Source organism: Cryptomeria japonica, chromosome 10 (genome assembly GCF_030272615.1).
Source record: "Cryptomeria japonica chromosome 10, Sugi_1.0, whole genome shotgun sequence".
In the NCBI taxonomy this organism is placed as follows: Eukaryota; Viridiplantae; Streptophyta; class Pinopsida; order Cupressales; family Cupressaceae; genus Cryptomeria; species Cryptomeria japonica.
Window position 1 is genome coordinate 155,731,400 of NC_081414.1, and position 72,089 is coordinate 155,803,488.

Consider the following 72,089-nt stretch of genomic DNA (forward strand, 5'->3'; position numbering starts at 1 on the left):
ACTCTCGACTCTCATTTAACAATATATAATAAAATTAAAATTATGCCTTAGAATGTATTTTTCCCTGGCATCATAGTTGTCCAACTTTTATTTGCAGATAGAATGAGAGAAGTTCTCCCCTTGAGCACTAGAAAACAGTTGTATCTCTCACATAATTTTGATGGTACAACCAACAGGTGCCATCCGCTCTATGACTGAGTACAACCCACCAAGAAACTCCTCATCTGCCTTGAAAGTAGGGCGAAAATGGAATGTTGGATTAAGATAATATGATGTTGCATGGATGGGCCTATGAAATTGGTTATGTCATCTCTTATCAATGATATCCCAAATGGGACAATACCTACTCTCATCTCCTCCATTCACGAATCTAATGGCCACTTTGGCCCTATCCATGCCCTCATCTATGTAGCCCATTGCAGGCTTTTCCCCATTCGCAACTCACGGGAGAACCACCAAGGGCTTAACAAACTATAAAATTGCAAATATTGTGCAATTTATAAAAATGAGCAAATAAGAGAAAATGATGAATAAATTATACAACAGAAACTTAAATTGTAGAATTTATAAACAATTTACCTCCACAATCTCAGCACAAGGGATTCAAAAGCCTCCCTCTTCAAAAATGCAATCTGGCATATCTATCCCTACAGTGGTAGCAACATAGGATGAGGAAGCCCACTCCTCACTAACAATCATACATCTCAAAGCCACCTTACACCGAAGCATGGACTGTAATGTAATGAAGTTAGTGGCAAATTTGGTGATTCCAGGGCAAGCTAACTCCCTCTACTCCGTGTATTGCCTCATAAGAGCTAACACCCATGAATGATTGTATACAAATTTGCAAATATTTTTTTCCCTTTCTACACATCTCTTAATCCATGGGAGTTTCTCAATATCCTCCAACATGAGGTCAATGCAATGGGCGGCACATGGAAACCAAAATATAGATAGTCTCCATCAAAAGTCTATATGCAGCAACATAATTTGCTGCATTATTGGTGACTACCTGCACCACGTTCTCCTCACCCACGTCATGTATCACCTCCTCTATTGACTCACATAGGAATGTAGCGTTTTTGCAGTGTGCGAAGGCATCAATGGACTTGATGAAAATAATGCCCCCTGAAATTAAAAATAAAGCAAGATCAATAATCATTCAATAAATCATTAAATAAAAATTCAAAAAAAATTAATGACTAAATGAAATTAAAATTAATCAATCACCTATCGAAGAAACAAAAAAATTAAGGAGAGTTTTATTTCTCCTATCTGTCCAACCATCAGTCATGATGGTGCAACCTGTCCTACTCCATATCTGACATTGATTATGTAATTCACCCTTCACATCACACACTATCTGACAAAATTGGTCCCCTTATATTAGATTCAAAAGGGGCTTTGAAACCCGCCCCACATATGGTAATGGCATCAACCATTTCCTACCAATAAGGAGACTTGTCACAAATAAATTAAATGAGATAAGTATGTACTATGTACAACAAAAAATCAAACAAAGAATCAAACTATTAATATTAAAACAATCGAACAAAAAATATTCACCTAGCCGCAAAGAATGGAATAGTGCAGTAGTACCAGAACATGTCGACTGTCAATCTAGCGGCATCATGGACCTCCTTGTTCCAACCCATGCTCTCAAGCGACAGTTGAGAGTCAAGAGTAGTGCGAGGCTCAAAATAGTAATCCATCCTAGATTTACGAATTCTAGGACCAATGCTAACACTCCCACTACCACTGGTAGTGATAGGACCATGAACACTAGCAGAAGCAGAAGCACTAGCACTGAGACAATATGGAGGCATGGAAGAAGGCCCTCCAACACAACTAATGGCCGTCAAATCCTCCTTTTGCTTCTTCACCATTTCTTTCTTTTCTTCAAGTGCTTCAAGTTGCACATAGCACTCGCGTGTAGCCTCAACAGTTGCTAATGTGCATGGTTCGGCATCATGGCCACGTATGCCAGCAAGATGGTATTTTAAACTCTATATTCCTCCATGGAATATTGTTTTACAAAATTTACACTCTATCTGTCCTTTTTTTTGCCCGGAAAAATCTTCCTGATATTTCCAACCGGGGTCCTTTCTAACTAGGAGTTTAGAAGTAGACATTGTATGATTGTAATGTGAAAATTAAGGCAAATAAAAAAGTCAAGGTTCCTGCAATAAGACATTATTACAAATACAAAAAATAATAATATTTGAGAATTTGTGCATTGTTATAAATTATCAAAAAAATTGTACATTTTTTTCAAAAAAACTAATGTAGGTACTAAGGTGGGGTTTGTAATTTTTTTAAAAAGAAATGTAATGTTTGATCAAAATTTCAAACCCTACTTTTTTTTTAAAGAAATTTACAAACCCTATGGCTTACCTACATTAAATTTTGGAAGAATATGTAAAACTTTCAAATGAAATGAATAGAAAATTAATCAAACAAATTACAATGAATTTTTTGCTTACAAGAAATTTAAAAAAAACACAAAAAATCAATCTTACCTTTTACAACAAGCTTGAAATGAGATGCAAATTCTTCCTTTCCAACTCTTGATGCACCAAGTGAAAGTATAATGCAACCCCAATGTGATTTATGGACGATATCTTGAGCTTCCTCCTTGTTGTTTTTCCTTCAATGAACCCTTGTTTCTCCTCACAACTCACCTTTATCCTCCTATTTTGCCAAATGAAGTTCACTTTTAGGCTAAAAGCATAATATAAACAAAAAAAATCAATTGAAAACATATTGTAAGTTGTTGTTTTTTTAAACTTAAAATGTCATTGTCGTCAGCTAAGTCTGGGAGTCGGGACTCGCCAGACTAAACAAGTTTGGGCAAGGCTGAGTCCAGGCGAGTCTAGACCCCAAACTCGGCCGAGTCCAAGTCCAAGTCCAAGCCCCCTGGACTCACCGAGTCCAAGCTATTTTAGATGATTTTCGTTTCTAGCTGATGAGGTGAGATTCTATCATTCTTAGGCATGTTTTTTTTTCTTGTGCCTTTTGCACTCATATTTCCTTATTATTATTATTAGGAAGTCTAATAAAAGTGTCTGGGATTCCCAATTGTTGTTGAAATATTTATTTTATCTGTTGACATGTAACTTTGTAAGTGTTGCTTTTAAAATACAGGTATACAATAATAAAATGCAATCTAGGATTAAAGAAATTGTGCGATTGCTAGGTTGGAACCAGTCAATTTTTATAACTATTGTCATACCTCACTTGGCATCTAAAGGAAAATAACGGCTAAAATAGCTGCAATCAAAGAGTTCTCTTTTTCATGAGGGAACTGTGATCTCAATTCTGTGAATTTAGTTAATGTCTTTAAATTGCCATATTTTTGTTTTGGAATTGTTTTCACTTAATTTAATCAGTATCATAATCTCAGTTTTCTTGTGTGAATACTATTATTTTATCAAATTTAGAAAATTTACACATTTCTAGTGAACAATTTGATTTGCTCATTATTCCATATGAACCAGGTTTTATCTATTACTTACAGAGTTAAACGTGATCTTTTGTTGTAGGACTTAATTCTCCAATCATGGTGTATCCGATTTTCTGGTAAATACATATGGTTGTGACTGGACCACATATAATATCGTGGCATGTGTATACGTACATGTTGCATTCTTGATTTGTGGGTATATACAATAATGGATGTAGGTATATAAGTTGGCTCTAAATTTCATTGATTAATAATATAGAATTATTTATTTTATCGGATGAAAATTTTGTTCTCTGCTAACATGTTCTAGCCAATTCTGCATTAGTTTTCCCTTGCTAGGTGACTACCATGTGTTTTTATATTTATTTTACTTGTCTTATGATCTTCCGATTTGGAATGTGAGTTCCTTTATTTTTATTTTTATTTACAGACTTTTAGTTTTCTTGTAAAGCCACATTTAGCTATCAGAGCTCCTCTGATATTTGGTGGCTAGGTATGGGGGGAATGAGATTTTGTATGATTTTTTAAATTGAATCCCAAAGATTAATGAGAAAGTATGTGTCTAATTTCCCTTGTTTGTGGGTAATGAGAAAGTATGTGTCTAATTTCCCTTGTTTGTGGGTGCTTTTGATGGAGTGGAGAAGCCCACAATCCTGACACAATTGTAAATTAATGCTATCACTTCTTTTCAGTGTTATCCGGAAACGCATTTCTGACCTCAACACACCCGTTTCGGAAATGGAAACCGTTTCTGGGAATTGGGGACCGATCCCCAAAAAAATTTGGAAATCGTTTCAGAAACTCGGGGACGGTCAACTTTTTTCCCAGATACCATTGACCTTCCCTAAGATGGCAGGGGACGCCACAGCCGTCCCCTAGCCGTTTCCGGCTACAAGGCAATTACAAAATAATTTTTTTTATAAAAATTCAAAAAAAATTATTATTTAGTTTTGAGAGCAATTAATTTATCTTTAAAAAATTTGGATGCCTGATTATTATAATAAAAAAAAAAATTTAAAAAGTGATTTTTTTTTTATTTTTAAAAAATTGCTTCTAAATTATTATAATATTTATTATTTATTAATAATTATAAAATTAAATTATTAATAAATAATAAATATTATAATAATTTTATAATTTACAAAGTACAAATGATAATCATAATATTAATAATTTAATATCGATATAGTCTGATGACTGATATCGATTCCGCCTCCCACCAATATCTTAAAGTTACTTTAATGATATATAATATCAATATATATTATATCGATATCATATATATATATATATATATCATAATTCTCCCAAAGTTAAAACGCATACGACAAAACTAAAGGCCATAACAAAATTGAACAAAAAATTAAAAACAGTGCTGGGCGTGCGACAGCAGGCAGGTTGGAGTTCATGGCAGCAGGGATGAATTCACGCAGGCAGGCAAGGAGAAGAAAAGATACCTCATAACTAGGGTTTGAATTTTTCAAGAGAAAAAAAAATTATATATATATAGCCGTCCCCCGTCCCGAAGACTCTAGGTAACATAGCTTTTTTTTTGTACTTGTGGGTAGAGCTTACATCAGGAAGTCTAGTTTGTCAAAAGTTGGTTTTGCTGAAAACATCAGTTGAACATGTACTACTGAAAAACCCCAGCATTGAGTCTGGGGTGCCAAGCAAATGAACGATGGCGGTTTCCTTTGGCATACCAGATTCAGTGTTCCTTCTTAATTCCTCTCCAAGTATTGGTTCCCTGCCCAGTTTTTCTTGTCTTCCTTCATAGACTATCCTGTATCAGGATTTGTTAACATTTATGGTCAAATGCTATGCTTTTGGGTATGCCCGACCTAGCCACCTTACCCGACCTGAAAGTGTTCATAGACTGCTTCCCCGAGGCGCTGGCCTGGAAGACCTTAAGGTGGTGTTACTTGGGACAGACACAGAGGGTGCTGACCATTAAAAAGCAGATATATTTTTTATAAAGACAGTTTTACAAAGAAAAAAAGTATCAATCTGACTTGGTTCCTCTTATACTGGGTGGAGACATTGTTGTTGCTGGGGTCGTCGGATCCATATCCTCGTTGTACCCAGGTGAATATACTGGGCACCGGCCCTTAAATTAGTCTTTTTTAAAATAGACAAATTTAAAAAGAATAAAATAGCCCCATCAACCATACCTGGCTACTCTTACACGTGATCTACAAGTAACTTTAGTTTAGGGAAACGGGTTGAGCATTAATTTTTCTTGTTCTTGGACACAAAGGTAAGACTGTTGCGCTTTTATTGTTTGTATGACTTGCATGAAGGCTTTTGTAATAAGCTGTGATTTATTCTGTGATTAGGAGTAATTACCCAGTCATGTAGATAATCTCCCTTATTCACTAGTCAGGGTTTTCTAATGTAGGATTTGTCTTTTGAAGAGCCTCTAGTTTTTGGCATCCTAAAAAGTGTGGGCTAACAATTTTATCTATATCTCAGAAGTGTAGAATAACAAATACACAATACCAAAAAAAAACTGTTACCTGACGAAGAGTTTTTCTTTTAATTTTTCTTTCAGCTAAACAATTACCTCTGTAACATGTTTGAAGACTAAAATAAGACGAAACAACAAGCAATAAAATACCTGAACAATTTAGCAGTATTGTTGCAGGTTGAACAGTCTGGATATGACAAGGACCTCTGTTATGTTAAATGCTTCTCAAATCACTGAGACCGTTTTTGAGATTCACTGAGAATGCAAGACCGTTTCTGATATTCACTGAGAGTGCTTTTAAAATCGCTAAAAAATGAACAAGTGCACTTGCGTACAAAACAAGCAAAGAATACATACATGGGTGGCCTGTATACAGTACTCATTGGAAAGCTCCAGAATGTAAGATACATTTAATATGCATTAAAAATTTGCATTCAATATGCAACTAGCCCATAACTCCTGTCATATATGTACTGTTTAATAGATTTTTTTAATTTTATTTTCACTGTAGAGAGTACTCACTGTCAGTCAGATATTGCATTGAATATGCGCTCAACTGATAAGGTCCCGAGAATTTCCATTCAATGGAAAAAGAGTTTTCTAGATTTTTCTCAAATCTCCATGAGCATGTCTTATGGAAAAGACAAAAAATATATATGTCATGGTTGCAAATAATTCAAACTCTTATAAATAAAAAAAATGTAAAAATAAATTTATGCAATGACCTATACCGATCTAAGCCAATAGAAGTACAAATAAATAATATTTATTAAATTATAAAAATATGTCCCAAAATTAAAACTATACAAATGCAAACAAATATTTTTAAATATTCTAACATGATTGGCCAACATTAGAAAACAAATTACATCGAACCTATGCATTAGTAATCCTGCCTATCGGCAGGAACTAATAAGAAACTAAAATATCTATGCAGCTAAAAGCTATGATCAAACTAGAAAGAATTTATTATAATTTAGTTACAGATCATTTTTATTTAAGTACCCTTGGCATCAAGGGTGCTATAATAGAAGAAATTAATGAAATCATATACAAGAAACCATTCTACTGCTACCGTGTACAGTTAAACAGCATATGAAGGGAAATATTGATCTTGTGAGATAATTTATGCTAACATTTTGTATCCAAATATCCAGAGCCATTTCTAAAATCTTCCTTATTGCAAACATTAACAAATCTGACTTGTATGCCATATAGACACGACAAACCTTTATGTTAAGGTATGTTTTACATTACGAAACCATGTAATGGAAAGATGCAATGTATTTCAACAGAATGCATATCATAATTCATTATCATGTAGTCTAATGGTTACAAAAAAAGGTGGCATATTGCAGATAGCATCAGAGGATTGGAATTACTCTTTAAAAACTGTGATAGTGGTCACGCTCCCTTGAATTGTTTCTTCTTCAATGCCTTCCATTTTGCTTCCTTTATATGAGAGGCAAAGTTCAACCGTCCCTTCACATCTTGATTGAAAAATACCTTTCCAAATGGTCCCTATCACAAGCATTCATAGAAGACATTGCTCTGGTAATCTTAGACTCAGACAATGTGCTGCTTGTAGATTATCTTCAGTGCCCTTAACAAGCATGCTTCTCTTCTCTTGTATCTGACTCATTTTAAGCATTTTCTGAGCTTCTTACAGGATTCAGAAGGTTATCAGTAGGCTTCTGTCTACAATCTGTTGTTTGTCATCATCATTTTGCATTCTCCATTGCATTTTTTAGGTGACAATGCAAGCAAATTCCTCAAAGATCTTCACATAAATAATGATAAATTCAATAGCTGATCAAAAAATCAACACATGCAAGGGTTGATTTCATATGATTCAATTGCTATGCATCTGCCGCCCCCTCTAGATCTATTTCATCATCTTTGTTTTCATCCAACACAAAATTCGGTGGTTTAAGGTTTTCTGGACCACCCATATTCCCCACTTTCTCTTCAATGTCATATTCTCTGCCTACATCCCTGAACAACTTATCTTTGAGTTTTGATATCAATTCTTGACAAACTTGTGGATTTTCTCTCAAATATTCTTTGGCATTTTCCCTGCCATTAAAATATTGACCATTTACCCTATAAAGGGACCCTGTTTTCGTGACAAATCCATGATTACTTCCTAGATCCAAAATCTCGGCTGCAGATGAGATGCCCCTGCCAAATTCAAGTTCAAATTCTGCTGTTTTCAATGGAGGTGCCAGCTTGTTCTTAACAACTGCAACTGTAACCTGACTTCCAACTATCTGTCAATAAAAAAATATCTGCCAAACATTAGTGATAGATGCAAAGGTGATTTTGGAATTGGCAAGCACAATAAAAAATTTCACAAAAGAAATATTATATTGTTCAAGACCTTTGGAATAAAATAAGAACAAGAAGAATGTAGAAATGAGGGTGAAACTAGCCAATATTAAGTAGGTGATAACGGAAGAAACATGGCAAGATATGAGATTGAAAATTACAATGAAACAACGCAAATTAGCATTAGGGTTGTAGAAAAACATGCACAATAATTCAGGCTCAGAGTTCAGGAGACAAGAAACTTGAACAAATAACAACATAAAACATTTTTATTATCCAGCTGCAAAAAGAGTTTATTAGAAATCTGAAGCATTAGAAGTTAGAACCCAGGTTTAATGAAAACAATCTAAATAAAGGTACTAACTTTATGCAGCATCAATTGACATTAACATTTATGAATGCAAACATTAAAGCATGAATATGATACTAACCATATATCCAAATGAAATATAAATTGCTCAAGAAATTTGGGAGGAAATAAGAACAAGAAGAGAATAATCACTGAAGAAACATGCCAAGATGTTAGGAAGAAAATAATAACAAATATTCAAAAGATGGGATTAGGAATTTGGAGCAACATACATAACAGATTTTGTTCACCGACTTTGTTATGAAATAACTTGCACAAAAGAGGAAGATAATATGAAATATTCCGCAAATACTTGATAATACCTAAGAATAACAAACCACTTCGAGGGGGCAAACATCCAAATATCTCCAATGAGAACACAATTCACAATCAGATGATGACATAAGACTCACTACCCCCTATATATATGCTACTTATGCCTAGGATATCACCCAAGACGACTTAGATAACAACATATAGGCCCTAGGCCAAACTAAATAACTAAATAACAATACAATAATGATAATATGACTTAATTAAGAGTTAAGGTCGCCACAAGCCGATTACTCATTGTCCTCAATGCTAATCAAGCGTGGATGCTTCTAAATGATCACTTATCCTCCCATGTGGCATCTTCAAATGGTAAATTCTTCCACTAAATGAAATAATCGATGAGTGTTTTAGTCCTCAACTTCTTTGTGTGTGTCTAGAGAATGAACTCCAGTTCTAATATGATTCTTCCTTCTTCATCTAGCTCTGGTAGTGTTGTCTATGTAGGGATATTATGCCTTATCACTTTCTTCACACAAGAAACATGAAAAACTAGAAGTATCTTTGTTGTTGGAGGTAACTCATGTTAGATTGTTGTGAATGTTGTCATTGATGTCAAGCCTGGTGATCCGGTTAGGACCGGATGTGGCGTGTTGAGAAACAATGGAAGATAGGTATGTATGTGATATTAGGCAATGAAGTATGTATGTTTTACAGAGTATTTTCTAGAAGATCCTCTACTCCAGAATCTGTGGAATCTGTATCTTGAAGATGAAGATTGTTATGCTTAGAATTTGTGTCTATGGGTCTGTATCTATGGGTCCAGTAGACCCTTGTTTTGTTCTGGTAATTGAGGCGTGTGTTCCGATAATTGAAGCGTGTGAAGGAAGCGTATAGAAGATTTGCGAAGGCCGACTTGGTTACCCTGCTTTGATCAAAACATATTTTGGTAGAATGTTGACCCGAGCAATACTTTATTGCTACAAAACCCGGGGACACGTCCCCTACCTGAAAACCCCCGTCCCAGTCCCGAGGACTTGGGGACAGCCAGGGGACGTCCGCCCCCCCCCCATTCCCCAAATTGGCCGACATATTATCTTGGTGTATGTGCTTACCGATATATATATAGAAAGACACGAGTATGAAAGTATGACAGTGTGTGGAAGTGTGGATAAGCGAAGTGAGAAGATAGTGAAACAAAGTGTATGTGAGTAGTGTGTGGTGCGAATAGTGGAGTATGATGTATGTGTAAGAGCGAAGGTGTATGTGGAAAGTGTGAGTGCAGTTACAGTGTTGCAGTTGTTAGTTTTTTAGTGATCAGATTAGCAATAATTAACAGAAAATTAGAATGCAAAGTAAACAGATAACATGATGATACCCTGGGAAAACCTCCCTCTTGGAGGTGAAAAACCCAGCTACAATATCTCAGATCTTAATATTAACAAGGGTAGAAAATTGGTTACAACTTAGCCCAGCTAGGGCACAAATTTGAATATCAAATAAGCACACTTATCTGATGCCCTGATCAGATCTGAATATGACCGAATCCTTCAGAATATTATGTGCAGACCCTGAGTGAAGTTCGCTGGTAGATGACAGCAGATTCGGCAAGCATAAGATGTAATTTGCCTCAAGAAAGAAGTGTAATTCGCTTTAGCTAAAACCTAGGGGGAATTCGCTCACCCAGAATTCATTCACTTCACTTGTAGACAGGCATTTGTTGATCATGTAGACAAGTTCGCCACTTCAAGGAGATATTTGTTGACCATGTAGCAGAGAGATATATTGATTTATGTGTGTGTTCTATTTGCGACTTCAAGTCACTTCTTATTTATATGCCTCGAACTCCTTTGCCACCTAGGTCGGCCTTGGCGCCAAATTGCATTTACAATTTACATATTAAATAGGTCATGCCCCATAACACTTACGTAACACATAAGTTGTACGCCCAAATAGGGCCAAATAAATATAAAACCGAATTGCTAAGGCCAAAGGCCACTTAGCAATTAAGTGAACTAGGTTGGCCCAAGCAAGGGATCTGACCTAGCTATAAATCAACACTCCCTCTTAGCTAGGGAGGATACCTTTTGAGTGACCAAGTCACATAGTGACTACCACCATGGCTGCTCCCATGGATGAAACACATGATACGTTCACCATAGCTACTCCCAGAGGGTGAACAAACTCATCATGGAATTTCATCCATGATACCCACCATACCTACTCGCAGAGGGTGGAAAGAGCTCTAACCTCAGACTTCTCCCAGAGAAGAATACAACACCACCATGCCTACTTGCAGAGGGTGGAACAAGGGCTTTCACCTCAATCTTCTCCCGCAAGATTGCCTTAACCAAGGGCTTTCAGCTCAACCTTCTCCCAGAAGATTGCCTTAACCGAGGGCTTTCACCTCAACCTTCTCCCAGAAAGTTGCCTTAACCAAAAATGTGGCTTCCTCTGAAGCTGAAACAACAAGCTCCCTCTAAAACTGAACCTGATCATAGTATCACCAACTAAGCTATGTCTCTTAGTCTTCACCCTGTGATGCTTCCTCACAAGATGTCTCAAAACCTTCCTCTCTTGAATACAATCATCATCTTTATGCTCCTCGGTCTGTCCTGAAAGCATTTAAGAGAGATTACTAATAGTTCAAGACTATCATACATGATTCACTATCCAATGAATTGATAATAGCATGAAAAATTCAAAAAATACTTATCTCTTAAAAGTTAGTTTTCAGCATAACCATCCACTTACATCACACCGAATCATCCGATGATGGTTGCGTGGCCTTCGGCCCTCGCCATCACTCAAAAGCCATTCTCATCCATAAGCACTTCATAAATACCCTCGCCATAGGAGTGTGAATTTAGTTTGAAATCTGGACACTGCATGACATTAGCAATCAATAGTTGTGAATCGTTTCCCAGTCTGTATGAGTAGAGCGATAAGCCTGATAGAATTGCATTCATGCTAGTCTTCTTCAACACTTCTCTGTGCTACCTGCTCTGATTTCTCAGTCTGCAAAAAAAGGATACATGATCTACCTTCAAGCGATTAGGCTTTATGGAAGGAACCCGCTTTGATACCATGTTAGTTTTTTAGTGATCAGATTAGCAGTCATTAACAGAAAATAAGAATGCAAAGTAAAGTAAACACATAACACGATGATACCCTGGGAAAACCTCCCTCTTGGAGGTGAAAAACCCAGCTACAATATCTCAGATCTTAATATTAACAAGGGTAGAAAATTGGTTACAACTTAGCCCAGCTAGGGCACAAATCTGAATATCAAATAAGCACACTTATCTGATGTCCTAATCAGATCTGAATATGACCAAATCCTTCAGAATATTATGTGCAGACCCTGAGTGAAGTTCATTGGTAGGTGACAGCAGATTCAGCAAGCATAAGATTAATTTGCCTCAAGAAAGAAGTGTAATTCTCTTCAGCTAAAACCCAGGGGGAATTCGCTCACCCAGAATTCATTCACTTCACTTGTAGACAGGCTCGCCTACCTCAAGAAGATATTTGTTGATCATGTAGACAAGTTCGCCACTTCAAGGAGATATCCGTTGATCATGTAGCAGAGAGATATACTAATTGATGTGTGTGCTCTATTTGTGACTTCAAGTCACTTCTTATTTATAAGCCTCAAACTTCTTTGCCACCTAGGTCGGCCTTGGCGCCAAATTGCATTTACAATTTACATATTAAATAGGTCATGCCCCATAACACTTCCATGACACATAAGTTGTATGCCCAAATAGGGCCAAATAAATATAAAGCCGAATTGCTAAGGCCAAAGGCCACTTAGCAACTAAGTGAACTAGGTCGGCCCAAGCAAGGGATCCGACCTAGCTATAAATCAACAGTAGTAATCCCTTGTCGGATCTGTTGTAGGCAGTTGAATTGACAGCTTGAAGATATGGTTGCAATAATCCCTTACTGGATCTATTGAAGCCAGTTGTGGACACGTTGGCGAGATCCCTTACCGGATCAACAATGAGTTGTTGTTTTGTTATCTAAGCTTATCTTAGAACTGGCCTCATGCATTTGGAGAATCAATTTCCTTCAGTTCACTTATTTCTATTGCAGTGAACATTCCGACAATCAGCCACGTTTTGTATTCCGGTAGTGAACCATTTTGTATTCAGGAGTAAGCCACCCCTTTTTGTAAACACCAGATAACTAGTTATATTATCTTGAGAATTACCCCTCTCCATGGTTTTTCCCATTTGGGTTTTCCATGTATAAAAATCTTATGTTCATTGTGTGGTCATGTTGTTTATTTATTCCACATTACTGATTCATGTTGATGAGATTAATTGTTAAGGTTAATATCTGTGCAAAGTTTTTAATTGCTGCTAGAATATTGATTCACCCACCCTCTCAGTATTTTGGTCCATTCAACCATTCAACAACTCGAGCTTGTAGGCAACATTTTTTTTATGATTTGGTATGGACCATAACATTTTGGGGACAGCTTCTTGTTCTTTGTTTGCTGCTTTTGGGACAATTCCTTACAAGGCTGCAATCTTAAGAAAACCCAATCCCCAAATTCAAAAGTCCTTTCACTACTATGTTGGTCAGCCTACTACTTCATTCAATTTTGTGCCATGGCCAAATTCTCCTCGAGTCCCTCCACAAACTCAACTCTTGGTGTCACCCTCAATGATGATTTGATGGATGGAGGATGGTATCCATGTAGGGCCATGAATGGAGACATTTTTTATGAACAATGTAAGGAAGTGTTATGCCACCATTTTGCTAGTGGTAACCAATCTTCCCATTAAGAGTGATCATCTAGAGTGAAACGTAGATACTCTTCCAAACATGTATTGACAACATTTGTTTGCCCATCGGATTGATGGATGGCATGAAGAGCTACGAGCCAATTGTGTACTCAAACAAGAGAATAAATCTGTCCAAAAGACATTGAAAATTATTTTAGGTGTACCATGCAGATTTTGTATATTCTCCAAAAATGCTTGTGCCATTGTAATTGGTGTAAAAGGATGAGATAATGCAATAAAATGAGCATATTCAATGAGGCAACCCACCATTGCGATGATGGCATTCTTACCATTATATCTTCGAACCCCTATGATGAAATCCATGGAAACCTCTTCCTAATATTGGCTAGGAAAAACTACAGGCTGCAAAAGACCAGGTTTCTTAATTGTCTCACCTTTATTTCTTTGACAAACCAAACTTCTACCACAAACTTTTGAACATTCCCTTTTAGTCCTTTCCCAAAAGAAGTCTTGCTTGATTCAACGATACCTTCAAAAATCTTGAATGAATGCCAACTGAAGAATCATGATGCTCTGTAAGAACTTTTTGTTTGAGAGTGGAATTCTTAATAGTTTTAATCGCTCTTTATACCACAAAGCATCTCCCTTCCAACAAAAATTGTTCAAACTACTAGGATCACTCTGTAAATATTGAATGAGATTACTTGTAGCAACATCATTCTGCCAACCTGCTTTGGCTTCTACTACCCAATCTGCTTGTAATAGTGAAAAGGGACATTATAATGCATCTATCACAATATTTTCCTTCCCTTTTTAATATAAAATCTCAAAGTCATACCCCAACATAGTGACCCATTTTTGTTGCTCTTCAAAAGATAATCTTTGTTACAAAAAATATTTTAGGCTATTATGATCTATCTTAACTTTGAAGTGTCCACTCATTAGACATGGCCCACATTGCTTTACTGCATGAAGAATAGCTAGCATTTCCTTCTCATAAATGGGTTTGAGTAAAGTTTACCCTTTAATTGATGATTCTCAAAAGCAATGGGCTGACCCTCCTACATGAAAGCTGCTCCTATACCATCTTGAAGTTCACACTCAACAATAAGATTTGTGGCGAAGTCTAGAGTAGCATGAACTGAAGTAGTACACATAGACTCCTTCAATCTCTCTAATGTTGCATCATCTATAACTCATTCCACTAAAAAGAATCCTTTTGCAACAAAGTTGTGAGGAGTGTTGCTACATAGCCATAGTTCTCACAATTCACAAATCAAATCTATAGTATCTAGTCAATCCCAGAAAAACCCTCAATTTCTTAATGGTTTTGAAAACAAACCATTACTTGATAGCCTTAATTTATAATTAATCCTTCACAAAACTATGTCCCAAGTACTCCACCTGTTTTAGACTAAAAGCACACTTGGAAGGCTTAGCATAGAGTTGGTGATCTTTGGGAACTTGTAATGCTTGATCTACATGATGCAAATATTCCTCTCATGTCTTGCTATAAATCAACATATCATCAAAGAACACTAATACAAACTTCCTCAAAAATTTCTTAAAGATGGAATTCATCAAACTTTGAAATGTAGATGATGTATTAGTAAAACCAAATGGCATCACCAAAAACTCATAATGACCCTTATGAGTCCTAAATGTTGTCTTAGGAATATTGCCTTCCTTAATTCAAATTTGGTGATAATCTGATGATGATCTAAAGATTTAACTTTGTGAAAAAAATAGCTCCATTCAATTCATCTAGTAAATCAATGACTAGAAAAGGAAAATTATCTTTGATGGTGTACATGTTGAGCAATTTGTATTCTAGGCACATGCACCAAGTTTGATCCTTCTTACGCACCATCACCATGGCCAAGGAGTAAGCACTCTATGACTAATAATGGTTGCCTCTAGCATCTCTTAAACGAATTTTTTCAATCAATTTTTTTGTATGTATGTGGCCCTGTAAAGCATGATGTTGAGTGGTTGGCTCCCTTACACTAGTTGTATGACATGGCCATGATCCCTCTTGGAAGGCAATCCTTTAGGCATATCTCCAAAATCATTGAGTGGCAATCTATAATTGCTTGTAATCTGAATGGGTAGGAGCATTTGATTGATAGGCTTCTAACAAAAATAATTAGACCACAAATCCATCAACTCCTTTCTTAAGCAACTTTTGCATTTAATGAGAGCTAACCATGGAGACTTTGCATGCAACCCTCTTAGCTATGACATTTCCCAAAACAAAGAATAATATCCCATCTGCAATCAGGACCTAAAAATATGGAGTTGGCTATATAAAACAATTTAGATGAGCAGCCAACTTTTTGCTGATGAAATTATGAGAGCTTCCCAAGTCAATCAATACTATTACTCTTGCCTTCTTTAAAAAATCCACTACGTTGAGGGTTTGTGGAGTGCTGAAACCAAAGAGTGCATGACAAGAAATGATTGGTTGTGGATCTTGTGATTCCTCATTTGACTCCTTGTCAGCCTCTTATCATGGTTCCTCCTCTTCTTCCTCACTCAGATCTTCAATATAAAATAGTTTCTTCTCATTGCATTTATGTCCTCTATTGTATTTGCTATCACAATTGAAACATAACCCTTTTGCTCTCTTCTCCTCAATGTGTTGTGGTGTCAATCTAGTAGGCCGAGGGAGTGAAAGTGCTGAGAAGCCTTTCTCTCTTATCCCATTTACCCTTTACCTTCTAGGAATTAATAACTTCTTTTCCTTGTGTGTTAAGATTAAAGATTCAAATATAGAGTTGGGACTAAACATGCATACCTCATGTTGGATGTAACACTTGAGACTCCGCAAATATAAGGTATTCAAGTTCTCCATAATTGTATCCACCCGCAAGGATAGATTTAGGAATTGTTGAATGTAGTCTTTAACTGATCCTATTGCAATTTAGCTAGTTGGCTAAAGAAGTTGTCGGCTACACCGTTGCTATACTATGATTGTAACTCCTTTGTAAAAACTGAACATAAAACAATGCGGCCCTTTTTTTGTCATCGAGCACAAAGCCATCAAATACCAAATGAATTGCTTTGGTTATAGATATAGGGAAAACATGGTCACCTTTTGTCCACTTGGGATTTGATGCACAACAAAAAGTTCTCCAATTGATATATCCAAGGTAGTGGATCCTTACCATCAAACTTACGTGTATCCACCTTTGGCAACAAGTTCCTAGATCCCATATGAATATTTGCATTTGGATCTAGATTAGCTAGCCTGGACGATCCACCTTGGTTGCTTGAGACCTCTAAGTGTGATCTTGATTTGTTTTGTATATAAGCATTTGAAAACTCGGACTCCACGCAAACTTGGTAGCCCAAAATAGGACTCGAACTCGAGACTTGAGTGCATTTAGAGAACATAGAAGCCTATTTTGACTATCAATTTGTCATTAATCAAACATTGCACATGTCATGACCTTTAAACACTTAATATTTGAAATTTCATAATTCATACTCAATAACTAGTGGGGGTTTGGGAGTGGAGACCCTAATGGGTTTGAGGGGCAGCAATGATAAGCTGCACAAGGTGTTATATATGAGAAAAACCCAACGATAGAAGGGGTGCGAGGATGATTGACAATGGATAAGTTTGAACCAAAATATGAAGAAATGGGCACATGCAGACCTATTTTGGCCACCAAACAGCAGAATGAAATGAGAAAAAACCAAAAATGTCTTTTTTAGCCGTCTGGGCATTTCCAAGCAAGCACGATAGTCCTAGGTCGGGACTTGTGAACCCGACCCTAGGACTCATGCAAGTCCTTTGCAAAAACTCGAGCATTTTTTGGGGCGACTCGGCAAGATGCGGCTCGCAAGTCTGTAAAGTGTTGACTCGGCCAGCCAACAAACTCACAAGTCCACAAGTCTTGGCGAGTACTAGTCAAGTTTTCAAACTATGATTTATATTATATGACATGATCTACATGTTTCATATATCTCTTGTTAGCCAATGCATATCTCCTATCAAGCAATGCATATCTTCTATCAAGTGATGCACATCCTCCTTCACTAATGAAATTTTTTCCTTAACCTTGTTGATATCATCTTTAAGAATAATATGCTCAATTATTACATCATCCTTATATGGATATTTCCTAGGTGTGGCAACATTCCTTTTACCTCTTGAGGCAAGCTCTATCATAATGGAAAAAAGAAATTTACAATAAACACATAAATAAAGTCCAAAGACTTAACAATTTTAAATGTAACTTATTGGAAACCCTAATTCTACAATAAATCACTTAAGTATACTTGAATTCCTTTGAAATTTGGGTTGTAGATGCTTCAATGTGTACTTGAATCCTCTAAGAATCAAGAAAATTTTCACCAAAACCCAAAAGTTATGCTCTTCCCATATAAATTTGGTGGAAAGCCTAATTCAGTAATAGATACCTTAATACTACTCCAATTTCTCTAAAAATTGGACTAAAGATGATTCAATATGCTCTTGAAAAACTCTCCAAAAATTAGGAAAAAAAACAGCCCAAATCTAAAAGATGTGCTTCCCGAATTGACCTCCAAAATTGAAAAAATGCCTTGCCTCCACAAGTCCAAGATCATGCTCTAATACCACCTGTAATGAAATAATTTGCATAAAAGAGGACGATAATATGACATATTCTGCAAATACTTGATAATAGCTAAGAATAACAAGCCACTTTGAGGGGTCAAATCTCCAAATATCTCCAATGAGAACACAATTCACTATCTATTGATGAAATACGACTCACTACCTTCTATATATAATCCTACTTATACCTAAGATATCACCCAAGCTGACTTAAATAAGAACATATAGGCCCTAGACCAACCTAAATAACTAAATAACGATATAACAATGATAATGAATTAATTAAGAGTTAAAGTAGCCACAAACCCACTACTCATAACCTATGCATACGCTAAGATTAAGGGTGTAGCAAAATAAAGGGCACAAAGAACCTAGATAAAGAAGAACATAATCATTTTTGTTATTTAGCTGCCATAACTTTTGTTAGAAATTTGAAGCATTAGAACCTAGGTGTAATGAAAACAAACTAATAACCAAAAGTACCGACTTCAAGCAGCACCAATTGAGACTAACATTTAAGAAAGTAACATTGAGGAACAAAAACAATCTTAACAATATATAAGATACATGTAAGCTACGTTACACTTGATATGAACATGTGAAACAACTTTATGTTCTCTAAACGTTAATTTACACGGATGTTTCATCCAGTTATATGCCAACATGGTGTATTAAGGAAAATACACAAGCGTAGTTGTATATTGAATGTAGGAAAGAATGTAAATTTCTAAATTGCTGAGAATGGGAGAAATGAGAATGAATATAATAATATAGAGGATAAGGGGTGAATAGATAGGGATTGTCTCTACAAGACAAATTTTCTTAATCACACATTGGCACTCCTTACAAAAACAAATTAAGCACATTCTCTGAGAAAAAAGAGGAAGGTTTAATTTAATAACAGCTATAATTTTCATAAACAAAGAACCTAAATAGCCGCTTGCTATTTAATTATCAAGAAACAAATCTTTGCATATCAAAGAAAAATGTATATATGCTTAGTTGCCTGAATTTTGCTCATTTATTGTATTAAGCTGTGAGGTTGAAAAATGTGCTTATGAAATTAGAAAGCAGGAAAAATTCCAGGTGCATTTCTATGGTAAGAGAAAAAAAATTATGACTACCTTATCTCCTTTTCTTAGCAATCCAGTTCTTCGAATGTTTAGGCGGATTGATGCATAGAATTTCAGAGCATTGCCACCAGAAGTAGTTTCAGTTCCTCCAAATGGAGTAAATTTTATTCTTACCTGTAACAAGAGATCAAAAAATTGAAATAAATTTTATGCATTTAATCAGCAGCACATGGTTTGGAATTTCATGGCACATTATATAGTTTGCTAATGATCTATGAGATCCCAACCAACAAAAAATATTATCTCAGGAAAACACTCTGAATGTCTCTCTTACCTGATTAAGGAAAATTAGAACAGTTTGGGAAAGAGATAAAGGTGAAGCCAATTGACGCAAGGCTTGAGTCATCATTATTGACTGTGATGCCATGCGATCATCATCACCCATTTTACCATCTAGTTCCCTCTGAGTCACAAGTGCTGCTACCTGTGACCAAAATATTTAAATTTAGATATGTTCAATGCCAAAGCCCCAAATAACAAAGCAGTGTATACTTGATCAATTCTAATAAGAATAAATGCATTGTGTGCTCACAACAAAATTAAATAAGCCATCATACTAAGGCTTAACTGGCAGTACAAGTTTCCTAGACCATGCAAGATTTAAAAACAAAGCTAACACATGCCAGAATATTATTAACCGTTTCATCATTTTGTAATCCATGTTTATGCTGTCCATCAGCTTTCTTACAGTCTGCATCGAGGCTTAGCTAGAGTTCCATTTACATTTGTAAATACTGTACAAATATGGGAATCCAAATGGTAATAGAAAGAACAGAGATTTGTACAAGTGTACACATTAGACTGTTATTTTCTAGTCATTCGCATAATAGTTAGAGAAGATTTGAGTATCTCCACTAATTATTCTTGATAAAAAGTCTAATAACACAATATAATACTTAGATATTTAATTGAGTATTAAAATGAGGTTCATCTCCTTATAACAATTTGGGAGATGTGACTGAGAATAAATATGTGACACTTTTCCAAGTTTCTAAACACTAATAATAGCAACACTAACACATCACTAAGTCATTACGATGACTTTATCACAAAGGTAAGTCTATACTATAATAATCCCTCTTAAGGCTTACTATACTAAAACAAACATACTAACACAATGACTAAATACTAATAACCTCAAAACCAATAGAACCGTATATTCTTAAGAAGCTTTTCATTTAAAACAATCATTGGACCAAGTAGAACTCCATCAAGCTGCCTCATAAACCTCATAAAGGTGTGGCTCTTCAACTGAATTCCCAGGTTCCCGAATTACACCTCCTCAAACTCTCAAATTATGAATCCCCCGGATTATTGGACAACCATCCATATTGAGTTACATTCAATGCTTCATCAACTTCTCATGACCCTCATGAAGGTATAATTTTCAAGATCAACAAAATCCTGAACTAACTCTGTAAACATCTATGAAGAGCTTCATCTACACTAGATCTTTTCCTATCTTCAAAGTGTGTGCTTCTTGTAAAAAAAATTCATTAGCAACTTTTTCACCACTACCAACATCCAAAGGATCTTCAACAATGGCTATATTGACTTCATCTGGTTTTTCTTTTTCACCACTACCAACATCCAAAGGATCTTCAACAATGGCTATATTGGCTTCAACTGTGTAACCTATTTTCTTGCAAAACCTGAAGTTGACAATCATCTTATGTATCTCCTGCACTTGTTCTTTTAACTTCAGCTAAGAGAGCTGAAATCACGTCTTCAAGAATTTGAGAACAATGTTGAGTAGTTAAAAATGACTGCTAAATTTAGAATTCAAACTTTTCATAAAATGGCTTTGGCATCCTCATCATCCACCATAGCATTGACTTCTACTAGCTATTGAAGAAGAAAAAAATAACCAAAACAAGTTGAAATTTCATTTTAAAAAGTATGGTTGTTTAGTCCAAGCGCTAGATTGAAGAGTCTAAGCTCAAGAATCGGGAGTCTGAGCCTGAGACACAGAGAGTCTTGGAGCAAGATTCGGCTGACTACTCTCCAAGACTCAGCCCGACTTGACACAGGAGTCTAGTCAACTCGATTTGGCCAGCTCAAGGACTCGTGAGTTTGCAGAGTTTTGCAGAGCACTCAGAGATTCTTCAAACTATGCTTCAAACAACAGATTAAAAACTTGGAAAGTACTTGCCCAATACTCACACTTTGGATAGGGTCAACAAGTAACTCACCAAAACATTCACTGGAAAGTTTTTGGCAAGTACTTGCCAGAAAAGAACAGAAAAACTTGCCAGTAACTCACGAGTCTAAGAAAAACTCAGCAGGGACAAAAATATCAGTTTGTGATCATTTATGGATATATTTGTGCGATTTGGGGTGAGGATTGTTGGTATTAGAGACTCTTCCAAGTGCACTTGAAAAATGGTATGTGCCATGAAGGTACTTTGGTCTCAAAGGCTTAATTTTAGCTTGGCGCCATCAACCCCACTGTGGATTGGAGCCTCTAGGCCCCTGCTTTGGCTTTTAAAAAGCAAAAATAAAAATTGTTTTGGGCAAATGTATTCCACATATGAAACTTTAAAAATATTAATATGGATATATAATTTACAATCATATTTATACGACACTATGATGTGAATTAAACTTGTTTTTTAATCTATAAATGAAGGTCAAACTATATGTACGACCTCTGTATATTGAGTTCTATGCATGTTTGTTAACATTATTCTACAAATTTATACTTTTAATGTTAAGAAAATTTGTCGAGTTTTTGTAGAGTTCCAAGTCAGTCATATTTTAGGCCTGTAAAGTTTTTTTGCCATGTCCAAGTTTTTGAATTATGCTTAAGCCTTTAGTACTTCTATTAATCAAAGTTTACATTAAGAAATCTATAAATATCATCTCCAAAGTTTAGGACCCAAAAACCGCTGAACTTGTTGAGAATTGTTTGGAATCTAATTTATTGAGCTTCGAAGGTGCAATCTTTGACCAAACAAAATGAAACCTTAAAGCTTACCAATAGAAGGGAAACAAATGGTCAACCACGATGGTTCAATATTAACTTCACTTTTCCTTCACTGTATTGCATTGCCATAAGACAACTGTTGTAATGTCCCCTTCTCGCACCTAGTCAATTGTGCATTTTATTAGCCTATTTTCGGGTTCCATAGGCTATTCAAAGTTGGTTTCGACAGCAATTCTATGTTTGGCATATTCTATTTTTAGTAAGAGCTACTTTGGGCACTTGGCATCGGTTTCAATTCCAACTCGGCTTCTATATTAAGTGTTCATTTTTTTGATGTCCTAGCGAAGTTTTTAGAGGTGATGGAAAATTATATTTTTATATTTCTTACTTAAGTCTTTAAAAAGTGACTTTACACTAACTTAAGTGATTAGTATTTTAGTATGTCTCCAAATGGGACACTAAGACTTAGAAGACATAAGTTGTTTTTAAAAAGCCTTTTGGGGGCCTATTTTGAGGGACTATTATATTTGAATATATGAATTTTCCCCAATTTCTCCCTCCAAGTCTGCATATTGGGATTTGAGCTTTCATTCTGAATTTTGCACACATATTCATATGTTGTCAAAATGAACTTTGAGAATTCTTGGGATTGTCAAGGACGAAATCCCTCTGCAATTATCTGGTTTCGGTGGTGAGATCCACCCTAGCTGGTTATTGATTTCAGTCACAGAATATTTGGGATTTGCTGAGTTTTGGTGATGCTGTTTTTGATGGAAATGAAGATATATGAGGCTTTTTGATTGGATCTTCTGAGTTTGGTGTGTTTAGTGTTTTGTTTTTTTTGACGTGATGATTATATTTTGAGTATTTTGTTAAGTTTTAGAGAGATTTTCAGTTATGGCCGCACCATCCTATCTACGAAGGTAATTACATTTTTGCACGTAACTCGTTAAAGGTCTGTTTCCTGCTTATGGGTATTAATTTAATTGTTTCCTAGCAGCTGAGCAATACATTTTCATATGTCATTCGAATTGTTTGGTGAGAATTTGATTTTACAAGTGAGATCACCCCCTTTGAAGGTAGCACCCAACTTGTGATTAGCACGTGGGAGGTTTGCAGAGACATATCAGCCTTTGTGGACTGCAAAATCATCACCATTTGTGGCATCTAGGTTTCCCAAATAGGCCTAGAAGAGCTCAGACCAATTTGAGGTTAAGAAAAGTAATTGGTAACATTCTATGTAAATTGCCCTCAGCGTTTTGGGAGGCCAGGTTGCTGTAGCAGGGTGTTTAGTGGGTGTTTCAGAAGTTGGAATGAACAAATAATCATTGTAGAATGCTCTTTCATGTATGCAAGTTGAATAGTGTTGATATGTTGCTAGAGTTGACTCCAAAAATTCTCATTGACTCTTGTTTGGAGCAAGGATAGACCCCCAAAGCTTTCAGAATATTGCTGGCTGCTAATCACAGTAAAAACTGCATACGACAGGTCTGCTATAACTGAAATCAATTCACTACTTGTATCATGTAACGTGATTATGATGAGACAAAAGATATTTTGGTAATTCTATGCACTTTGCCCTATCAATATGCTATGTTTTATATGTTTTAAATGTCTTTACAATGAGGAAACATGAATGAAATGAAAATCTGAAAACCAAAAAAACACCAGCAAACTGTGCATTGTTCTTTTCTTGCCATCACTCAAATTTGCAAAAACACTTCACAAAAAAAATCAGGGGGATATATTACAACTGTAAAAGTTATGCACACATTCTTTGCATTAAAATATATCCACATTGCATCTCTCATTTCAGAGTTAATCCTAAAGCACCTTGAATGGGTGTTTTCAGTAAGACACAGTGGCATCCCACTATACAATTCCATCACTATAGTTATATCCAATCGAATACAACTTCTCTTTTGGGTGGTTGTACTGACTTTAGTAGGAACCTGCTATCATGCAAGCTAGTCAACAGAATTAAAAAAAGTCAGATGATTATGTCACAAAGTCAAACTACAGCTAATTATAGTAAAATGCATCAAAAACAGCCTTTTGCCCTAGACTTAAATTTTGATGCAAGTTTGTATTATCAAACAAGAAGTAAATTTACATGAATTATTTAGAAATTGTTCCATCAACCTAAAGTACAGTTTCTCTCATAGAAGATAAAAAAGTTCAGTAAACTTTCTATTTAGCTAGAGTTTAATTATTAAAAAAAATAACAATGTGGACAGGGAATTGTAATTACACTGTCTACCACAATAACATCCACACACCCACTGCGAATGAATTTATCGATTAGGTTGAGAGCTTGTTCGCCACAATTAGGCTGAGAAAACAGTAGATTCTTGGTCTTTACACCCACAGCTTCTGCAAGCGATTGATCTAAGGCGTGTTCAGCATCAATAAAGACAGATTGACCTGCATAACAACCAAAATACCAAGAAAGTACAAGTCAATACTACAACTGAACAAATTACTACCCGTTTCTACTATATCACTTGCCAGGCCTTCAACTCTTATTTAGTGCTCATTATGCTTATTCTAACTTCTTAATACAGCATCAAATTGATCAATTAAAATTAAAACAGGAGTGGTTGAGGCTGTGTATGAGCAACCTAGCACAAATCAGCAAAACTGTAGGAATAAAATCATTATTTTTCATCTTAAAAATCCTGAATGTTGGTATTTTTATTATATTTCAAATTGTATCTGTTTATAATTAAATAGCCTACTATTTTTATAATTTTACTTTGCTAAACATTTGAGTAGCCTCATTCTAATAAATAGGTACTATAAACGTAGAGATGAAATTTATACAATGTTAATACATCGCCCAAACAGGTCCAGATATAGGGACAGGTTCCTCGGGTTCTGCTCCAGGCACAGCTTGGATATATCCAAGTAGGAGAACCAAGATTTACTGGAAACCAGGGGACAAAACTGTCATACTAGTGAACCCAAACCCAAACTGGCAACTTAGAATTTATAGCATGCCATATGTTAAAAACAGAACAGATCACATTCAGACTCAACTGCAACCTTCAGTTTATTAGTAGGCTTGATCACTTTTTAGTTATGATTCCATGTCTTACTAAACGTGTAATTCTTACAAAGAACTGAGATACAAATGTATGCCTGAGAAATGTGATTCTCCTTTGAACCCTAATTTATGAATTTAACATAATTAATTACCCATTTGATCTCAGACAGATTTTACTCATTGTGATGCCTTCTGTTTAGTGATCCTACAATAGTGTACTCCATTGTATTCAGAACATCAACTATAACATCAACTATAGCAACTAAAAATAAATCTTTCATCTGCCCAACCCTGCATCAACATGGCCACCAAGAACCAACAGGCAAATGCCAAATGGATAACCCCTCCTCGTGGCAAGCTTAAATTAAATTTCAATGGGGCCTCAAGGGGTAATCCTGGGGCATCAGCTGTTGGCTTCATCATTCGGAACAACTCAGGAGACCTATTGTTCCTACACATTTTACTCGTTGTGATGCCTTCTGTTTACTGATCCTACAATAGTGAACTGCATTGTATGCAGATGATACTATTGAAGACGCATCGTCTCTGTAAGAAAGTAGTTTATTCTTCCATATTGATTACCTTCAAAATTCTGGTCAATCATTATTGAGACTTGGTACTTTTTTAAAAACTGAGCCAAAACAAAGCAAATTTAAAAACATCAACTATAGCAAACCAAAAATAAATCTTTCACCTGCCCAACCCTGCATCAACATGGCCACCAAGAACCAACAGGCAAATACTAAATGCATAACCCCTCCTCGTGGCAAGCTTAAATTAAATTTCAATGGGGCCTCAAGGGGTAATCCTGGGGCATCAGCTGTTGGCTTCATCATTCAGAACAACTCAGGAAACCTATTGTTCCTACAGATTTTACTCATTGTGATGCCTTCTGTTTACTGATCCTACAATAGTGAATTCCATTGTATGCAGAAGATGCTATTGACGACGCACAGGTTCTGTATGAAAGTAGTTTATTCTTCCATATTAAATACCTTCAAAATTCTGGTCAATCATTATTGAGACTTGTACCTTTTTAAAAACTGAGCCAAAACAAAGCAAATTTAAAAACATCAACTATAGCAACCAAAAATAAATCTTTCATCTGCCCAACCCTGCACCAACCTGGCCACGAAGAACCAACAGGCAAATGCCAAATGAATAACCCCTCCTCGTGGCAAGCTTAAATTATATTTCAATGGAGCCTCAAGGGGTAATCCCGGGGCATCAGCTGTTGGCTTCATCATTCGGAACAACTCAGGAGACCTATGTTGGGCCGGTTCAATCAAGTCACCAGATGGTACCAATAATGGTGCAGAGTATTTTGCACTATGGAAGGGCCTCATACTGTGTGTCAAAAGAAAATCTAAGTCTGATCAATATAGAGGGAGACTCATAATCATAACTCGAAGCATGAGCTATTGGAAGACAAACACTTGGAAGACAGAAAAATGGATTAATCAAATCTAGTGGTACTTGAAGCAGCTGGGAGTGTAAACACTGAGACACATCTTTTGAGAAGCAAAAAAGGCGGCAAAATTCCTACCAAATCTAGGCACCGATCAAAGTGAGGATCAAAACATTTCGAGCAATGTTCATGACTAGAATGAACTGCACAGCATCCTAAGCCAGGATCTGGATCTGCATAAAGATTCATATGACGACTGTTGCATAAGATGAAGCTCCGGTCTTGGATCTTCTCTAGCTATATGCTCACCAATCCCGACAATGAAGATTGAGACTCTATAAAGAAGCCCAATGATGTGAAGAATTCGCAAAAGGCTTTCGTGAGGGCAAAACAACTGTCTATCCCAAGCTGTGTTTGTGACTGTGCCCAGCAAAGCCTTGAAGAACAACTCAGAAAGGTCTGTCATTCAGTCCAAGGTAGAAGAGAATGCAATACATGTGGTCATAGGAGAGAAACAGCTGCAACATGCTCATGTGCATAATGCAACATTAATGGAGCTTTTCCTTTACAACATAATGAGAACATCAAGCGACTTCAGCTGGGCAGCAAGTGTGACGAACAGATTTATTATCCCAATATACCAAGCAAAGGCACTGAACACTCTTTCCAACTTGAGCAGATACCCAAAGGTGGGTTTGGCGGGCAACGCCATCTGTATAGCCAAGGCAAAGAAGATCAAGTAGACGAGACAGGCTATTACCCTGATGCGTGAAGGGCTAAGCAAAAATAATATGGAACCTTTGGTTTCTACATGATTCACCATGACACTATCTTCTCCTCTGCACAAATCAAACGACTTCAAGGAGTCATTAAGGGTCAGCATACGCTCTTTCACTATCTAGCCTAAATGGCAATATCAAAAAGAATATATCTATTTTGGTTTGATATAATATAATGGGAGCTGCTCCCTTGGCAGCAATTTGCCAAAACAAAATGTTTCATTTTGTTTCACACCAAATAAGTTTTAATGGCAGATAGACTTACATCTAAGTTACCGGTTCGGGTTCAGATTCGGGTACGGATTCGCAGATTCGGGTACGGATTCGCAGATTCGGGTATGGATTCGTGGATTCGGCCAAAAAAAAATTCTTGGGTACTGGTTCGTCCGTACATATATATATATTTTAATTATATATATATACACATATATTATATATATGTTCAATATATACAATCCATACAAAAATAAAATATACAATGTGACTTTCCATACATAAATGATAAATCATAAATCATAAATCCATAATTGCCAATGCCAATAAATATTCATTTATCGCAAATGTAATCAGTAAACTAATAACTAAAGTCTAATATCATATTCATAATTTGCAAAAAAGATAATATTCAAGTTTCAAGTCTTTTTTAAAAAGTCCTAAAGGGGCAAATTAGGGTTTTCTTATTAAAAACTATTTTAAAAAGTCTTTTTTTATTGTTTTTTGACCCGTGGGCCCCGTTTTTGGGAACCCACAAGCCTGGGTTCATGCGGGTCCTCCTGGGTTCACCCGGGTCCTCCTGGGTTTGACTCGGGTTCCACCCGGGTCCTTCCCAAGTGGTCGGGTTCCCTGTGGGTCCTACCTGGGAAGGACCCGGGTCGAACCCAGGTCGAATCCGAGACGAACCAGGACCGGGCATGAACCAAGACCCGGACCCAGGCCAAAAAGGGAAGAACCGGTAACTTAGACTTACATACAAAGACACATAATATCTATCAAATTTCATTTTAATAACAAGTGCACATGAAGAAGAGAAGGTCCATCCCTGTTGAGGGGATAAAACACAAGCATAACATAAACAAGAATATTTTATGACTAAGGCCAAATCAAGGATACCTCAAAACTTAATTTTCATGATGTGAAAGGGAAAGGGAATCCAGGCCCAGCCAGAGCAGCAGCAGTTTTTAGAAGGAAAGATGGGAGTTTTGTAAAAAGAGGATCCTTTTTTCTTGGCAAGAAAACCAATAATCAAGTTACGGGCCTAGTACTTTTGGAAGGAATAAAAATGGCCATAGCTTCTAACACTAATTATTGAGAATTATAGGAAGACTCAAAAGTGGTAATAAGTAGATTTGGTAAGGGATCATCAGCAGATTGGCAGCTTAAGAATCTATTTAATGGGACAAAAATTGTAGAAAAAAGATTCACGAAGTGAAGTACATGCGAGTGAATCAGTGCCCATTCTCAGCGAACATAAGTGAAGACTGTAATGAGTGGAAGATAGAATCCATGTTAGAAAGGGATCCAATTTTATCTAAACCACCATTTCCTCCAAATTTTCACTCTCCATCATCTAGCTAGTAGTAATTATGTCTTAATGTTTATAGTATTGGCAAATGAGTTGAAATCAGCTGGAGCATGGGACCTTTTTGCAGGTGACATGGTTTGTGCACAATTTAACAAGCCTATTGAGCTAGATGTGGTGGTGACAGAAACAGAGAATGGTGTAGTTTTAGCTCCTTCTTTAGAATGACTACATAGTTTAAAATTGAGTCTAAATTTTGTTTTTATAAATTATTTCTGTATTTGAATGTAAAAGTGGTTTTAGAAGTGCCTTGGTATTTTCTTTTAGGGTTGTGGACCCAATAGAACCCATATTAATATATAAAAAAAGGATCAATTTTATATTAAAATTCAACCCACATCAATGCAACATATGAAGGATTGCCTCATCCTATGTAACTCAAACCAATCCCTCTTGTGTCTCCTCCCATTAACCTATGTACCATCGCATGATCAACATCCCAACATTTGGTTGGAGTCTAATGATACATAAGAATCAATTGATTCTGAAGTTGCAAGGCACTAGGCCAAACCACCAACTTCTGCAATTGTTAGAAGTAAGCCTATTCATCTTGATTAACTATATGAATTTGTAAGTGGGGTAGAGGGACAGTGCCCCACACGTAGGGTTCTATGAGTAGCATCCCCAATTGGGTCAAGGGGAAACATCCCTCATGGGAGGGGCGAGGAGGAGAGCGAGGAGTCTAGGGACAGCACCTCCACTGAGGTCAAAGGACAATGCCCCTAGCGCACTCTCTATAGCAATACAAGGCAGGGTAGAGGGACAAGCCCCATACCACCAAACCCAAATTAAAGCTTTTGACACCACAAAAGCCCTAATGGCATATGCCATATTTCATAATTTATAACTTTTAAGCTAATGATGCAATTTCGATGCTCTCTTGTCTTATTCTCATAACCATTCTTTTTTCTTCTCACAATTATTCTCCCTGTTTGTCTTCTTCTTCACAATATGGAAAATGGAAAATTTGACTTTATTTTTAGTTTTTGGTTGTTAGTGTGACTTTTTAGGATTAGGGTTGACGTAAATAGGTGTGAGAGTACTTGTGGGCCCCCCATAAGTTTTTTTCAATTCTCTGTTTTTTTAAGTTGCATTTATATCGATTGGATTGTACAAGATGGCTACCCATCCCAAGAAGGGCCCAAATGTCCCCTGGCCATCCTAAGGATGGCTAATCGTCCCAAGGCAATTCCTATCACAAATTGGATGTACTTGTAACATTTCCATTTGTTCAAATCGAGTATGAGGTGGGGAAATTTCCTACCTATACATGGATCCTCAAAATGTCCCCTATAGCAGACAAGGTCAGAATATACAAGGGACACATCTCTAGGGTACATAGGTAGCAATGGATCCATCAAAAAGGAATTTTAGATTCAAGTAACACCCAATAGAAAATGACTACCAATTGAGCTAATGATACCATATAATGTCTAAGATGTCCCATATAGGATGGTATTCTCAATCCCTTCCTTACTATATAAATTTGATGGCCTATTATGGCCTATCTTTAGCCTTAAAGATGTGGCCCACATGGGCCTTTCCCCCATCCACCAGAAGAACCTTGACCAAAGGCTTTATGCCCCATTAGAAACAACTTTCAAGTCAGGCCTTGAGAGTAGATAATATATCAAAATAAATGGCTAGACGTATAAGAGACAAAAAGCACAAGGACAAAGAAGACTCATCACTTGTCTTTAGGATCTAATTGGTGTCCTCCAAAGAGCCTCATTAAATATCTATTTTACAAAATCAATCCCATCTAGTTTCCTTCAATAAGTAGAATTTGTCCAATTCCCACTAACAAACGCCCTTTTGGTACTTTCCTTTGCCACAGATAGGGACTACAAGGTGATGAAAACCACTGAAAAAATATCATGGTTAGGACAAGCTCCCTTTTTCGATTAACTTCTTCAACAATTGAGAACCTAGGGGCATTGTATTTAATTATGTTATTTGCTTTCTCCACAATAGGTCTGAAAAAACTAATTTGCCAATGTCCTCTGCATGACATAAAGGCAATCAAATTCTTCCTACTATCATATAAAATTTAGGTGTTGCCTAGACTATTTGGACAACATTTTGGACGCCATCTCCACTACAACTTCCTCTATTTGGTTATATGACAAATATGCACTCTTAACTTATCAAAAGCACCATTAGGGTTTAGGAAAACAACACCCACAAGGAAGCAAAAAAATTTAGAAGCATGAACCAGATATATCATATTTTTAGAAGCATGAACCAGATATATCATATTTTTAGAAGCATGAACCAGATCCAATAATGAAATAAGCATATTTCTAGAAGCAAGCAAGTAATTTCTTTCTCCTAGTCAGCAAGGAAGGATAGAAGAAGAAATGTATTGTCACATATAGGAGCTATTAACATGTCGACTTAACATTTCAAATGGTAGGTGCACATGCATATCTAAAGTGAACATGTTTATTCAATATACATATGTCTAAATACCAAGCTAACGTAGAAAATTGATAACTGAAGTTCAACTTAATATGCAATGTGTATTAAAAAATTAAAAAATTAAATAAAAAATAATAAATAATAATAATAATAATAATAATAATAACAATAATGAAAGGTATATTATACACCAACATATAAAATTAAAAGATGTTACAACTTACAACCAATCTTTTTAGTCAAGAAAAAAAGTTAGCAGAAGTATCAAAACTTGATGATCAGTATTTGTTGAAGTAAAGCAGATCTAAATGGCTATAGCAATCAGATTGCTCTCAGATGAAGAGATGAGAATCAATCTCCAATAATTGCTTGCATGCACATGGTGCAAAAGCTCCACGCTATCAAAACAAACTGAAAGAATCTTCTGTTATTACAGGGAAAAAATCCTTAAAGCTCAATAAATATCATCCAACATCATTGAAAAGATTAAAAAACACTCAAAGAAGAACCATGTATGAAACTGCAGCATCACAATCTCCCATTCCCTTCTTAAGATCTCAAAGATGACACGAACCATACTTTTAAAGAAAGAAAAACAAATCAAGAGTGGGCATTAACACATACATCCATACTTTTTCCATCCAAGACATGATACCATTAACACATTTACATCTGCAATATAAATTCGCAATATAAATTCAAAAGAATCCTATTCTTACCTCCACCATATAATCATATGCATTTTCTTCACTCACTTCATCTTCAATTAGTGGTTACAAAGAAAACTAAATAAAATTTAAAATATGAACAAAAATTATATAAAATTTAAAGGTTGAAAAATGCATACAATTCAAAATTTGTAAATAGAAAATATAAAATTGTATACACTTCAAAAGACAACCATCAAAATAGTTGTTATACAAGAAGGTTCACTCTATATAGGCCTACTGGGCAAATTATACATAAACTAAAATTTTCTGTTAAAATAATACATGTGGAAACTACATTTGTATTTAATACACAATAAAAGTGTAGAAACATGCGTATCAATACTCTCCTAGCTCTCACTATCTTTAAGAGATGCCAGTTTGAAAAATTCAAATTATGTGCATCTAGGGACCCTACAAACTTCACCAATCAATCTAAAAGGTCCAAAAACCTACCAAATGACTATTTGTTCACCCAACAAGGATACTTGATGCTAGAATCACACCATGGGAGCATCACTAAATATTAAAATCCTGAAATTGAATAAATACTATCCAGACTCTAATTTCTTTTATCTTCTTCTCTATCTTTTTCTTCTAATAGCCAGCAACAAGAACATTCATCTGTCCAATAAATGAACATCTCAACAAGAGATTCATACAAGAAATGGGTTAAGTGTTGCTCAAAGAGGCTTGCGATTCCGCTTTTGCAATAACCATATGCATTTCCCCCAAACAATGTAAGCTTTCCTTGTAATTTTGTTTGGAATTGAGTGCAAGGGTTCTTCCTTCAGAAGGTATAGTAAAGATTTCAAGTCTAGAAATTTGATGAGGTGATGAAAGAGCGAGAAGTCACAAGGAAATTTTGCTTCGCAAGGTATAAAAAAATGTTGTCATAAGTCATAAAGGAGAAGTTGTTAGAACAATTTCAAAGTTGAAATAAGGATTTCATCCATGGAAAAAAATTGAAATATTATAGAGAAATGAAGATGAAAATCTGGAACTTGATAAGGAAATCACAAGAAAATTCCAAGGTGTGAATGAAGAATGCAAGAAGAATCCAATGTTTAAACAACGGAAAAGATGAAAATGAAAGAAATTCCAAGGAAAATCAAAGAAAAATGAGGAAAATTTGAACTCCTCAAACAAAATGGAGGAAAATATGTGAGATAAGGGAGGACTTTCGCTCAACAAGCTTTTCACAAGTATAGAATTCATGTAAAAAATGCAAAGTCCCTAAGTTCGAATGAAAATTAAGGAATGAGTAACATGAAGAATGAACAAACGAATATCATTTTCCTTGGATAAATTGCAAAATCCTTAACTTGGAAAAATCCAGGAAGGAGGAAAATCCACGAAAATTTGGGAGCATAGAATTTTTTCCATGGAATGCTAAAATCCCCGAAAATTGCACGGAGGCTTGAATTATTTTTCCTCAAGTGCTTGAAATCTTACGACTTTTCAAGGGCAATAATGTCAACTTTTTCCATGCACCTAAAAAATCTACAAAAATTTGATGAAGTGCAAATTTTTCCTTGACATGAAAGAATTCCATGAAAAAATAAGGTTGCAATAATTTTTCCATGCAAGACGGAAATCCACAAAAAAGGCATGAGCTAAAAAAAATCGATAACTCCCTAGAATCCCTGAAATTTTTTATCCATGAGCACTTAAAATCCACGAAATTTGTTGAGGATAATTTTTATTTTCATGGCTAGTCGAAATCCATGACTCTGTGGAGGGGTTTGGATGAGTTATGGACAAGGTTGGATGTGTTTGTGGTGAAACAGTTGGATCAGAGATGGCCGACTTCAAAAGGCATTGCAAAATTTAAAGCAAGTTAAATAAAATATGGAAAATATGAAGTTTGGCCCACCTCCTTCATACTTGGTTTGAACACCCATAAGTGGATGATGCAAACAATTATTTTTTTCATTCACTCGAATACAATTCAAACAAATCAAGTGAATTAGGAGCAGAACAAGCGCAAGTTCCAGCCGGTTGAAGGTGATCCTCATCAAAAGAAATCTGGTTTCAAAGCGAACTCCAGCAAATTATAAGCAATTTTCATCAAGGAAGATCAGGTTCAGGACTTAAGAAGGTGAATTTCCAGAAATTAAGAGCAGCAAGGGTGCAAATGTGTGTAGAGGAAGGTGAGTCGTAGGTTGATTTGAGCAAATTCCATAACTAACCTAGACATTGTCCAGACCTGCATCAGCATCACAACAGTTTTCCAGAACTTTTTAATATTGAAATTATAATTTCTAGAACTGTTAGAGACAAAATTAGAACTTGTCAAGGTTCAGTTATTTTTGGAAATTTGGTGCAAAAAGTGGAGACAACAGTTTTGAGAAGCAGTTTTGTGAATTGTTGGTGTGTTTCAATGCATTTCACAACAGTTTGAAGACTATTTTTATGAATTCCTTTTAGAACTCTTCCATATGACTTAGGAATGCAAGGGTGTGAACTCCATTATTGTCATGATCATCTTGCATTATACTTACATTGGGTTTTATTCATTATCATGATCCAAGGAATTTGCTCTCTTTTCAGGTATGATTGCCTGGAGCATCAATCACAGAGGTGGATAGCAAATCAAGGACAACACACACACACACATATATATACACATACACACACGCACACACACATATATACACAGTGTGTGTGTACACACACACACACACGCACCCACCCACATATACACGCACACACGTGCGCGCGCGCACATAGATATATATATACATACACATACAAATATATATATATATATATATATACACACACACACACATATATACACATGCACACGCATACATACATACATGTATATATATAGAAATATATATATATATATAGAGAGAGAGAGAGAGTAAACACTAAAAATCACGTTTTACATCAGGATCTTATTAATTTTATACAATATATACCTAGTTCAACAAAAAAATGTGACTAAATTTAAAATTATATTTACATCACTGATAAAAATAAATAAGGGGAGTGTAATTATGGGAGATATTTTTGGTGAAGTGTTCAAGCTTTCAAAAAAAGGCATTCAAGATAACTGCATATCAATATGGAAGATTTTAAGAATGTCTAAGCCTAATACAAAGGCACGGATCATTAACTTTCTTACCAGTTGCATTTAAGTAATTATAGAAAGATAAATATATATAAATGTTGGTTGGTGTAAAATATTTCACATAGAATTAACATGATAATGTTAGATCCATAGCCTAATCTTGTTTTTTATTTTACTTGTTAAAGAATGTTAAAAAAACAAACTTACCAAATTGTGTCAAACAGAATATATTATCGCATATAAAAAAGTATACAAATATGCTATTTTCATACCAAATATCAATCAGATTTTTAAATAGATTAGAAATGAATTAATACATGTTTACGTTGTCAAGAAATCCAGCAATTCTGGCATTCAAAAAATATTAAGAACTTAAAAATTTTAGAAAATTAAAAATCTTTAAGAATACCAATTATCAAGTAAGGCAAGTACCTCCATTTCTTTGAGCTTCTGCTATTACATGAAGAGCAAGGGTTGTTTTTCCTGATCCCTCAGGTCCGTATATTTCGATCATTCGACCCTAGAAAAAATTCAGTTAACCGGAATCTTACTATCATCAAATGTAAGAAAATCAAAATTAATTATCCCATAAACTCAATATCAACAACAATAAAACAATGCATCAAAATAAGGAAAAGAGGGGTGTGTGTGTTGCTCTCCAACAGAAATTGTTCACTCTTAAGGTAATTCATCAGATAAGTTCTCCTCTTGAATTAAACAATAGATTATTTGATATGAAGGACACAATATTACAAATGCAATGTAGTATTTTCAACCTTCTTGCAATTTTTCAATGCACTGATTCACAAATGAAAATGGTACTCAATTCAGTTGTCTTATGATCTTATCCATAGAACAATAACAATATTACTCACATGACACATCTTAATGCAACTCAAAAAACAAACACCAAAGGATGTAATGTCCCCTTTTGGGAATTTCCTTTATTTTATCCTGAAACAACCACTCCAACTTAAGGTCAGAAGTGTACTACAAACTTTACCCAAACTGAAGACAATTTATTATGATATTTAACTTAAAATTTTAAGAATAATTCAAAGGATAGGACTTATCTTGATAACTTTCTCTGATCTGTATACTTGATATTCATATATCTCAATGTTATACCGTTCTGCTGCTTAACTGAACCCTCAGATTAGAGTCATAATAAGATAGACTCTTCACAACTTATGCCATAGTTCTCTTCTCAAATTTTGCTATAATCACCTTCTCAAATTGGTCATAAGCCTGCCAAAAAAATCTCTTCTCAATCTGCAATCAATCCTTCTCGAATCTGATATAAGTCTGATCACAAATCTGTCACAATATAATTACAATCTCTCTCTCTATCACTCTTAACATTCTATTACATGCATCCTCGAATATTTGTTCGAAGGTCTGATGTGATCTTCTTACATACCTCCTCCCTCTCAATCGAGTCTTGCCTTAAGAATAAATATCTTCCACATACCCCTTCACGAGAGGTAGTATCTCTTGAAAGAGATATCCTTTCTAATGGACACAACCTTTGGTCGATTCATGTAAACAATTCTTATTAGCTTAATACAAGTCGTGCCTTTCATCTCATGTCTATTATATGAATCACTGGCTTTAATCAATGATTCTTAACAAATCTTTTAGTGCTGCCTTTACAAACATAAGCGCTATCACTAACATGATCAACTTCTTCCTTGAATTCTTTAATGAATGTATAACTATTATTTTATGGGTCACAGCAACTTTGACTCTAAACACTGTTTTATATTATTAGGAAAGTTGGTCATCATCACAGGTTTAGTGTTTTATTTACACTAACTATTAGTTTTTCTCATCACTGCTATTATACATCGTTGTCTTTAATAATTGTATTAATACCTCGTGGACTAATCATATCTCATCAAAATCCCAATCTTATCTTTGGCGCTACTTTATTTGTGTGATACTGATACAAATTATTAATTTTATATGGTGGCTGATATTAATCATATAATACGTTGCTTTTAATATTACTTCTATATCCATATATTGCTGTCTATGATCATTGTCCATGTTTTGTTGTTGAACGCTGTCCTGGGAGTCTATAAAGTGATTGTCTTTGTATTTATTCTATTTCTTAATGAAAATGGAACAATACAAAAATAGCTTCAAAGTCTTTGTATTTATTCTATTTCTTAATGAAAATGGAACAATACAAAAATAGCTTCAAAACCTCTAATGGTGGAGTAGAACACTCCCAATAATTAGCTGCCTCCGTATTTGCAATGATTGTCTAAGTTTTTTCTTTGCCGATTGTCTATAGAAAGTCGCACACATTTAATTGCAGTTTGTTCTTAGTTTATGATTAATGTAAATTATTTCCAAGTCCGTTCCTTCAAACAAGTCGCTGCTTTAGATTGCTGAATAGTTGTCAAACCAAGAGCCTTCCTTCTTGTCGGTTGTGGGTCTCTCTTCTTTTCGACGTAGCAAAGAGTTGGAGATCTTCCACTAGGACTATGAAGTTGTAGTGGGATGGTGTGGCAGAGAATGTTGCATCTAGCATAATCATTTCTGTTTTCTAAGATTGTGGTGGAGTTAGTATTTATATTTATATGTTGTCTTCATAGCTATAAATTCATCATTAATAGAGACATTTAACGAGACTATCTTCATTGTTTTCTTCTTCATATATTTACTTTCAGGTAATGAATATATCTCTATCCCTTAATAATTGTTGCTCATTCAGTCACAACTAAATTGTAATTCTCCCCACTTCACTTCTGCTTAATATTCATCATTAATAGTCTTGGTCATTCTTAATACATCATCATCAAACCATTTGGTTTCAATTGCATCAACTTCATTATAAAGATAATACAAGGAACTTTCTCAATATCAACAATACTTGATGAGGTCCAGTTTGGGTACATCACAAAGGAAGTTACATGTGCAAGGCTCTTTCCAGCAATACAATCTCTAGAAAGACTCTACAAACTATACAAGTGTCATATAGAACACTCATCTTGCTAAATAGGATGCTAGAGGTGCAAGACCCTCTACAATAATGATGGTTGTTGTGTGGAGTTGGTGGGCACAGGCCAGTGCTCCTCAAAGGAAGAATGGAAGAAAAAGATCATTGATGATGATTGGAGGTCCATTGTAAGGTAAGAAATTAATAATGTTTGTAACTTGTAAATTATTTTTGTTTTACAGATTTTAAATTTTGAAAGTTTTAACATTCACTCTGTCATTGAGTCATATTTTTTTGAAAATGTTGTTTGCAAATACCTGTTCTCTTCCATCCCACCATTTATGAAGGGTTTATGAAGGCCCTTCAAAAGATGTTCAAAATTGAGGAGGCATCGAAACTTCGATAGCAGTGGATCACTTTTATCAATCTTTTGGATCAAAACATTCAGCAAACCAAAGGGCAAGACATATAAAGCTACCTAAGTTTTAACCGACCCTATTTGATAGTAAACAGGTCATAGTCAAGATGCAATAGAATTGTAGATGATTGCATCAGTTCCTTCGCTGCGGAGTGGAATTGGTCCACACACTATTTCATTGAATTAATCAACAGAAATAGGCTTAACTTCTGACAAACTCCTTAACACTGTCAAACTCTCACCACATTTTGGGGTGTTGATCCTGCAAAAGCCACACAAATTGATGAGGAGGCACACAAAGGATTGGTTTGGGCACCATTGGATGAGTCAATCCCTCATATTGAGAGTGACTCAAATTCAAACTCAACTTGCATGAAGTTGAAGATGGCAGGCAACAAGTAGATCTAGTTGATATGTATTTTTTTTCTAAAGTCTTGTCAATTTGTAATTGTGGCCTTTGCTTTTGTTGTACTTGTTAAATGTGCACAATGACAATTAAAACAATTGTGCATAGACTCTCACACGAATTCTCAAATCAGCTCTAATATCATGTAATATGGTTATATGATGAATATAGTGAATCCCTTATAATACAAATAATTTAAATTTCTTTTAGTTTTTAAATTGTCATCCCTTATCATCTCCAAACAAATGCCTCCCATCCTTGCCATCCCAGTTATATGATGAATATAGCGAATCCCTTATAATACAAATAATTTAAATTTCTTTTAGTTTTTAAATTGTCATCCCCTATCATCTCCAAACAAATGCCTCCCACCCTTGCCATCCCAAAAGTACATTTCTTGTCATCCCCATTTGGAAACACTATGGAACTTAGTCAACTATCAATAAAATTAATCCTTCCTTTTGTTGACATCTAGATTTGTACTTTAAAATACTAATTTTTGAAATTGCCTAGCCAGTATATAAAAAAATTTCCCTAAATTTAATCAAAGCACAACAAATTAAAATCAAACTCTAACAATAGAAAATCTTAGATTAAGCATCAGTTTGGATTTGCTTGGGCTTATGATGAAATGTAGGTGCTCAAATGAATTTGTAACCCTTTGGCAGCATGTTGACAATTTCCTACATATTTGAATTTATGATTTTCGACAATTTTGTAGACATTCAAATAGATTCAAAGATTGATAAGAGGTGGATGAATTTGTGAGAGGAATCGTATATTTATACATTTATAAGATAAAAATATGAACGGTCAAGATAAAACTAAAGACTAATTTAGAGTTAGCTAGTTTGATTAAGTAATTAGCTCAGCTGATTGATTAGTCAACTAGTTTGACTGATTAGTTAACTAGTTTGATTGCTTTGTCAACTAGTTTGATTGATTAGTTAACTAGTTTGGTTGCTTTGTCAACTAATTTAATTTATAGTTAACTTGAATAATTGATTAGTTACAAATTTGACATGGAGTCGAATGTGAGTGAGGATAATTAGTTTATTTATTTATGTATTTCTTTTGATTAGATATGTGCATGAATGAATTAAGAGCAAATTAATCAATTAATTAAAGGGTGATGTTAAAGGGAATTAAATGGGATTAATCAATTAACGTATCAAGATTAATTAATTAACATGGTGTTTTAAGAATTAGCATGATTAAATTAATGAATCGATAAGATGATTAGTTGACGAGATGACTATAGGATGATTACAGCATTGAGGGGGCAACCTAGGTGTCTACATTTTCCCCTCTTTGAAAGGGCAAAATGACTTAAAGAAGTGTCTTTTCAAAGAAGTAGAAGGAAAAAGAATGGATGCAAGAGAATGCCCCAAGTAGCATGATGGTTAGGGAAATGCCCCTCAAGAGGGCATGCAGGGATTAAAGATATGAATGGGCAATCATAATGAGAAGAGGGGTAATGAAAGGAAAAATTTGGCCTAAAATGGATGGATCGAAATCAAAGGTGGTGGGTAAGAGTGATTATGAAGAAAGGTTAATTATGGATGAGTTATTGGAAGAAATGGTTTTAGTAAAGAAGATGAGTGTGAGTGTTGATAATGTGATGACAAATGTTGTGAAAATCGCATTGAATTTTAAAATTTTGAGCAACATAATTTATTATAGCATATACCAAGATGCTTCATGATATGGGAAAACCATGATAACATTGTCAGAATATGTTGCAAGACTGATATAGATGCAGCAAAAGAGGAAGTAAACACAACAAGGCAAGAACAATAACACACAAAGAAAAACAAACAAATCAAACTTTGCTCATCCCTAATTACATTTAAAACCCACAATATTTGGATCAACGATAATGGTAGCTTTGTTTTGCCCCAAGCAACAATCTATGCAAGAGGGTTTAATAAAGCTGCAATTTGTTTTTAATGAATGGGGATTTTAACAAAACCAAGGAATTTTCGAAATGGAATTTTATTTTTCGATTTTCGCAAAATTTCTAATGTTCTTTTATTTGACTGAAGCTTCAGTTTTGTGATCTTTTTCTAATGCTTTTAGCATTCTAATGTTTTTCTATTGTGTTAAATGATTTTGTAGGTTTTCTAGTGTTTTTTTATTTTTTCAATTTTCTCATGTTTTTAAATGTCCAACCATCTTTGTGTCATTCTGACATTATGCTAGAGTGTGCTATGAAGAAGAGTGTATATACCAAGATTTTTCCAAAACATGTAACATGACCCTTCTATGTTCTTATCAAGGTCAGAAGTAGGAAGAAGGAATGGGTGCAAAGGACAATGACCGGAATGGTCTTAGGATGTCGAGGATTGAGAGGAGTGGGGCTTAATCGCAAGTGCAGGGCACTTCTAGACAATAGAATACACACAAAGCCAAAGAACTAGTTTCATCATGGTACTTGCCCAAGGTGCCATAAATACAGTTTTCAGTTGTGTAGAGAATTTCTCAACTTCTTTTTTTATATATCTAATTCTTTTGCTTTATTTTTTGCCTTTTTTATTTATTGATTTTTTTGTTTTTGATAGAAGCAACAAACCCTTCGAGCATGGAAGCATTTGAAATGTATCATGTTCATAGGTTTGTCAAACTTGTGTCCATCTTATATGATCAGTTTTATGCTCCTAACCGAATTTTAGCAACGACAACATAGGGGCCCAGCCAATTAGGCTCAAAATTGTCTTTCTTTTCATAATCCTAATTGGTGTTTCTTTGAACTTCTTTATGAACAAGGTCACCAATCTCAAACTCTCTAGACTTAATACCTTTGTTGTAGCTTCTCTATAGCATGTTTTGATATGCCTTCAAAAGATCAAGTGTGTTGAACAGTTTTTCATCAAGGAGTTCCGACTCATGAAATGTGCAACTTTGTATTCCTTGTCATCGATCAAATCATGTAAGGAGGCGTGCAAAGAAAGTAGCTCAATCTCAACGAGCAGGATGGCTTCAGCTCCAAAGACAAGGGAATAAGTATTAAAAATGGTAGAGCAAAAAAAAATTTTGCAGATCAAATCATAACTGCACATAAAATAGCACAAGAATAATATATGTTAATTTTAATTGATTTTCAACACAATGCATCATGGATTTTAAAAGCCAAATATATTCCTATATAAAACTAAACCTCAACTACTCCAAAATAACTAATTCCCAAAAACTGTTATTTTATTTACCAACTATTGTGTAATTTATTTTTTGAGTTTTTATTTATTATATTAAACTATTGGTGAAATACTAACTCCAACATTCCCCCCCTTATTACATCAATTCGAACTGTAAAGTCCCCACTTTGAAATATAATTTAATAATAAATGATAACAATCAAATTAAAATACAAAAGAATAAAACTAAATATAAAAATAAAAGTATAATTAAATATAATTAAGATTTGATTAAAGTTAATGAATGGTCAAAAGGCATGAAATGATAAGTTGTGACTCCCCAAATATGAGGTATAAAAGGGGGGAGAGAACTCATTTGAAGAGGGGATAATTTGGGAATGGAAAGTGCAGATCTGATTGTGAAAGGCTGTGTCCCTTTCGAAGGGCAGAGCTGCAGGAATAATGAAGAGTTGCACTCTTTCAAAGGGTGTGTCTCTTGCCAACGGGCATACATGATGAAGAGGTGTGACCTCTCCCGCAAATTGAGAGATAAAAAGGAAAGGAATCAAAAGCATCCAGTGGCATCACCATGGATCAAATCAGATCAGAACTGTTATTAAGTTACAGGCAGTAACATCCTTGTTCTTGGTGGTATGCATGGGGATGTGTTTAATAAGTATGCTTAATATATGAAGCCCGATAATGTTCTTATGCAGCATAAATAGTAATATTAATATGAACTGCAATATGTATGACAGTCATACTTAATTTCATATATATATTCATAATACATAAGAAATTAGTATACGTATAGTCTAAAACATGTTATTACTATCAGTATTTAAGAAGATGGGAAGAGATGTTCCAAAGAGGGGCAGTCTAAATCCAAGAAATAGGTTAAGTCCCAATATAGGGTGGGGATCAGCGACCCATAAGCCTTGAGGGTATGGACCCAAGATAGGTAAGAGCTTCAATCTGTAAACTTTGAGGGAACCTATCGTATTTGGTCTCTAAGCGCGCGCTTTGGTAACATACATAGACCCTTCTCCCTTAAAATTGAAGTAGTAGCAAGGTCTGATAACTATATTAAGAATTATGAATAAGGAAATTATCATCTAATGAGGAAAATAAATAAGAAATTGTTAATAACTAATAAATTGAAACAAAGATTGGCTTCATGATTAGTCTCTCAGTGAATTTTATATATATTGAAATAGATTATGTTAATCAGGTAGGGGACATTACATGAACAAAGGGTAAACACCAAACTGAACACATCAATGAAACTCCTGACTGTCAAACCTACAAAATACCTATGAATCAAAACATACTTTATTATCCACAAATATACCACTCCTCCCATGAATCAAGAGAAACTCCATTATCCACAAGAAAAGACACCAACCATCTATGAATCGAGATTCACTCAATTATCCACAACACAACCTCCAATCAATTCTGAATCAAGACTTACTCAATTATCCACAGTAACACACCGGCAAAACTATGGATCAAGACCAACTCAATTATACATAAGCATTGATCACCAAATCTACAAATCAAGACACACTCTATTATCTGCAAACCAAACGAAGTTGGAATGCCCCCCTTTCTCCATGAAAGGACTCAAGATGAAAGATAAAATTGATGCTTCTCATGCAAGATACCATCTCTGAGCAAGAAGCTAACTCAAGATGATAGACGTCCATAACTACATAAATTGCCAAGTTCATCATTGCTAAGAAGTATGGGTTTCCTCCTAGTGCATGATGGGCAAGGACTCATTAAAAGATAGCAAGAGAAACATGGTGATATACATGAAGTACAAAGATCTGGAAAGCATTTCCTTTTAGAACCATTATTATCATGTCCGTCAACTCAACATTCTTTGACATGTAGAAAAAGGTACATGAAGTATGCCATCTACTTTTCATCATTCTTGTAAGCATTACCCCAAAAAAATTAGGACGCGGCTAATCTCCACACAAAACAGCACTCCGTACAGTTTCTAAAATCTGCAAAACCCAATGGAATTTCGCAAAAAAATTTCAGTAGCTAAATGTTCATAATCTACATCCCCATTGCTGTAAAAACAACAAAAATTCAAGCAAAAAAACATTATGTTTTGCAGATCTGGAAGTTTTTTTACAATGCCATTTTGTGTGGAGATTAGCCACTAGCTTAAAATTATTTGATAAGTACAAATTGTGCAACAATGTTAGAGCACATATACAAATTGAGCATTAAACGAAAAAATATTTTGCAGCAAAACGAGACTAAGGCAATTGGGCTCAACAATTCTAAGCTTAAGACTAGCAATATTAATCCAAAGAGATCCATCGCAATCACTTACCATATAAATAGTGACAATTGAAAAAATTGAAGTGGGACTGTTCCAAAGTTCCAACACTCGCCAGACTCGGCAAGTCCTGGGCCGAGTGACCCTAGGCAAGGTCTAGGGGCTTGGACCCGGACTTGTCAAGTCCTGGGTGAGTCTGGGCGAGTCCAAGCAAGTCCTTGGACTTGCTGACCCGGCCCGGACCCGGCAAGTCTCAATGGCAGGACTCGGCCGACGTCAAGCCAATTTTAAAACAAAAACAAAAAACTTTGTAAAAGTTGTTTCAAGTTGTTGTTTTTTTTTCACTTATATTGCCTCCTTAACTCTAAACGAGATCTCATTTCATTGTATTGGAAAAATAGTAGGAGAAGAGTGAGTTGTGAGGAAAAACGAGAGTGCACAGTAGGGCAACCAGCAAGGAGGAAGAGCAAAATTTATTCAACAAATCGCATTGGGGTAGCATAATACTTGCATTTGGTGCATCAAGAGCTTGTTAGAGAGGATTGGAAAGAGGTTGCATTTAATTTCAACCTTGTTTTAAGAGGTAAGATTGATTTTTTTTGTTTTTTTTGGTGTTTTATAAGCAAAATTTATTGTTTTTGTTTTAAACATTTGTATTCATTTTCTTTCAAAGAAATCAGCAAACCCTACCATATAGATTTTTTTTTTTCAAAACTTAAAGAAACCAGCAAACCCTACAATGTACATTTTTTTTGAAACATTGTAGGGTTTGTTGGTTTCTTTAAGTTTGAAAAAAAAACAATCTACATGGTAGGGTTTGCTGATTTCTTTGAAAGAAAATGAATACAAATTCTATTATATTGTTGTTTTTTTCAAAAAAATTCTATTTCATTGTTTTTTTTTGTATTAGTTTATAATTTAACAGTGCACAAATGTTCATTTTTTTGTAATTGTGTCCTATTCCAGCAACCTTCAACTTTTGAAAACCATATTTTTCACAATGTCTAGTTCTACTCCTACCCCTAGAACTTACCCGCGTAGAAGAGATCTAGCTTGGATACATACTGAATATTTTCTTGGGCAAAAAAGAGGAGAGACAAAGTGTAAATATTGCAAAACAATCTTTCATGGAGGCATAAATAGATTGATATACCACATTGTTGGCATACATGGCATGATGCTGATCCTTGTGAGAAAGCAATTCTTGAGGCTATTCGTGAGTGCCAAGTGCAATTAGAGACATTTGAGGCTCAAAAAGAAATGAAAAAGAGGCAAAGGGAGGAGTTGGCGAGCATTGGTTCAGGTTGTGTTGGAGATGCTTCTTCCATGCCTCCATATCATCCTAGTGCGAGTGCTACTGCTTCTATTAGTGCTAGTGCTAGTGCTAGTGCTAGTGCTAGTAGTAGTGGGAGTGCAAGCATTGGTCCTAGAATTCATAAATCTAGGATGGATTCTTTTATTGAGCCACACAATACTCGTGGCTCCCAACCTTCGCTTGAGAGCATGGGTTGGAACAAGGAGGTACACGATAAGGCTAAATGGCACAATTGGGAGATTTTGGTTCTGGTGCAATATTCCATTCTTTGCAGCTAGGTAATTCCTTTTAGTTTTTATTTGATTGTTTTAACTTTTTAATATTTACAGCTTTTTTTGTCTAATGAATTTTTATTGTGCATAGAGTTAGACATACTTATCTTATTTAATTTATTTGTGACAAGTCTCCTTATTGGCAAAGCAAGGTTGATGCCATCACTATTTGTGGGGCGGGGTTCAAAGCCCCTTCTGATTCTAAGTTAAGTGGCCAATTTTTCACAGATTCGATGGCTAATGTAAAAGCCACATTAGAGGACCAATGAGAGATATGGAAGAAGGGTTGCACCATCATGACCAATGGTTGGACTGATAGGAGAAACGGAAAGCTCCTAAATTTTCTTGTTTCTATTTGATAATTCGTATTTTATTTTTAATTTAAGATTTATTGAATGATCAGTCATCATTGAATTTGCTTTGTTTTCAAATTTCAAGTGGCACCATGTTCTTGAAGTCCATTGATGGTTCCGCAAATTCCAAAAATACCACTTACCTATGTGAGGTTATAGAGGTCATATATGAAGTGGGTGAGGAGAATGTAGTACAATTGGTGATCAATAATGTAGCAGATTATGTTGTTGCAGGTAAACTTTTGATGGAGATGCACCCATTTATATTTTGGTCTCCATGTGTCGCCCATTGCATTGACCTCATGTTCGAGGACATTGGTAAGATTGCATGGATCAGGACATGTGTAGAGAAGGCAAAAAACATTTGCAAATTTGTATACAATCATGCATGGGTCCTTAACCTAATGAGGCGATACACGAGGCAGAAGGAGTTGGCTCGTCCTAGAATCACAAGATTTGCCACCAACTTCATCACATTGCAATCCTTGATTCAAAGTAAGGCAGCTTTGAGACGTATGTTTGTTGGTAAGGAGTGGACTTCCTCATCCTATGCTAGGATGGTTGTAGGGGTTGATGTGGTAGATTGCATTTTTTATGAGCCAGGCTTTTGGACCTCTTGTGCTAAGATTGTGAAGGTAATATTTTTAAGCATTCTACATTATGTTTTAACTTTCAATTTTTATTCATATTTTTCTTTTATTTGCTTATTTTCATTCACAATTTCACATTTAAGTTAACTGATATTAGATAATGTTTCACAATATTAGCAGTTCATTAAGTGCTTGGTAGTTCTCCTATGAGTTGCTAATGGGGAGAAGCCCGCAATGGGCTACATATACGAGAGCATGGATAGGGCCAAGGAGGGCATAAGATCTGCCTATGGAGGGGATGAGAGTAAATATCGTCCCATTTGGGATATGATTGATAGGAGATGGCAGGTCCAGCTTCACAAGCCCCTCCATGGAGCAGCTTATTACCTCAATCTATCATACCATTTCTGCCCTAATTTCGACGTGGATGAGGAGATTCTTAGTGGGCTCTACTCAGTGATAGAGCAAATGTCGCTTGGTCATAGCAGCACTATAATCCACAAGCTAGAAGCCTTTTCTGATGCAGAAGGGGAGGTCTTCTCTCGTCAACTTTGCAAAGACAATCAAACAAAAATGCAGCCAGGTAAAAATATATATTTTAAGAAATTAAGAGCATAATTTCAATTTATTATTAATTATTAAATGAGGCTGATTTTTTTCATCTTTTTCTCATCTCAGATAGATGGTGGCAGATGTTTGGTCCTAAAACACCAAATCTTCAACAGATAGCCATTCGTATTTTGAGCCAACCATGTAGTGCTTCCCGTTGTGAGCACAAATGGAGTATGTTTGAGCACATAAACTCCAAGAGGCGCAATAGCCTGTCTGTGGAGAGGTTGAATGATCTAGTCTTTGTTCATTACAACCTTCGTCTTCGACAAAGACAGGTTATGGACAATGACACCACCCCAATCACACTAGAGGAGGTTGATCCAAAATCTGAGTGGATCAGTGAGGCTACAAATCTTGTCTTTAGTGGCTAGGACTTAGATTGAATCGACCAGGCAGATATAGAGGTTGAGGCTATAGCCATGTCAGAGGAGGAGGTTAGAGCACAAGCAAAGCTAGAGCCAGAGCCAGAGCCAGACACAGACACAGATGATGTTGGTGAGGGTGGAATGGAGTCACGGGCAGAGAGTATGGCTGCTGAATCATCCAGGACCTACCTTAGATGCCTTCGTAGGAAGGATGCAGGCTCCTCTGAGTCATAGACTTGTAGTTGTTTTGATATTTTGTGGAACATTTGATGTCATGGATTTCATATTCCACGAGTTTTGTAATATTTTTACATTTGACACTATGACTATTTATATTTTATATATCTATGGTTACTATTTCCTTCAGCAGTTTAGCTACAATTTGAGTTTAACAGTTTAACTTTATACTAATGTGATCGATGTATCATGTATACATGTGTACGTGATCAAATTAGCTTCTATTTGATCATGGTATTGTGTATTTAAGGTTTATTTAATAAATGGTGCATGAAACAAGTTTTAAATATTTAAAAATCTCTAAATTTCTTGGGTTTTTCACTTTGCCGAGTCCTAGCCAGTTTTTTTGCCGAGTCCAAAGTCCCGAGTCAGTCACCCTTGCCGAGTCCGAGTCTCAAATCTATGGATTATTTCACATACAAAAAACCACGCATGGGAATCTTGTTGACCAACTTCACACCTACAATCATATTAATAAACCACAACATTTTCTCTAGAATTTTCACATTCAATGAATCATAGAATTCCTTCACACTCAATCTAATAGACCTCATTTCAGCAAGCAAGGGCACATTCAAACTACTCTTTAAAATCGAAGGATATATCAAATATAATGAAAATGACACCATGATGTGTAGTGATCCTCAAAACCAATGCAGCCAGCACCCAAACTATCCATTCAATGGTTTGCTTGATCACACCCTCCACTAGGTTGATGCTCAATAGATTTACTGCCATTGCCATCAAGAACATCACCAATGGCACCACTGATGTCAGCATGAACCAAGTTGCTCATACTTGTACAGAACTAAGTACATTGAAACTCAAGTTCAGCACTTCACCAACACTATTGATAAGAAAGAAAAAGCAAAAGAACAAAGGAAAAGGAAAGCATATTTAAGTCTGTTCTATTGGTGTTCTTTGTCAGATTGGATCCTTCTTGCCGTGCTCTATATTGGTGTAGTTGCTGGATTATAATGTAATAATTGGTTCTTTTGTTAGCCCCTTATGGGCTGTTTAATAGTATTTGTTTCTAACTTGCTCAAATGAGCTATATTTGTACAATTTTTCCCTAATATTTTGAAAAGAAAAGATGTTAATGTCTGTCCTCCTATTCTTTGTAAAGTCTTTAAATTTTTGTGTGACTTAGAAGCAGCTGGCTCTTCTGGCTGAGGCAGCGTTCTTTCTTCTAAAGACCAGGGAATTATGTTACCACTGCGTATTGCTTCTTGTCCATGCCGGAGTACCAAACTGACCTTTTTAGGGCTCTCTTCTTTTGTCAACATGTTTGCCTCCACATCCAAGCAATCATTGGTTTCCTTGCATAGATAAGCACTCTTAATGTGTTCCAAATGAACCTCATCTAAAAACTCCCTATCATTCATGTGCTGCATGGTTTTGTCCTATATTCTTTCTATGTCAGACACCTCCCTAAGTAGTGCTACATTCATATATTTAGTGTTTATGCCTTTCCATTCTATTGCCATCTGTCACTATTGACCGGCTTTGTTTTACTGTTCAGCAATGCTTTTCGCCATTGGCAGAGCTTACTTTCCTCTTGCAGCAGCCTTTTGTAGTTGACTCTCTTCCCTTGCCCAACTAAGGTGTTTTGTCTTATGTGCAGATTTTCATGCATTTTAGCAGAGTTTTATGTAGCAAAGCATTATTTATCTCCTAATATTCCTTCTTTGTGCATAGTTCAATAGTCATTTTTTTTTTTTATTTCTTCTTTGTGCATAGTTCAATAGTCATCTCTTTTTTTATTCCTTCTTTGTGCATAGTTCAATAGTCATCTCTTTTTTTATTGAATTGCTAGATTGGGCCTTCTGTTTTTTGCATTTGGGGGGCTATGCTTTGCCTATTAAATCTGGCCATAGCATGAGAGTTTCTTGCGTGTTCTTCCTTCAAGGCTTCTAAGTAGTATGGAATTCTGTCACTTTTTGCCAATTCAAGGTGTCTCCTCCCCATTATGTCTGCCACAGTGTGAAAATTTATTTCCTGTTCTACCTTAAAGCTTCTTAAGTAGTATGGAATTCTTTGTCATATTTTGCCAACTCATGGTGTCTCATTTTCATTCTGCTTGTCATCCCATGTAATTGCCAATTTTATGAAGTGGTCCTCAAAGGTATTCAATACATCGAGAAATTTGACCTTTTGGATGCAGAGAGCTTTGATGTTTGCAGTATTATTAATCAAAAGAGAAGATGGATTGTTAATGACGAGAATCAAGCAAATGAACAACAAAATGATATCTTACATCCAGAACAACAATAGAGGGATGCAAGAATAATGGCAAGTCAAGCAAGCACTAGACAAAGAGGAAGTATGCATGTATAAGAGACAGTTGAAAAATCATGACTCCACAAAACTCGGCTGACCCTAATTTGACTAAGACTTGGCGACTTGGGAAGCCTCAGCAAAATTTTCAAACGTGAAAAAAATAAATATGTTCACAAAATAATCTTTAAAAACATGCATAATGATAGACTTTAGGGAACTGATAAGTTGTTGTTTTTCATTCACTAATAGACATCATGGATCATAGTTCAACAATCATATCATCATAAGTCTCAAACATCATATATCCATTCTTGTATTATGCAATCATAGTGGCCAGCAAACCATCAAAACACTTCATATGAGATCAGATTCATAATAGCATCTCATGCCGCTACATATGCAGCTGCCAATTCTGCTTCTTCTCCTCATATGGAGAAAGAAGAGCCATAACCTCGTGTAAAACATTGAGCATTACTGAATTTCAGGGTGAAACATCACTTCCACACATCCATGCAGGATGATATTTGAAGCAGTTGATGCCTTTGATCTTCTTCCCACAATAACCACACATTACTTGTCGTGTTTCTCCCTTGTCTTGTTTCTCCCTAAGGGATTCCATGCCTCCAAGTAAGGTTCATGAGGAGGCCACCAGATGCCATATCTCCAGCAAAAATTGAATTTTGAAACCTTGGCATATATAAAAAGCTTAAAAAATTTCAAATGTAAACCCTGGCAGCTAGCCAAATAATAGAAATATATTAGAAGAGACTAATAAAACCCTAGAATGAGAGAGAGAGAAAACAAAAATCAGAAAATAAAAAACCCAAGTAGTGACATTGTTAGGTTACATGCCTTGCAAATGCTGCCAAAAACTTGTCGGTACTCAAATCAATCAAAGATCACACAAAATATTTTGAAATCACTTGAAAATCCACTGAATGCTGTTAACATGTAAAAATGAAGTGTTTTGATGCTTTTCTGGCTGTGAACTGTTATTATGCATCATCAGGCAAGTTTTTTGGTAAAACTTGGGAGTTTTGGCAAGTTAACTAGTGAGTTTCTCACCAAGAAATACCAAAACTTGCAAGTGAGCTAACTTGCCCAGAATTTTATCTCATGAGTCTGATGTTTCAAACTGTGATAAGAGATGTTTTAAATGGTGTTACAAATGGATGCTAGAAATAAACCTGGATGATAATGTACAATTGAGAAATCCATGAACACTATTGAAGAATGCAGCTGCAAAAGCAAAGAAAGGAACATCCAAATATGGAATATGCAAACAAGGAAGAAGACCACGAAAATGAAAGCTTCAATCTTCCTTATTTGCAGAGAATGGACCACAATTCATGGAGGCATACCAAACCCCCTACCAATTTAAGTGAGGTCTAAACCTCAATCTCAACAAAAGCCCTTTTTTATAACATCACCTTGCCAGTGGGCAGTAAGAATAGACAACGTGATGAGGCAGAGAAAGATGCAGGAGTGACCCAGATAGGACTCCATAAAGTGCTGAAAATGATAAACTGAAGGATGAGGTGCCAACAGAAAGTACCAAAACAGGGGATATAAAGAAGTCAGCAATCTGAAGGCAGTAAGGGTAGGATGCCACACGATTGTCAACAAGCTGAAAGGAAAAAACTCAAATCCACAGATTGTGCAGGATGCAGATATTTTCATGTTTGAGAATGTCTCAGGCATGATGCAGTTTACCAAGAAAAACATGAAGGACCTGAGAAGTTTGCTCTGCAAAAAAAGTTTACCCAGAACGCTATGGTAGAAGAGAATAAATACTGAAGCGCACACTCCAATGGGAAAGATGGAACTGTTGCACTCGCTGATGCAGAGGACCGCGATGCTATTTGGTTTTTATGCGTTTACAGGTTAAACTTTAGTGTTGTTATTTGCCCATAATAATAGCAGAGACTAAACCTGTAAACTCAGTGCTTGAGTCTAGAGTTTGCTTGTTTTTAATACAGCTTTTTAAGCTTTCTTGGATGTTGTTTAACAATTTGATATAACTATGTGGTTTTTCCCCTTTTTTATGATAAAACTTTTTTACCTTGTAACAAAAGAAATACCAGTTTCTGAGACTTCAAATCATAGCCAATCAAAGTTAACCAGCTTAAAACAAGTTCCAAGAATATCAAGCATACCTTTGGAAGTCCCCCAATTCCAAGTGCAAGGTCAAGATTCAAAGACCCAGTTGAAATAACAGACACATTTCTACGAACAAAAAAGCGCCCCAGCCACTTGACAGATTCCTTGCCAAGATCGTCACTGATTTGAGTAAGGACTGCATGCAGTGTCGCCTCTTTTTCCGATGCTTTATCATCACTGGATGCCTCATCAGCATCGCATGCCTCATCAGCAGTAAATGCCTCATCAGCATCACATGCCTCATCAGCACCACATGCCTCATCAGCATTACGTGCCTCATCAGCATCACGTGCCTCATCAGCATCACATGCCTCATCAGCACCACATGCCTCATCAGCATTACGTGCCTCATCAGCATCACGTGCCTCATCAGCATCACGTGCCTCATCAGCATCAAAGTTTGATCTTACCTTACCTAAAAAGTACCAACAATTAAAGCAATGGAAATCAAAAAATTATCAAACTGCTTATAAAGTAAACAAAAACTACAAGAAACTAAGGGATGATAATGAAAGGATTACAACCTGTTTATACAAATGGATATAACAGCTAACAGTTTATTAAAATATTTCATTATATGTTCCAGCTTCACAATAGTAAAATGAAAAAACTAATGCAACCAATCAACACACATAAACATGAATATTTCAGTACAACAATATAAGTCATATTACAAATTAACAAGCTACAGAAAAATATGACATCCCCAAAATCATGGCCATTTTCATTATGAAATTCAACCAGATAGAATCCTGTAACTAAGAACCAAAGGTGATGAGGTGACCATGCAAGTGTGGGAACATAAGTCCTAATATTCCAGCAATATCATAACTGCCAAAACATGAAAGTGAAATGAAAAATTGAGAACATCATTAATCCATCTATGTGAAAGGGATTGGAATCTAATGAATTTTGATGGAAAACAGATCATTGAGAAATACTGAGGATCCTACAGAGGACTGTACGAATGACTCAGCCTTCAAGTAAACTCTCTAAAGTTCAAAATCTAGGGCAGAATCCAAGATATACTAATTTGTATAGGGCCAAGCTCACTAATAAACCCTTCTTAAGTGTCGATAGAGGAGAGGATTCATTGAGGGTAACAAGTTCAAAGTAGTGGCTGATGAACTTCACTTTATCTAGAAACAATCCTTTAACTATGAACCACAAGTGATGAGGTGACCATGCAAGTGAAATCCATATATGTAAAAGGATTTGGCTCTTTGAATGCTTATTTAGCATCTTCTAGTCATGCACAATCAACATGTTCTCAAGGTGATGAGTTCCTATACTCTCCCCTCACTGGATGATCTTGTGTTGGTTTAGGTGTGGCACGAAGAGGCCATAAATGGGGTCAAGTCCGGGATTCTGAAATTTGCAATGGAAAGAAAGCTGTGGTTGGGCATATTCCCACCCTCCTTTAGCAGTTATCATGCCCATATCTTCAGGAACCAATTTCAAGCCCTTATCACCACACTACATTCAAGTTCATGCTGTGCCAATTTCAGAATGAATATATTTGTGGTTATGTGCCTACAGCCCAAGGCCATTACTTTCAGTCCATGTCAACAGTTCAAAGCACTATTACTATAAATTTGATGGTTATTAGTTGGGTTGCTTGTCTGACCAACATTAGTTTGGGCTAGACGTGTGTTGAGTGTTTACTAGTCCTGCTCAAGCACCTAACAAGCAATCTCCTACGCATATAGTGTGTCTATAAATCGATCATCTATCCTCACTAGCAAGAAACTCCCATCTCTCAAACGTGTGTGTTTGATTGCATAAAAGCATGCAATATAAATCAACCTTCGAACAAAACAGCAATATAATGAATCAAAATTTAATGTGAATAAGAATGACAAGATTTCAGCATTCTAATAACTAAATTCCATTAGATGTAAAAGATGCAAAGAAAGAGCTACAATATATAGACTTTGGGAAAACAAATTGAGAAGACAAGTTTTCCAAAGGAGTTGAGTTAGACAAGTGAACAACAGGCAAGTTTCCCAAAGGAGTTGAGTTAGCCATGAGTAAACAAGTGGTGAACTAAACGTGAAGAGCAGTTAAGTGACCTCAACTTGAAGATCAGGTGCGTTCAACTTGATGTGAAGTGCTCGTTCTAGATAAACCTACATAAATAAACAAAACTAATTACCTAAGTAAACTTAAATATAAGGTGCAATAATTAATTACACCAACAATGTGGACAACTTCCACTGGTGTGCCATGTTATACATGAATGTATTGCTCAGTGCTTCCAATTGTTATTTTTGCATGATTTTGGCTCAGATAAGAGGTTTTCACTTGCCACAGCATCTCCTTAGTCTTTCCACCAGCAGCACCTCTGTTAGGTGTGTCTCTTCTTATGGCCCTCTTGGTTGGTCTGCTTATTCTCTCAACACTCATCGCAGGAGAAATGAGATGGGTTAAAAAAAATTATAACCCCCATTAAAGTAAAAATACAATGACAGCAAAAAAAGACAACAATTATCATTTATTGAAAAAACCAAACATCACGTTGTAATGAGACATAGCAGAATGAATGTGGCACACAAGAACAAAATGATGAATCAAAGAATAAATGAAAAATAGAAATAATATTAGTAGAAACGGTAATCAAAATAATACCTTCCAATAAAATATTGCGAAACTGCAACATACGTGCCCACTTCATGGCTCCTAGCCCATGCTAAAATTTCGAATAAAATGATGTGTAAGAATGATGTGAGTAGATAGTTTAAACATAACAGAAAGAATAAAATTATTGTAACTTCTATCACATTCTGAACTGCATACAAATAACAGATTTGATATAGTGAAATGAAGTTAAGCAAAACAAATAATCTCGTTAATGTCCAAGAAAGATCTTGTATGATTTATAATGGACAAAATTTCTTATTCAATTTGAGTAATTCTATTTGCATTTTAACTTCTTTTGACTTCAGAGTTACCCAAATCATTTTCCTAAGTTTTAAAGTATTTAGTATGCCTGACTAATTATTTGAGGATCCAACTCACCAACTTAAGTGAACCATTTATCGGACTATGCTTTATTGAGTGTTTCTTCTGCTTTTCTTATACCGATTACAGCAAAATATCATTTATTTCTCATCTTAAGCATTTCTTTGAATGTTTACCATAATCAAATGTAACTGATGTTATATCTTCTTCCATATATCTGTTCGACTGCAAGACATATGAACAGAACCTGAGTTAACAAATTGCATGGCTAATTAGCAAAGGAATTTTCTATCTAAGGTATTGATGCTCTGTATAGGTAACGACTAATGACTAAATTGAACTCTAGTTGATAGATTATCATTCTATCAATAGGGTGTTTCACTAGATTGTCTTCTACTTCATTTTCATTGTATCTCTGATTAATAATTTAAGAAAACTAAAAATATGTCATGTTACTAGTTTAGTGACTGAGTTATTAAGAGTTGCAAACCTTTGATAACAAACCCAATAATAGTATGTACTATGTACAACTACGGATGGTAAACAGATTAAATTCAACTGCTGATTTTTAAAGAGAATCCTGATTTGATTTGCCAGAAAATGACAGTAACATTGCTGAAACTTACATTTGCTTTGAATTTTCAATCTTGCCTTCCTATATGCATTCAATTGGATCTTGGAAGCAAATTTTTAGTATCAGTACCTGCATTCAAACCCAAAACCATGCAGCCTCGTAATTGTGCTTAATAATTAACTTGCATGCAGCAACTGTGACTCTGAGAACAAATCCCAATCAAATAGGTCAAACCCTTCTTGACATTATACACAGAGGTATTAGGCCTTTACTGTTCTGGCTGAGATGATTCCTCCTGCATCTAGGTGCAGCCCTATTGCCAGTGGAATGAAGCCAACCAGTGCATACTCCCTCTTGAAAAACTCCAGTAGCCAAGCTAAAAATCAGACAGCTGATAAGCGTAGACATTCATTTGAGCCCGAAGACCACAATAATCAGTCCACTCAATGCTTGTTTTCTTCTTTTATAAACCCCACTAAGAGGAAGGCATACTGTACACCTCTGTTATTAAAAACTTTTAGCACATTTTTCCTTCGAATCTCTAGCTCAAAATATAGCCTTTTAACAAAATCCACTTCTGTTAAAAAAACATTTAGTTGTTATTAATTGAAACAGATTAATATTGAAATCTTAACTTGTCGAGGGAGTTGAGCTCAATAGGTTAAAGCATTTGGTTCTCACTGTGGAGACCCAAGTTCAAACATCAAAGTGATATCTAATGTGGAACTTTAAGTTGTGACTCTTGATCTTCCATTGTTGACTTCTAGTGTAGATTTAACTTCTATGATGTAATTCTAATATGTGACTCTTGTTGATCTTCTATTGTTGGTTTCTATAATGATCGCTCAAAAGGACCTAAGTACTAGTCTATTGTTAATGCTCGAAAGGAGCTATCTATTAGTCTCATGTTAATTCTCAAACGTTCAAGTGCTCATATAAGCCATATCTATAAACTTTCCTCAATATAAAAAATAGAATAAAAATCTGGGTTAATGCTAGTCTATCATTAATGCTCGAAAAGAGCTGTCTTAGTCTCATGTTAATTCTCAGAAGTTCAGGTGCTCATATAAGCCATATCTGTAAACTTTCCTCAATATAAAAATCTTAAACCAGAATGATTTGAAACATAAGAAAAAATAGTTTGAAACTTTGAAAAAGGTAATTTGTGCTTTCTTCATTGCATTATTTTTTATTTTTGAAAAAAGGAATAAGGTCTAGTAGCATTTTGAACTGACTGCGCCAGTAAAAGTTTTACTCTAATTTTTTTCCACTACAACTATCTAAAAGTTAGAACCAATTCTGTGCTGCTTTCTATCTGCTACTATTCAAATTATCAAAGCCACAAAAACAGGGGCAGTCTAGTAAATTTGTCTCATAGTTTGAATTTTCAGCGTCGGCTTTGCATTTTCATCTCATAATTTAAATGCCACAAACAAGAACAGCATTGTACATTCGTCTCATGATTTAAGTTTTCTAAATGACATAATCAAGAACAGTTTTGTGAATGCATAAGCCGCTTAATAACCTTAAATTTAAAACTTAGTCCTTTTCTATTAGTGATTTCCATTGTATAAAACCTTGGACTAACGTGTCACAAACTAACAATATGTCTTGTCCAGAATTGCATGCAGTATTCATCCCATTCTCAAAATATGAAATGCCTCAGTGGCAACTTTTTGGGCTAATTATCTTTTCTTTTGCAGATTTTTTAAAAATTAATTCATCAATTTAAAAATTATACCCAAAGTTAATAGATAACAAAACTATGAACGATTGTACTACTAAACCCTATGCTTTTCCTTGAAATTGGCATTTGATACATTTGTTAATTATTACAATTTTCACCAACCATTCAATAACTGAATGAAAAATCGTTTCGTTGAACCTTTCTATTTGAATGTGATTATTTGAACCTTAAACTCCACCATAAGATCCTAAACGATTTGCCTCTTATGTCCATCCCATCCCATTCAACAAATTCGTGTTGAACTTTTAATGGATCAATTAAGGCTTGAATCTATGACCTTCCATAGGCTGCTAGTCACTCCAACACATAGTTCCTGAAGCCACACTAGCACTCCAACACATAGTTACTGCAGTCACTTGAAGACTGAGTTACTGGGCCCTCTTTAGTCTCATACATTCTGTCTTTGAGCTCCTAGCCTAGTTCTGAAACAATACAGAATTTTTTATGAACCAGCTAAGACTCAAAACAAAGACCACCCAGCTATTAGCCCAACATATGGTTCTAAACGTGGATCGCCCAACAATTCAACCTCGGGCTTTTACGACGATAATGCCCAAGGTCATACAAGGCTACATGATAGTCTTACTTCAATAATACGAGTAGTTCTGGTGTAATGGTAATCAGGAATATTAGCAAACAACGTGATCGAATCCAATTCTCCTTGAGAATAGCACATGCCGGGCCAAGCTGGGCTCTGTATGAATGCAAATGGTTTCGGGACTCCTAAAAACCCTTACTACTAGTTTTTATAAACCTCACTTCAATAATAAGAAGATCAGGACAATTTCCATCAAAGCATTTCATGCACAAGCGTAACACATTTATCTATGCTTTAAGTCAATCAAGGGGTGAAATTCGAACCTGTTTGTGCGACAACAGAAGAGAACATTTTCGGCGGTAAAGGAGGGTAGAAGCAGCGTGTTCAAAGTATTTATTGTGACGAAGCAAGCGTAAGGACTTCAAGATGCAGAAACCTCTACCTGCTAATGTGGTTGCCATTTTGAAATCAGAAATGTAAAATAGCTTTGATACAGAGGACACCGCCTAAGATTTATTGTAAAACCCCAGAGAGCGCCTATGGTTTATGCAGGAGAAACTTCAAACCTTGGGGCGCCAAGATAGAGGAGAGGATATACATCACTTTATACAAAACTAGAAATGGGCCAAGTAAAAGGAGCCTTTGGCCTCTAGGGGTAATTGTGGGTTTGTTGTTTACTTACCGTTAAAATAATAAGTTGTATGGAGCTTTTTTTTTATGTTGGGTGTGATTGAATAAATGAATGATTTTAATGATGTCTATGAGATTGATTAGTTTATGGGATCAAGAAAATCACAGTACTAGACTCTTTGAATTCCTTTCCATATCAAATCTCTTATTATGAATCTTGATCAGATAACTAACAGTTTATATATGAAAATTTCATATCTATAATATTTTTTTTTAGTTATGGATTTTCATTGATTTTTTCTATTTGAATGCTAATGAGTATTGTATAAGTTGATGAATACTAAAAAGGGGGGGTGAATTAGTATGCCAAAAATCTTTGCACTAAAACACTTACACAGTCTAGAGATAAATTGGTAAAGCAGTCTGACAATCAAACCGGTTATCACACATACAAACCAAAATGCGAATAAACCATTCACCCACAAAAGCAATACAACCATAACACAAGATATTTGACGTGGAAACCCAACTGGGAAAAACCACGGTGAGATGGAACTCACAAGTCACTATCTGCAGAATAGAAACCAGACCGGTTAAGGTCTTACAATGTTCTTCACCAGAACAGATCCTGTTAAGAATCTCAATCTCTGTTAGGAGATAAGTCCGATTAAAGACTGCCTTGTTAGAGGATTTTAGATTCACATGTGTGAATCACCTTGTTAGAGGATTTTACAAAGGCTTTGAGGCCTACCCGGTTAAGGGCTACAAACTTGTCAAAGATGTGAGTAATCAACAAGTGTTTGATCTATCTACTAGCACAAACTGCTTGGTTAGATCCAGTATGCTCACAGCTAATGCATTCCAGCATTACTTCAGTCTTCTCTATCTCACTCTGAGTTACAACTCGATCTCCTCTCATAAGATCGCTCTACTCTTTCACCTTAAACCCTAGCTCAACATAAACCTTATTCGCAGCTCTTTCAACAACTTTTAAAACCCTAGACATGATGTCCTTTTAAAAGGAATCTGATTTCATGTCGGTCCAATAGGATTACATTACAATTTCCTAGGTTCAGTGAATCTAGACATACTCAGTAACACGACACAAGAATCACCATCAATGTGTCGGTACCGTCAAACAATTGGTGGATTGGTAACTCGTCACAAAATGTCGGTTGGTAACTCATCACAGAGTGTTACCGGTTCATACAAAATGTTGGTTGTCGGTTGCTGGTTGCCGGTTTGACAAAAATGAAGACCGGTAAGAATGTGTTGTGCCGCTTTGCTTCCTTGTACCACTCGTGATCAAAGAACCGCTTGGGGTCGACATGCCGCTTCAGACCGGGAAAACACATTCTGCAAAATCACTACTAGTCTAAAGACTAGAGTACAACATACCAGTTGGAACAAATACCGGTTGAGCATGAGCTCATACATATAAAGGGGATCTCAATACAAGTGTGTGTCCATCAATGACAATCACAACATAAACATCAAAAATGCCAACATAAGTTGTATAAATTGTATGCTTATGAATAAAATTTAATGAATGGCTGATTTTTTATTGAAATTGATTTAATATACTTTAAGGATCTGGATTCAATTTACAAATTTTAAGTGTTTTATATATATATATATATATATATATATATATATATATATATATATATATATATATATATATATATATATATATATATATATATATATATAATTTTGAATTGTAGTTATTTTAGCTTGGATTTTCAAATTCAAGTTTTTAAATGGGTTTAGTTTATTCTTTTTAAATTAATTATTATTTGTCAATTTAAGCATGAAATATTCAAATGTATATGTTAGGATGATATAAAATAATAAATTTTAATTTGTTTTATCCATCAAGAAGGGTTTAAGAAGCATCCATAAATAGTTCAATTACATATTGCATCATTATTACAAGAATATAGCATCAATATGTGTATCAAGAATAATAGATTAAGCATTTTGGTGGTTGCTTAAATTGTCATCAAAGTTGTTAAAAACTTGAATTATTTGAAGGGTTTGACTAAGGTGAGAGGTGGGGAGTTAGGTTTATATAATGCTAAGCACAACAAACACTATGAATAGTTATTGAAACTACCATGTTCAAGTAGCAAAGCCAAACAATATTCAAAAGAAGTTTGGTCACAAATTTAAATTTATAACAAAAGATCAAATCTTTGACAAGGATCAAGGTTGTGGATGCAAATCAAATCCATTGTTGCAAATTAATTTTGAACAACAATTTTAAATTTTACAACTAGCCAAGACCCACCAAATATAGGTTTGATTTCTAGACACATGGACAAATCAAAAAACATTTATAACAAATTATTTTTTATCAATCCCTAAAGCTAAGGTGTGGCACTTCCTTGCTTCAAAGGAAAAACTACGAAAATCACTACCTAGAGCCTCTTGTTTATAAATATGGGTGATACAAGAAATAACAAATAGTTTATAACCCTATAAACCAAAACCAAAACCCATGGATCTATGCCACCCAAGGTGCTCCATGTGTGACCCTTCACCAAACCATGGTGACTTTTCACCACCCAAGGCTCATTTGGTCCAGATTAAAGAAGGGCAATCAAGTTGTGACTCTTCAAAACCCATCTTGAAGTGATCTTTTATCCTTATATGATCTCAACATAATGTGCAAAATCTATTTCATATAATGTCCCAAATCCACTTTAGAATTTTCCCATCACAATTTATGGCGTCATCCCAAGATGAGCACACTTAGCCACTAACACAAATTGCTAGTTATGCAAGGTGTACAACACCTATCCCAACATGCTCAAACCTAGCTGTGACTTTGCTCCTTAGTTGTCTCTATCTTTACGTCTCTTATAGCATGTGGTACCTAATTCACCTTCAACTAGATTTAAGCTTATATTTTGTGGTATACATGATTCTTTTTATAGTGTGTTATACACACAATTCACTTTCAACTAGGTCCAAGTGTAAAATCTTAAGTTTCATGCGGTTTTTATTTCATTCGATTATCATGCATTGACATACTTATCAAATAATGGACACAAATTAAAAAAGTATATCGAATCAACCAAAATTGTAGCCCACTAATCTTAATCTTAATCTTAATCTTAATCTTACTCGTACACTTAAGTTTAAAACCAAGTAACATTAATAATTTGATATCATTAATTGGATTTAGAATATACAAGCTAAAATTTCTCTTTAAGATTTATTACATTCTATATAAAACTTTTAAAAAGAATTAGGTGAATTTGAATGTTTACTATGTTGGATACTATTAATCTTAAGAAAAAGTATGATATTTTTTTATTTTACAAAACTTCCACTTCCACTTTGAAAGAAAAGAGTTATTACGGATCATGTACCTTTAAATGTGATGAATGATGGTAATTGTGTAAAATCATTGGTCGATTCTAGTTAGAATATGTAGTGAATATTTTTTACAAGAGTTGCATATGAATATATCAAAATTTAAAAAAATCACATTTCAATATAAATAAGTTTGATAATCTTTGTTAGTGTTTTTTAGCTCTTACTTTTAGATTAAGCCAACCTATTATTAATTCACCATTCCACTAATATGTTATTGGGCCATCTATGGATCATGTGATGGCTATAGATCCTTATGATCCACATAGAAAAATAAAATTTATATTGATAATATTTATAGATGAACATTTATCCAATCATTATCAAATGGTAGAAAAGGGATACAAGGAACCAAAACAAAGGGAAGAATAAAAAGAGAAATATCCACCCACATAATAATGCTACATTTGGAGGTGAAAGGGAATATATTGGATTTCATTCCCTCTTTTGCATAAAGTATAAGTTGAATCTCATAGACTTCGGTATTTCTCCTCTTTACTTGAAAAGGAATTTATTGGATTGCATTCCCTCTTTTGCATAAAAGTATAAGTTGAATCTCATAGACTTCAGTATTTATCCTCTTTACTTGAATCCATCTATATATGAACATATAACACCTAAGAGTCTAAATGACTAGGGATTATAAGTCAACTTGTGTATATGTCATTGATTCAAAGACTAATGATTCCACTATTGATTTATTAACTCCATTGTTGTGATTTAAAAGTTGTATGGTCTTACATATAAAATAAAGAAAACACTTGGTTATAAAAGGTAAAGGAATTAGATATAATAAAGATGGTGTTCTTCTTTTTTTATTGAAATAAGCTAAAAGTAATACAAAAAAAAAAAAAAGAATAGCAGTCCGAAAAATGGATACAAAGGAAGAACACACTTAATACATAAGAAAACTATGAACCAACTCAACCAAGGTAAAAGTACTTAACAAAACTACAACTTTACTTGAGTTAGTTGAGTTGTGGGAAAGTAAAGGGCATGAGGTTACTAGCCATGTACCACCAAAAACATTTAAATAATCAAAAAATAAAATAACAAAAGTTCAATATCTATTATTTTAATAGATTTAAGTTTAATTGATATATCTTTTATGCATATTAATATAGATATTGTGTCATGTTTTATAGATAGTGCAATTCATTTAAAGTTGGTTATGGACTTTCTTCTTGTGTATTAATTAATTCATCTTATAATAGATATAATGTTTATGAGTTATGGTGTTTATTATTTATTAACATATAAGTATATATTGCATGTTATTAGAGATGTATCATTTGTATATGCACATAAGCATACAAAAAAGATAAAATTAAACAACATATTTGTCTATGCTGAAATTGAATCTTATTGCAAATCCTCTAGTTCCAACCACAAAGCCTTAGATCTACAGTGAAATTCAACAAAACCTCAATGAAGAACCATCAAACATGTGAAATCATAAAATAAACCAAATGATATCTTCACACGTTCAAATGGGTTTGATCTCCATTGTTCCCATATCTCCATTGATCTTGTTTTTGATGGGTTGCTCTCGGATTTTTATGCCTGCACAAGAGCTCAATAAATAATGGATGTAGTTGTGATAATGTAGGCTATGATTTCAGCGAAGTGTAAATATGCTCATGTATTCAATTTGAAAGATGAGGGGAGGAATCTTTTTTTATAGAGAACGTCCTAAAAACAGAGGGTTAGGATTATGAGATGAGATAAAGATGGTCGACTAAGATTAAGGGGTACGTAAAAAAATATATATAATATAGGAGATAGATAGGATGGATTATGAAAAGGAGGCCACTTATTATTTAGATAATGGAAAGAGGAAAAAGCTAATTGAATTAATTAAATATATAATATATTTATTTAATTTGAAAAAAATTAGAATTTAAATAAATAAATAAAATTATTTAAATTAGGATAGAAAAGGCTTAATGAAATAAGTAAATAAATAAATATTCATCTAATTAATAGAAGAAAAGGGGAATAATTAAATAAATAACAAATATTAATTTAATTGGGCTAGGACAATTTTAGGTGTCTACACATATAAATATAACATTGTACATGGCATCATCCAATTTACAAGAAACATTCCATTGATATATCATGTTTCACAAAATAGATATAATCATCTATCTAAAATAATATAGTAAGGAGGTGGTCGTCTTAAGGACCCCTCTCTTATGTCACTCTTCACACTGTCCATGGACCTCATACTCTTCACCCTGCCCATGGGCCTCATCCTAGTGGGTGACCTAATAATAGTCTTAACTTTAGAGTATGAATCTCATAAATGTTACATTCCCTTAGAGTCATATGATCTCCTCTTGTAACTTGGCTATCACTACTTATGATGTTCTACGCTCCTTTAAAATGGTGGCATCTATGACATCACATGTAATAGGAAAATGACCAATCTTTCCCATGCTAACATAATTTCTTTCTCAAATGCATCTCACTATAGTCTACCGTAAGACTCCTATAGTCTCGTGTGCTTAGATTGTAGCTTGGACCACTCTATTATAACTCTCATACATGTCACCTATGTTTAGCTAAACAAATCAAAAAGATGCAAAACATGGAATTTTATTTTCAAATAAAAAATAGGAAAATATCCAAAACAAGCTACCAAGAATGAAGAAATCTCAACATATAATATATATACAAAAAATGGCACAACGATAGAGGAATGCGAAAAAGCAAAAATTTAAATTCAAACAAAAACTCGATTCCGTTATTGAGTGATCTACACCTATCACAACTACAAAAACCTAGATATCGATGTTTATAGAATTCAAACAAAACCATGATTATGTTTTTCAAACAAGAAATAGGGAATAAGGGCCCCACAGTAATACTAGCAAATTGTAAGTTGGAATTGTAGAGGATATCCTTAGAGGAGAGGACCTGGATTGGGCCCCATAGCAAAAGGAAAAGACATTATCATTCTTACAGAAACACATGAACATGATGGATGTAAAGTTCCAAATTTCGAAGGATTTAAGAAAGTTTCAGTTTGGAACAAAGGGAGTGAAACAAGCAAAGGTCACAAGGGAGTTACAATGCTAATAGATGAGAAATGGCAGGGAATTGTTAAAGTTGAGAAAGAAGACACTAATAAACAATACATATGGTTGCAAATAACAAAGAATGGGGTAACTTTCAAATTGGCCACTTGCTAAGAAGAGAAATTTAGACAACGAAGACCCTTATGCCTCGCTAAAAAAGGATATCTCTATTTTTAGCACAGTTGGAGACATGGTGCTAATAGGTGACTTTAATGCAAGGACAACTAATAATCAGTCCCTTTAGTTGAGCAATGAGGAAAGAGGGGAAAACAATCCTTTATGATTGGTGGAATGTGGAAGTCATACTGCAAAAGAACTTCTCAAGATGGTAATGGAAATGTGACACAGTTTGGGGCAGAAATACTTGGTCTTTGTAGTTTGTTTGGCATGATCATTTGCAATGGCATGAGAGATTGGCCGAGATCAGGAGGTACCACATGCAATAATTATAATGGTAAAAGTGTGGTGGACTACGTGATTTGTTCACAAATTTTTTTCTAGATTGTTCGAGTTTGATATTGGGGAATGTCTTATAGAGTTGAAATCAGATCACTCACCTCTTCTCATCAAGATAGGCATTTCTCCAAGCAGCCAATGCATTGGGCAGGTGAATCACATGCAAAAGAAAATTCCTTCCAAGGGCAAAATCCTCATAAATCAAGAGAGTAAAGAAATCTTTGGTGCTAAACTTAAGCAACACTTTTAGGATCTAAAGAAGAACAAAGAGGATAATGCATCCAGCAAGATAGGGGCTCACAGTCATAGCGGTTTGTTGATTCCACTCATTCACAAGGCTTTGAATGCATGCAAAAGGTCTCATCCCAAGTTGGGGGTAGAAAACACTTTTCCGACAAACCCATGGTATGACAAGGAAAGTAAGGCAGCCAAGAGATCACTAAAAGAGAAAGGTATAGACAAAGAATATAAGAAACAATATGAAAAATTGGTGCAATCAGAAAAAGCAAAATATGTAATAGAAAGAAGGGATGAATTAATCTCTCTTGGAAAGCATAATCCCAAAGGTTTTTGGAAGGAACTACAACAAAATAAAAAGAAAACCAAAAATTGTATTATAGATGCACAATGGTTGGAATATGCTAGGCTTCTTTGTGAGTGGATTCACGAGAAGGACTACCCACTTGTTGTTAACACATCATTGGAACTCTTCATAATGGATGATATTAAACAAGGAATAAAGAATTTAGCAAGTGGTAAAGCACGAGACATAGATGGGTTACAGGCTGAATTCTTGAAATGGGGGACTAAGACTCTTGTCCCTCGTATAATGAGGATTTTCAATAACATCAATCAGAAAGCTTTTCCAGTGGAGTGGACAACTAGTGTGGTCGTCCCTCTCTTTAAAAGGGGAGATATTGCTAATTCGTCTAACTATCACACGATTATGGTGAATCCTCTCTTTGGGAAGCTCTTTGGGAGCATGGTAGAACAAAGGATCAGCAATTGGGCAGAAAAGGAAGGTAAGAGGGCAAAAGGGCAAGCAAGCTTTAGATCAAAGCATTCTACCATTGATCATTGCATCACTCTTAGACACTTGATTGAAAAAAATTGGAATACTCAAGGTGAGGAAGCTTATTGTTGTTTTGTGGACTTCAAGAAGGCTTTTGACATGGTTCCTAGAGACAATCTATGGCATAGAATGGAGGAACTAGGCATACCAGATGTGTACAAAGTTGTTGTTCATAGACTGTATGAGAAGGTTGGACCTAAAATCAGAACAAGTGAAGGTATGCCATAATGTTTTGGCAGTGATATTGGAGTTAAGCAAGGCTGCCCTCTATCTTCCACACTTTTTGGTCTATACATTGATAAATTAGAAACATGGTTAAGCAAGACAAAGGGAGATGGTGTTCAATTGGGTGGGTATGTGGTGAAATTACTTTTATATGTTGATGATCTTATCCTAATTTCAAAATCAACCCATGGGTTAAGGGAACATCTCAAAACCTTAGAAGATTTTTGTCAAGAGGTTGGGATGCAAGTGAACATTACCAAGACCAAAATAATGATTTTCTCATTAAAAAGAAAAGATAAACAAATCACCTTCCTTTTTCAATGCAGTCCGTTGGAAATAGTGAAAGAATACAAATATCTTGGGATTGACTTTCACTATAAGCTCAGTTAGGAGACTTGCATAACAAAATGGATATAGGGAGGTTGGAAAGCTTCATACTTACTTCAAAATAGATGCAGAAAAGCAGAACTTTGGGATTAGAAAACTAGGGAAACCCTCTTTGGTTTATTGGTCACACCGGTTGTCCTTTATGGGTGTGAAGTGTGGGGAAGCAGCATGCCAAATTGCAGGTGGAGACAACTAGAAAGGATCCAGAAACATCTTATAACAAGCAACCTCAAAGTTAAAACCACAGTTCCATGTGATATTTTGTTAGCTAAAATAGTTACTTTCCCATTGGAAGCATCAACGTTAATCTGATTGATATGCTATTTAAAGAAGGTTGATAACATGGATAAACATTGCTGGCCTAAAATAATTGTGGGAGAGATGCTAGATAGAAGGAAGAAAACTTGGATGAAGCAAAATAACAATTGGATGAACAAGAGGGACATCAAGTTGCATGAGTGTCCTAGCACCAATAGTGAAATAAAAATATGTTATTGAAAGATTTTGAAATGCCATGTGGTCAAAACAAATTGGGCGAAAAAAAGCTTACCACATCAAAGAGTTTAACTTAACAAAGGATTATGGTGAAAAAACATATTTAGGGGCTATTAAATGGAAAGCGAGGATGCTAGTTGCACAATTGAGAACGGGATCACATCACCTTAGATGTGAGATTGGTAGGTGGAAGATACCCAAGGACACATGGGAAGAAAGAATTTGCATATTTTGCAACAAAGGGGAAATGGAAACAGAATGACACTTCATCATGGAGTGCACAACATATGAGGATATCCGCAAACAACAAAAAATGGTTTAAAGGTCAACAACATGCACCAATTATTTGAGGAAAATAGAATTAGCCAAACTGCCAACCTCTTGATCAAACTTCATAGTAGGAGATCCGACATTGAAAAGAGTTTGAAGTCAAATTAAGGATGCTATCTTTGGTCCCATACACTATTTAGTCTCGTGGACATTATTAAAATCATTCATTCATTCATTCATTGTATTATTGTCTTACAACAAACAATTAGTATCAACAAAATCCTTGGTGGGCTTTGACAAAGAGAGGAAATTCAACAATTGGGAAAACGTTGCAGAAATTTACTTTTATGCCGAAAAACTTCTTTGTGGTGGACTTTGATAATATTAACTTGACAAAGACTTTTTGGAGAAAAATCCAAGGTGCTTTGATAATCTCTTTGTTTACACACAAAAATGGACACCAAATTTTGATCCAAGAGCAATAAGCCTGTCAGATGGTGCCCTATGGATCAGGTTATACAATCTACCTTTCAAATACTAGTTTGTAAATTATCTAAACCAAATATGTAATCATCTTAGACTAAGCCTAGACACCAATATGGGAGATGGTGTTTCAACTCTCTGTGCACGAATTCAAATTATCTATATTGTTAAACCCCCTCAATCCATTTAACTCTACACTTCTAATGAGACTTGGACTCAAAAAGTGGAAATAGAAGAAAATAAATTATATCGTCTAAGATACAACAATAGATCACATTTAAAAGTAGGGTGCATGCAACCCCCAACCAAAAGATGGATTTTTAAAAAGCAATAAATCTAGGCCATTTTGATGGAGACTTCAAAAGATGAGAGGATTGTCAAGAACGATTAGGATAAACTGACCACAACACAAAAGAGCAATAATACCTCCTATGTCATTCCAATGCAAACAATGCTTCAAAACTAGCAAATGCCAATTCACCTAGCAAGGAAAATCATAGTCCCAAGGGTGGATTAAAGGAAATCATTTTGGCTCAGAAGAAGGATGTGGTTGTGGTGGATAATTCATCCTCTTATCCAGGAAGTTGAAGATGCATTGGATATCATTGATCCATGGAACATGAGTCAAATTTCAACCAAATTGCTTAAATCAAGGACTATTAGGTCAAAGACTGATAGGAAAACCAGACAAATGAGTGGAGAATGCCATGCTCAGGGAGCGAACCTCAATAAAATCCTTTAAGTTGAGATCTAGGGGAGGAGATCCATCCCTTGGAAGACAATGAATATCCTCATTTGGAATGTTAGGGGCTTGAATTCCCCTAACTAGAGGCGCATAATCAAGTGCTAGTTCAACAATCAAGGATCCAAGATCTCCTTTATCGATCTTGATAAATTTGCAAACATTTCAAAGGTTGGAAAGGTACCCTCAATAATTATGTCGGGGTGTTTAGTGGCATGGGCATTATGTGGAAACCAAATAAGATCAAGGTGGATCCCTTGGTTACCAACCACAATTGGATGAAATTTAGTATCAAAAGCTTTTCTTCCTATTTGAATTTTACATATATAATGTATATGTCTAGTAAAAATTACACACAAGAAAGCCCTTTGGGATGCCCTAAGCTAGGACTTCCAAGTGATGGTGGGAAAATTCATATTAGCAAGAGACTTTTATGCAATTCTAGACTCAAGAAAAATAGGGGGCTTGGGAAGAGTGGTGCAAACTTAGACTAATTTTGATTCATTTGTTTATATAAATGGGTCGATTGCCATCATGTTGGTGAAAAGAAAATATACTTGGAACAATCAAAGGGATAGTTTCACTAACATAGCAGAAAGACTAGATCGTTTCCTTATCTCGGATGATTGGTTGGGCACAACATTAATACCCACATCTCAAATTAGAATGATTCTTATCTCATACCACTTTTCGATTGAGCTCAACATTTGTGAGGACTCAATTCCCCCATCAAATTCAAGAAAATGTGGTATTGAAGATAGGATTTGAAGGAACTAATGAAGGTATGGTGGGCCAAATACAACAATCTCACTGGGACAAAGATGTTTATATTTAGTAAGTGACAACAACACCTGAAAGAAGAGTTAAAAACATTGGAACAATATGTTCTTCAATAACCTATTCGAGGAAAATAAAAAGATTGAGGTAGAATTGGAGACCCTTACCAAGGTTGTCATTCAAAACGATATGACACATTTTGAATATGTTAAAAAAAAAAGGAGCTATTAGTCGAGTACAATGAAATCTTAGCAATAGAGGAATGTTATTGGAAATCCAAATCAAAATACATATGGTTAAATGAAGGAGGCCTTAATGCAAAAAAAATCCATAATACAACAAAGTTGTGTAAGGGTTGGAACAAGATCATCCAACTTCAAGCCCCAGACATCCACATCATTACTAAGTCCCTAGACATTCAATCAGACGGAGTTCAATTATTTGAAAACCTTTCGGATAGTGATGGCCCAACAAAGCCCATTGAGGCATATTTTATTGAGTGTATCCTCGATTGGTTACATGCGAGGACAACTAATTCTTGATCTCTCTCACCTCCTTAGATGGAGTAAAGACAACCACCTTTCAAAGTGCATCCTAATAAAGCCCTCAGACTCGATGGATTCCCGGTCCTGGTTTTCCAAACTTGCTAGGATTTTATGAGGGAAGATATATGGGGTGTTGTAGAAGAGTCAAGGAAGATGGGCAATATTTTGAAGGACCTAAACAACACCAATATCACAACAATTTCAAAAAACCAGATGTTCCTCCTTTGTTGACTTTCAACCCATTATCACTATGTAATGCTATAATTATAAAATCATTGCCAAAGTGATGGCAAATAGACTAAAACAATTCTTACCACAGTTGATTTCTCAAGAGCAAAGTGGTTTTGTTCCCAAAAGGAATTTTACTGACGACATTATCATAGCACGTGAGTTGTTGCATGCGATAAAAAATCACAACTTAGAAGGAATGTTACCGAAACTAGATGTCAACAAAGCTTATGATAGAGTTCAATGGTGAATCTGGCTTCAATAGATTTTTGGTTGTATATCATCCTGAAGATACTCTACCATGATCAATGGGATTCCTTTTGGGTTTTTTGTTGGGGCTTGTGGCCTTGGACAGGGGGACACTTTGTCCCCTTTCTTTTTTGTTTTTATGGCAGATGCTCTAAGTTGAAAAATATTGAATTTGGCAAGGGATGGCATATGGAGAGGCATCAACACCATAAATGGGTCATCCTCCTCTACACATTAGTTCTTTGCAGACAACAATGTTGTAATTTGGCAATTCAATGATGAAGGAAGTTATAACAATCAACAATATACTAGAAGAATACTCTCATATTATGGGACAAATTATCAAAAAAGACAAATCAAAGATTTTTTTCTTCAACACAAGAAATGAAGGTCAATGAAGAATTACCCATCTACTTGGATTCAACATTGGAAGTCTCTTGTCATCATACCTCAAAGTTCCACTTTTCAATGGAGTTCTAAGAGATAATCATTGGAGTGACACAATAATGAATTTTAACAAGCAAATGGAAAATTAGA

General features: G+C 35.2%; 1 protein-coding gene across 1 annotated transcript; it reads right to left on the reverse strand.

Moving 5' to 3' along the window:
* Positions 1-7,092: 7,092 nt before the first annotated feature.
* On the reverse strand, positions 7,093-59,135 carry LOC131057708 (uncharacterized). The gene is made up of 8 exons (XM_057991860.2): positions 58,850-59,135; positions 55,335-55,395; positions 52,703-53,121; positions 35,751-35,838; positions 24,548-24,720; positions 19,645-19,794; positions 19,362-19,484; positions 7,093-8,200 (listed from the first exon to the last, which is right to left on the reverse strand). The coding sequence occupies exons 1-8, from the start codon at positions 58,985-58,987 to the stop codon at positions 7,790-7,792; spliced, it is 1,563 nt and encodes a 520-aa protein (XP_057847843.2). The 5' UTR covers positions 58,988-59,135; the 3' UTR covers positions 7,093-7,789.
* Positions 59,136-72,089: the final 12,954 nt, after the last annotated feature.

What these genes read in the sequence shown, in the direction of transcription:
- LOC131057708 (XM_057991860.2), bottom strand. Translation starts at nt 58,987, where the DNA reads ATGGCAACCACATTAGCAGGTAGAGGTTTCTGCATCTTGAAGTCCTTA. An exon ending in TTCTGTTGTCGCACAAACAG is followed by an intron (nt 55,396 to 58,849) that starts GTTCGAATTTCA and finishes TCGAAATTTTAG; the next exon opens with CATGGGCTAGGAGCCATGAA. An exon ending in TCGCAATATTTTATTGGAAG is followed by an intron (nt 53,122 to 55,334) that starts GTATTATTTTGA and finishes GGTACTTTTTAG; the next exon opens with GTAAGGTAAGATCAAACTTT.